The sequence below is a fragment of the Poecile atricapillus genome, chromosome Z (genome assembly GCF_030490865.1).
Source record: "Poecile atricapillus isolate bPoeAtr1 chromosome Z, bPoeAtr1.hap1, whole genome shotgun sequence".
Classification (NCBI taxonomy): Eukaryota; Metazoa; Chordata; class Aves; order Passeriformes; family Paridae; genus Poecile; species Poecile atricapillus.
In genome coordinates, this window is record NC_081289.1 from 27,322,126 (window position 1) to 27,392,258 (window position 70,133).

Genomic DNA, 70,133 nt, shown 5'->3' on the forward strand with positions numbered 1-70,133 from the left:
CTGTATAAAATATAATATTAATTGAGATATAGATATATATTTGTTTGTTTTGTTTTATTTCTGTGTTTAGTTTGGGGGGGTTGTTTGGGTTTTTTTCTGCCTCTTTGGTTATTTTTGGTGTTTTTTTAAATTTCTAATTTTTTTTTTTTTTTTTTTTTTTTTTTTTTTTTTTTTTACTGCATATTCCTTTCCACCCAAAGATTTACGTTTTCAGACGATCTAATTTACAGGGAACCCCCTCAGCAGTGCAGGGTGGAGTGAGTAAGGTCTGGCTGGAGCAGATAATTGCTCTGCCAGCAGCGATGGCTCTGGCCCCCGTCCAGCGAACAGAAATGGGTGGGCACAAGGGTCACTTCTTCACATATGTGATAATCCCGGGGGGGGGTCTCACAATTCAGTTCCTCGCCGCGTTCGTTGCATGCAAACCCTCTGTAGAGGCAGCTTTGCTTTCTCTTGGGGTTTATTTTTTTATATCAGCAAAGACAACCGGGAAGAAAAAAAATGTTGCATTAAAATTAGAACGGAGAGTCGACTGCTGAAGCGCTTTATTTTTTAGATTTTTTTTTTTTTAAGCCTAATTCACCTTAAAGAATCTCAAAACCAGCCACAAGGGAAAGATTTGTGAGTTTTTGTAATGGAAAGCGGTAGCCTCTAGGGCCCAGAGGATATGCAGGGAGGCATTTTCTCTTGCTGGTGCAGCTGGGAGCGAGCGAGAGAGAGCGAGACCTGGAAATGAAAGTAAAGAGATCAGGAGGCACATGGAGGGAGCTGCAGGGGCAGCCGATCCAGAAGCAGAATGCTGCCTTCTATAATTAAATAGCACTTACTATTATTATTACTTCTAGTAATAATACATTAATAATATCTCTAGTAATACAATACCATTTATCAAGGAAAGTTTATACATAGTGTGGGGGGGAAAACCCGAGGAGAGGTGAGTTCTTTATTATTATTTTGGGGGGATTATTTTTTGTCTTAAATCAATTCTGTGTGTGTTTGTGTATGTAGAAAGGGGTGGACTTGAGAAACAAGAAATTCTGGATGTTGCTTCATTAGAAAGTAAAGGTTTCAGATAGTAACTGCATAGATGAAAGGTTGTGTAATTGGAAATTTGATTTTGAAGCTAAACCCTCTTCCGCCAAAAATGTGGGGTTTGCAAAAAAAAAAAAAAAAAAAAATATTGTCAAAGATCCTAATCCCACCCCCTGGAAAAATGTGGTAGTAGTCTAAAATTGCATAGCTAGGGGAAAAAACCCTGAGTTTACATGGAAAACTTAGTATTAATCGCGTCTGTGCCTGTGTTTTGTAGGTTCGGGATGTGTATGCTGGTCTGTATTTAGACTGCAGTTTCCCCCTCTTGTTTGGTACAAACCCCATTAAACGGCAGAAAAGCCCTTTGGAATTGCTTTTTACATGGATCTTCCGTAGGGTCTTCTAAAGTTTATCAAATAAGACCGTGTTTTGGTTTTGTTTGGGTTTCATTTGTTTGTTTTGGGTTTAATTCTTTAATATTTTAGACAGTTTCCGGGTGGCAGGGGACATTATGTGTTGGGTTTTTTTCTTAATTTTTTTTTCCCTCTTAAAGCCGTCTCCCAGACTCTTGGAGATGCGTGATTTTTATTTCAGTGATGGGGGATGGGGAAGGAGGAAGAGCATGTTTTGGTTTGTTTTCCTTTTCCCGGGGAAGCCTCGATGTCTCCTGCCGCGGGAGACCCTTCCCAGCAGGGCCGCGGTGTTGACAGTGCCGGGGTGCCGGCGTTCGGCAGAGCCGCGGGGGTGCGGGAGGCGCCGCCGGCCCCCCTCCGCTCCAGCCGCCGAGGTGGCGCCTCTCCCGGCAGTGGCTTCTACGAAAGGCCGGGGATCGGCGGCCTAGCGCTGGCAGTGGGGGGAGGAGGCGAGCGAGGGTTCCCGCGCTATCCGCGTGGAAACCGGACCTGGGATTTAGTTTTTCAAATGAAGCACGGGAGTGCGAGCTGGGTGGGCAGGAAACCAAGAGCAAGTGGCGTAGGGATAGGCAGCATCACCCCACAGCTCTGTCCTTGCTCCCTGGCTGCGCTGCAGTGGGGGGCAGGAGGAAGGGTGGCCTGTGATATATGAAGGTGTTATGTGTGGAACACAAGGCTGGAGGGAATGGAAAATGAGGTAATGGGGGCTGTTGTGGTCAATTGAGGCTTTTAGCCCCCACCACCATCCCCCTCTCAGGGAAACTTCGAATCACTGCGTTTATTTTCACTGGGGAGTGAGCTGGTTGTTGCTACCTTGCTCTGCATTCAGTGGGTGCAGTGAATATTGCTGGGTGCAGCTGGTGCCACCCCAGTGACCCCAGTGATGCTGCAGAGCAGGAGTGGTACTAATGGGGTGCTGGGATGTGAGACGGTGGCCGTGAAAGTACCTTGGGGCAGCCGCTGCATGGAGGGACAGAGGAGTCAGCCCTGGTGGGCACAGCAGAGTGGTGGGGAATTCAAGAGCGGTTGGCTGTGAGAAGCAGTGAAACCCAGGGAGTGGGGCATGGCAGAGAGCAGCTGCAGGAGTGAGCAAGAGCCCAAGTTTGTAGTGGGCTCTGCAGTTTGTCCTTCATTGATGTGTGCCCAGTTAGCTGTTCCATTGTACCACTAAGGCAGCCAAACTGCAGGCAGTGAAAAACTCCCATGTTTCAGACCAGTGTTTCCTGGAGCCTTTTTCCGGGGGAGCTCCAGTCTCAGCTCTACAACATGACACTTGCATCTGAGCATACTTATTTCTAGCTGAAATGTTACAGTCAATGCCTGGAAGTCAGTCAAATGTCAACTCATTGCCATCTCAGAAATACGGTATGAAAAACTTTGCCCAAATTCAGCTCTAGCAGGGTTATGAATAACAGCCATGTCCTTGGTAAGATAAATCAAAGTCTTTCTGTTCATCTCGTGTTTCTACCATCTACCCATCTAGAGGATATCCACCCAGTTTGAAGTTCAGTCACCCAGTTCACTGGCTCTTACTTCCTTCTGAAGGCAGTTCATTGGCTCATGCTTCCTTCTGATGCCTGTCTGTAGCATTTTATTCCTGTCTGGGAAATGGTTTGTAATTTATTGACAAAGTTTGAATAAAGTTCTCTCTTGATGCTGAACCAGAGAGGATAAATGTCCCTGGACTGAAAGGATAAGAGCTTTGTAGTGGAGGTATAAATACTCAGTATTTGAATTTTGCTGGTGATTTGAGTGGACATGTCTGGACAGAGAGGTTTGGTGGGGGGGAGAAAAGGAACACTTAGATGCAGTGCTTCATAAAATGTTTTCTACTGTGTTTCTAAAAATATTTGAAAGACCAAGAAAACAAAAGCTAAACAACCTTTCCACTTAAAATTAATTATGCAGTAGCTGTGGTATAGTGTGTGGCAGAACTGAAGAGTTGCTCATGTGGGTGGCTCACAGTGTGTTGGGTTTGCTGGTGTAACAAGTGCATGGCTCGGTCTGAATGTTAAATGAAACACTGTGAAGAGGCTGGAACCATGAGGGGAGACAGAAGTGACTGAATTTACCAGTGAGGTGGTGGGGGAGAAGGTGTGAGGAGCAAAGAGAGGAGTGTGATTGGCAGCCTCCTGCAGTGGTTGGGGCAGGCAGGACAGATGAGGGGTCTGCCACGCATGAAGGAGATTGCTGGTGTGGAGTCACATCGAAGGAAAAAGGAAGGTAGTTGCTCCTGAGAGATGTGCAAGAAGTTGTTGAGCAGCAGCATATGGTGTGTGCTTTGAAGGTGTTGCCCATGAGAGGATGAGTCTTATGTGCAAAGTCATGACATAAGCCTGGAGGTGTGACAGACCTTTAGCAGAAAACGCTGGTCACCCACTTGCAAGGAGGGAGGAATGTGGGACAGTACCAGGGAGCAACAGTCTAGAGGGGAGATCACGCTGGTGGTTTATATCCAGAGAAGGCAATGGAGAGTTTTGGGTTGAAGAACATTCACTCTGGAAGATGAGGGTAGAACTTCAGAGCATAAAGAGCATGCAAGGCACAGAAGGTTGCCTTTTACGAGGGTTTTGTAGCAAGGATCAAACTGTAGCTGTGTGTTGTGGGACTTACTGCAATAGGCTGGTCAGCCATCCACATGAAGCAAGGGTGGGGATATTCATGCTTGATACTGTGGCAATAGTGATGAGGAGAGAAAAAAACAGAAGAGGAGCTTTGGGATGCAAGAAGAATTGGGTAACTCTAGAAAGGAGACATCTTGTAGCCATTCCCAGTAGTCCTTGGCTGCACTCCAGGTTTGGGTCAGTTATGTTTGAATGCCCTTTTCTCTGGGCAAGCAACAGTAATCAGCTCTCTCTGTAACACACACTCGCATCCTGCTGTGCAGATGTTTTAGCAGCGTATCAGGGTAGCTGTGAGAATAGGTACTGATCTCTCCTTCACTCCTTGCAGAGTGTTTTGAAGGTTGAGCTCAGAAACAGAAGTAGGCCATGTGTATTGGAAGGTTTTCAAGGTGGTGATCTGTTTTGTGGATATACACAATTGTAAAGGTACACCACAGCATTTTTGGAATGCAGCCATTGACTTGGTGATGACCAGCCAGTGTTCAACTGCCGTCCCCACAGTTGCTAATAATCTCTCTTTTCATCGGATCCGTGGGCTGCTGCTTCACTTCCCTGACTTTGGTTCCTTCCAGCAAGGCTCAGGGAGCAGCAAGAGCAGGGCTGCACCTCCAGGCAGGACAAGCAAGTAGCTGAAGGTGATGGCAGTCACCAGCAATGCCCTCACTCATAGGGTACAGTCCCACACCTGAATAGTGTAGTCTGAACTAGTTACCAGTAGCAGTGGTCCATCAACAGTCACAAAGAAGATGAGGTGGTGAATCTGGTCCAGGTCCAGCCAGAAAGTCCAGCAGTAGGAGATGGTGCCAGAGACAGGACCTGAGACAAGCTGCCTGCAGTAGAGGTCTAAGGTTTGTCCCAGAGATAGAACTGAGGACAAATTCACCTAAAGCATTGCTCGGATAAGGCAGGATCTGGACCTCTGCTGAAATGGAGCTCCTAGACCTTGGACAGAGGGGCATAGGTGGGGTTCAAGGTGAGGCTGTCTGGAGTACTTCAAGCCTTTTAGTGTATTCAGGGACCAGACAGCTAGAAATTTTTCCTTCCTCTCAGTGCTCTCCCCATGAGCTGTTGGGAGGGTCTACTTGACTCTTTTGCCTCCTCTTCTCTCCCACAGTTTGTCTCTTGTCATTTTCTGTGGAGACTTTCCTCACTCTTGTCTCTGATGGCCCTCACAGTTTTCTACAGTGCTCTGGGGTGGTTCTGTCCTCTTTCATTTCTTCCACTGCTGCCTTTGTGGAAATGGGTCCTATTGCTCTTCTTCCACATCTCTGTTCTCTCTTACTTCCTCTGTCTTTACAGAATTTCACACAAGGAGAAAAATTAAATGAATTACCACTTGTCTGCCTCTCAAGCCTGTCTGTGAATCATTGAAAATCGATATATGATCATGGACAAAGACCCTCTAACTAATTAAAGTTAGAAAGTGGTATGTTTATTCACCGGTGGAGGGCATGGGAGTCGTCTCCAAAAGGCATGACTGCCCCAAACAAGGTTCTTTTCCTTTTATTTATTTCCCAAGATCTTATATAAAATACGTATGCATAACTCCAGCACCTCCCATCCCCATTCAGTATTAAAATGAGGCTATTAGTTCTTCACGTGCGCACAGTTGTTCTCTTGAATTGGGTCGGTGGTCTCGAATTTTGTCAGTGGTCTCAAAGGATGAAGTCAGGAAAGTGTTCATCAGGTCTTTGTGACCCTCTGGCACGATCCAAAGCCCTGTGCTTCGTCATTGATTGGTATAGAGTCCAGGTGCTGGTCATTTTTCTCACTGTGTTCAATCTGTTCTTATAACGGTTCACTTATTCCACTTTTTTATATAAACAAGTTCATAACAGCAAGCAATATAACAATTAGCTCTGGCTTAAGCATCTAATAGTCATTAATTACCATTTGCTTATCTGACTTACATCTTCATCATTACAAATTGCTTCTAACTCTTAGCTAAAATCTTAACTCTTCAAAAATCATGATTCATCTGCCTGTATCGCTAGTGATCATATGAACCTCACAATCTCCTTGTTAAATTTCCTTTTTTTTTCCTGATTGCTCATTATCCAGGATATTTATGAATCAATGCAGGCCTTCTGATGGTGCTGTACTGAAGTATATCAGCTCTTCTCCATCACTTCTGTTAAAAGCCTTTGTAGAGATGCTGATCATCCCTCACCTTGTCTGTTGACTTTCCCTGTCTTGCTGCACTGTCCATCCTGTTCCAAGTTCAGCTGCTTAAAATCTCCTACCTGCTGCTTGAACCAGATTGCTCCCAAATTTACTGTCGGATGACTCAGAAATGGCACAGTGTCTCTTTCAAGCTCTTGCTTCCTTTTGCTGCCATTTTCCCTCACTCCAGTCTTTTCCCCTTCCCCCAACTCTTCTTCTTGGTAAGGGGCAGATATCAATTCTACCTTTTGCGTGGCACAGAGCACAATCAATAAGGGCTTGCTGAGTTGTCAGGATTGATTTTTATGTAGCGTGAAGGCCCCTTCACCCTGTTCAGACTGGGTGTGTTATTGATACTACAAGATATCTTAGAATGATAGGGATGGTCTTAATGTAAAAGGGAGCTGGATGATAATGCTCTCCAAGTTGTTGTAGTGTAGAGGTGGAGAAATTACTTTAGGATCTTTTCAGAGGCAATCCTGGGTTGGGAAGGTACAGGGTCTTCATCTCATTTCAGTGTTCCTCCAGTTGCTGACTTTGTCCCCAAGTTTCTATTCCTCAAATACTGAGCACTATTTGTGATCACAGCTCGTTGATGTGAACTTTGCTGTCACCAGCAACTCAGTTTTACCACAAAGTGCCATTCTTATTTTTTCTTGTGTGACAGATCCTTGTACCTTGGGGAATGGTCACTGGGGAGCCATTCCAAAATTTGCTTCCAAACTGCAGAGGATGAAGTGCAGATAACTCTTGAGCCTTCCTAAGGTGCTGCCCTTCCCAGTTTAAAACACTGCACAATAGGGCTCTGTTCCCTCTCTAAAGAAATGTTTCCCAGGCTGTGCTGCTCTTGCCTGCTGATTTCAGCATGAAATCCCCATTGCATGGATTCACTGCTGTCCTTTTATGTGGACCACGGCAAGCAATTCCTTCTTCCTTTGCATCTCCCTTCGTGCTGTACCTCCATAAACCTTATGTAGATAAGGTATGTTTCATAAGCTGTGCAGTAAACCAGTTTTCATCTGTCCCAGATAAATAGTGGTCAGAATTGCTTATCATGGGAGGGTCTCGGCACAAATTCCTGAAATGACTGCCAGTGCGGGCAAAGTTGGTGTTAGGTTTCTTCCCTTTCCTAGAAGGCAGTCATGATAACAGTTGGTTTCCACTGCTTTATTTACTGGCAGCCTAAGCAGAGAGCTCAAATTGAAGTAATTCCTCTTTGCCCATGTATCCTGTCAGTGGCATGTGAGAAAAAGCAGATACTTGGTAGTGAGCTGCTGGTCGTGCTGTATCTGCAGTGTGGATAAATCATGGGCTTTGCCGTTCAGGGCATCTGGTCTGGAACATTTTGTTAGTAGTAAATTCAGGCACAAACAAAATACTGTGCTGTTTAATTGGCAGCAAGACCTAAAATGACTCACTTTGTGTTGTTTCTTTTTCTTCTTTCTCCACAGCAACTATAATGGAGAGGCAGAAGAGAAAACAAGAGATAGAGAAAGGACTTCAGTTCATTCAGTAAGTGGACAACCTCAGTGCTCCCTATGGATTTGGAGGCAGTTGTCTTTCTGTCGAGGATTGCAGGAAATGAGTTTTTCCTATTCACTGCTTTGGGTTTGCTGCATGGGAAAGAGATACTGTCTTGAGGATTTTAACTGTGATTTTTCAGGATGTTTCTTGTCCTGTTAGCTCCCTACATTTGAAATTCTGTCATTTTAATATCCTTTGGTTTTGCCCTTCCCTGCAGTTCCAGGATGATCTTTACAGTCAGCATAACACTAACAGTACTTGGACCTTCTACATCATCTTCAGTATGAAGATCTCAAAAGTGCTCTTTCAACAAGGTTATCCCACCTTTGTTAGGAAGAGAGATAGTGTTTCAGTTCTGTAGGTGGGGAAACAAGGTACATAACTTGTTAGGCACCCCATATGGTGCCTATAGGGCAAGTAGATGACCTGGATTCTTTTACATCTGCCAACCTGGTGGATGTCTCAGATCATTCTTCTATAAATATAATGTGGCCTTGTAGAGCTTGAAGTGGTTGCTTATTTAGTAGTTACAAATCCTAGTACTTCCTTATAAGATACCATAGCATTTCTCCCTCCAATGTTTGAGTTAGCAGAGGCCTCAAACTCCGGTCCAGGTTCCATGGTGAGTAAGGAAGTAGTAAGATTGTAAACAGATTGGTTTGGGTTTTTTTAAGGTCTGCTTTGAATCCTGCAATTACTATGCCTGAAATCTGTGTCTCTACAGTAGGAAACCCCCTAGATCTTCCATGTTACATATTTGTATCCTGTAATTTGGCCATGAAATTTTCATCCCAGTCTGAGACTAAATAGGGCTGATAACCCAGTTTTGGAGAGATAATTTTGAGATTTATATTGGTAACACTTATAAAAATGCACAAGATTCTGGGGAAGAAAATAATTAAGAAATATGAGGTGCAGTTCATGCATCTGGGGCATATCTTGCACTCTGAACCAGGAACGGTGACATATATTGGTTTGTTTTGATGCAAAAGGGGGAGTCCAAGTTTGTAGGCAGCACGAATGTTTCTTACAAAGCCATGACATTTCCTGTAGTTAGTTTTAAGGAGTGATTAGATGAAATCTAAAAAACGTTTTTTCAGTAACCAGTAAGATCATGTATGCACTGTAGGTGAGAAAAGCTATGAAAGGTGCTAAGGATTCCTGCAGAGCTTATTGATTTGTCCTTGAAGAGAATAAATAAATATATGTGGACCAAGCCTGGATGAATTAGATGGTCCAATCTGAAGAACAGAACCTTGTTCTTAAATCTCAGTGCTGCTGTGGGGTAGGTGTTATCCTCACAAGCACTGCCAGAATTTGTGGCTCAGGCTTGGCTGAGAAGATTAGAGTTAAATGGTCTCCTGAACCTGCATTGTTTCCTCCCTTCCTTTTGTAGGGTAGGCCTAAAGGCATGTGGCTAAGTTAAGGCAGAGAAAAGTGATTGCATTAATCTCTTTATGTCTCTGGTCTCACAAAGGATTTGGGGAGGTCTTGGAGTGCCCCTCTGGTGCCTCTCATTAGAGCCAGATGCACATAAAATACACTTGTATTCTTCATGGCAGTCTCTCATGGGACTTTATTAAAGCTGGGTCTTTTAGGTGACTGTTGGAAGGCACATTACAGGGGATCAAGTATGTGCAGAGAATAAATGAGAATAAGACTCCTCTAGTCCCAAGTCCCTCTTAGCTGTGGCCATCACTTGACACCACTGTGACTGTCACTGAGCATAATGCTCCCTAACTGTTCTCTTTGCCTCAGCTGCTTTTGCAGTGATAAAATGTTCAGTAACTTATTGAGATCACCAACACAGAACCAGAAAAATTATCTCTTCATCAGACAAAAGCCCTTGTTTTCATGGATGCCTGTTTCATGAGTATTTTCTCTTCTTTTTCTTCAGGTCCACATTACCCCTAAGCCAAGAAGATTATGAGGTAATGGAGATTTTGTTGAAGCTGGGAGCCCTCTGGTTAGCAAGATTTGTTCTGTTGCACAGCCATTAGTTTACATGCCAAAAGTGAAGAATGTGGGATGGTCTGTCACAATTTGACTGTGACTTAAAGTTTTAAGGTTCTGACGATGACAACTTTCAGGGAAAGGAGAAGACACTTGAGTGTTCAAGAAGAATGGGGGTTTGACTGCATTATTCTCCTCTACCAAAAAAACTGATGTTTTACAGGAGAGTAGGGATGCAGAAGTATCTTTGTGGGCAAGCAGTAAAAGATATGGAAAGGAATGGTAAATTGGGAAGTCTCTCCTGTCTCTGAATATCCACTTGAGTGTATTTTTTCTCTCCCTGCTGCCCAGGCCTTTTTGCAGAAGCTGGTGAGAAACTTGTTTGCAGAGGGCAATGATTTGTTCCGAGAGAAGGATTTCAAGCTTTCCCTGGTACAGTACGTAGAAGGGCTGAACGTGGCGGATTACGCAGCCTCCGACGAGGTGACCATCCCAAAGGAACTCCTCTGCAAGCTCCACGTCAACCGAGCTGCCTGCTACTTTGCCATGGTGAGTGCTTTCCCAAGTCATCCCCAGGAGCCAGGGTTGCAATGCTGTGCAGTTGGAAAAGATGTCAAGAAGCGTTTCAGCTGGTTTTGCCCACTCCCTGCTCAAACACTGGAGGAGACAACACCACACAGAAGAGTCTGCAATCTCCTCACCATTACACCGTGTCTTGCAAGACCAGAGGAAGGATGTGAGGAGAGGGGGCCAGGCCTGAGGTACTGACAATGCAGTTCTGGTATTCAGTGGTGAGGAGTTAGTACCACCCAGTGTCTTCCAGTATTGAGCAAATATTTTTCTGGAATAATGTTTATTGCTCTGGAGGCTCTTGCCTCCTCCTTTGAGTCACTGGAAGACAGTAGGAAGGCTTTGGGTCTTGAAGGAACTTGCAGCATACATATGGAAAAGGATCCTGAAATACCCAGGCTCTAAAAGGCTGCATGCTTCCATTTTATTAAGGCACGTAACAGCTTTCCTTTATGGCACAACCCCAGAGCAGGCCCATCCTGTTTGTAGGGACACTGAGTCCCCTGAAAATTAGCAAGCAGTCACATAATTAAAGACTTTCAAGTGTAACATGCTCAGGGTAGAAGGGGAGACAAGATAAGGTTGCTCAAGCAGCCTTACTTCTGTTATTCCTTGACTTTGAAATGATTTGAGTTTTGCAAGATTTAACAAAATGTTCTGTTCGTGTAGGTGTGTTTGCACGCTGGTCTGTGCATGAGGTAACATATGTACTTCCACTTGCCACTTGTATTCCTGTTTTCTGCTGAGAGATAGAACATTTGCATTCACAGAGGACAGGTCAGTCTGCTGTGCCTCAGCTGACTCCATACGGCCTCTTCCATGCAGGGGTTGTTTGAGAAGGCACTGGAAGACAGCGAGAAGGCTTTAAGTCTCGACAAGGAGAACATCCGAGCGCTATTCCGGAAAGCCCGTTCCTTAAATGAACTTGGAAGACACAAAGAAGCATATGAGTGCAACAGCCGATGCTTGCTGTCCCTCCCACATGTAAGTTTTTGACATACAAGTCATCTTGGTTTTTGTGGCTCACAACCTTCCTCTCCTCAACATGCTTAGTGTGAAGCCAGGGGATAGTGGATGAGAAATATTGTCTGTGCCCAAGAAGATCCTTATGCCCAGAAATTCTGTCTCTCTGACATGATGTCAAGATGTTTGTCCTCGCATGTTTCTTCAGACCAAGTCACCTCTTGCAGATAGTGCCAGTCAGAGACACCAGGTAGTCACAGCAGGTTCATGGTCTGTTTGTGAAGAGCAAACCCCTGCTCTTAACAAGAGGAGAACTAAAGCCATGAGAATGTTTTAATTGACTGCTTTTGTATCTCTAATGTAAGTGACTAGAAGCATGGGATAAATGGGAGCTGGAACTGAAAGGAAAACTCCTATGGTTTTCCTGTGTTGGGTACAAGTGTCTCACGTTTCACTTACTGATTGCTAAGGCAAAGTGATTTTTTGAGGAACACTCAAAGGTGTCCTTGACATCACATGGCATAGTTATTTTTGTGTTCAGGGATGTGTAAATTTTTGCATGCAGAGAGGACTATCTGCATATACTGGGAACTAAATATTTTCCTGATAGAGCTTTTGAGCATCCTCTTAGGCCAGATATTGATCAGGAAAGCAAACTGTGATTACATGGATTCAAGTGAGCACTGTGCTGATCTTGGTTCTGATCCATCACAATAATGTTATCACAAGAAAAATGCATCCACCTCAGCAGGAGAAGTTAAGTTTCCTTTGTTATTAGTGTTACAGAAGCAATGTTTGAAAGCCTTGTTAGCAGTTAGTTATTCCTTTTGCGTAGCTTGTAAATTCTAGCTTTTTTGACTTGGCAGAACAGGGTGACCAAAACATATTAAAGATATCATGCTTGGGGAGTGCCAAGGGATTGTTTTATAAAGAAACCCTTTGATTAACAAAAGTGTCTAATGTAGGTGTTCTTGTGAAGCTATATGTGGCTATATTTTACACTGCAGTTTAGCCACTTAATTTAATTTATATTTTAACTACATAGTTATGTTTACATAGCTCCCATTATTATCATTACTTTATCAAACTTCTCTGTGCCAGGAAACTTCAGCCTAAAAAACTCCACATTCAGTGGTCTGTATTTCCCATTCTAAACAATTCAGTCTTGTAAATTAACATAACCCATTGTCTTACCACGTACTTAACAGAAATCATAAGCCTTCTCTGCATCAAAGGCAAGTCGTGCTATCCATCATTTCATTCTTGTTTCCATTACCCTCTGGAGCACATGGGTACTTCCATCTTTGCATTGCTGTAATTGCTGAGAACTTTGTTGTGGTCAAAACAGACCCCATCTTAAAACTTATGGTGATAAAGGATCTACTACTCATTTGGCTCACTGTCTATCAGAGTTACCTTATTTCTGGGTGCAGATGCTCAGTGCTACACGTTTGCAGAAGTTCTCAGTACGGTGAAGTTAATACTTCTCTGTGGTATGCTTATGTTTGGTATGGCATGGGTGTTTTAGAAGAAGAAATGGACAAGCTAGATTTTGGATTCACTGAGTTCAGTGAAGATGGTGCCAAGACTGATGTTGAGGGTGTGGGGGAGTGAGTACAATCAAGAAATGGCACTCCAGATTGAAGGGAAAAGTTACTGATATGGTGGGCTTGAAGAACCAGAGGCTTCTCAGCTGTTGAAAGGGAAAGGACTCAACCTGCAGAGAGAAGGAGATTGGAAAGACCAGCATGGAAAATAGAGAGAAAGAAGGCAAGCTTCAAGGTTGGAGATGAGGAGGGAAATGTTGGAAGATTAAGGAGGGCTAGCACAACAGGTTGGGCAGATACTTTTTTTTTCTTCGAAAATGCTGTTAAAGTGCTCAGATATTTTTGCAAACAGGGAGAGGAAAGCAGAAAGAAGCAGTTGCTGGTGATGTATAACTGTAGAAGACTGTGGCAGGTTGTTAGTCTGGGCAGAAAGCCCATGGTGGTGTGTGAGTGGGCATGGACACTGGGCAGGGAGGATGGTAAAATGCCACACAATTGCGGAAAGCTGAAGGATCTGCTTGACTAAGCTGAGGCAGTTTAACGAGCTGGAGACAGTCAAAATGCCTTCTAGCTAGTAGGTTGAAAACTGAGACTTGGTTTCAGCTTTAAAAACAAACAAGCAAAACAGGCTAGTGGGTACTGTCTGCATATCAAGAATGACTATTAACTCTGCAGCTGGCAGAGAGGGAAGACATGCAGGCTCCCTCCCAGGCATGGAGACCTTGTGGAAGCTGTATCAGCAGCCAGCCTTGGCAGCTCCTTCAGCCTACTTGCCAGCAGGACTCCTAAACCCTGTTTTCACAGAGTAGGTGCTTTGTTTGAAGCACATACTTGATTTGATTTTCTGCAGCATTGACTGAGTGTAGGGCAAAACTCCTGGTGCAACTGCAGCATCTTGGCGAGACTGAATGACAAGAATGCTGAAGTCTGTCTGGACTCTCCTGGGACTGTTCTGGAAATTATCTACCTGTTGCTGTCTGAAGTTGAGGCTTCTTGGTGCAGCCCAATTTCCTGTATTCCTCTTTATTTCATTCTGTATGCCACAAAGGCAAAACTAAAAGTGTCCTGTTAATGGTTTTGTCTCCAGGATGAAAGTGTCACACAGCTGGGACAGGAGCTTGCCCAGAAGCTGGGACTGAGGGTTCGAAAAGCATACAAAAGACCTCAGGTATGACTTCTTTTGTCTTAAGGGCTATCCTTTGCTCGTACAAATTTACTTTTGCAGAGATGGTAGGTGCTGCTCTGCAGTTACAGACATGTGTACACAACCCTGCAAACTCTAGCAGGCTGCTGGTAACCTTCCTTGTCCTGACCCTTTGACTCACTTTGCTTTGATCCATATCTAACCCCATTGCTGCTCTGTGCCTGCTGCCAGGATGTTTCCTGAGTCCCCAGATGGTGCTGCAGGAGAAACTTCTGATGCAGTAGATGCCTACTCTCTTTTTTGCAGGAGAGGAACATTTGGCCTGATCCGAAAGCAGGTTTTGCATCACAGTCCTCTCCCTGTTATGCAATGAGAGGGATGGGATCCTCTCCTGCATTGGAAGCATGGCTGCTTTTGTGGTGCAGTGGATTGTGAAGGGTTCCTGCCCCATTTCTAGGTGTACGCTTCTTTATGGTGGGGGAAAAGCTTGGCTTTGGGAGAACAACTGGTACACACCTGCTCAGAAGCTAATTGACACCAGTGACTGGATCCATAACTTGGCTCTACAAGGAAGTGCTGTCGGTGTTTAAATGTGTACCCTGAGATGGAGCTAGAGGGCGTTAGGCCACTGCTAGCCATAAAGCTGCTGTCCCATAAAGCTGCCTTGGTCACATATTTTGTTCTCAGGAGCAGAGAACACAAGATAATAGTGGAGGCTGATGTTTGTGTTTGCATCCTGGGCCCCAAGCAAGGGGGTGTGTTAAACAAAGAGCGTGTTCCATCTGCAGAGGGGCACCCTTGTAGCATGAGGTGGAGTGGTTCGTGGGCATCGGGTTTGCAGAGAGCTTTTAGGGTAAATCTGGCTGTAATATGTTAATCCTCTCCCCAACAAACCTCATGTGTGATTTGCCTACCCTAAGAAAACTCCTTGATCTTGTAGCAGCTTTCCACAAATGATTCCATCTCAAAGAAATGGAAGTTTATGAGGAAATACTTTTTGTAGATGTTCACTGTGTTGGCCTTACCACCTTTTCTGCTGCTGTCATGTTACTCAGCTGAGATGGGCTTAGAGCACCTGTATGTTAATATAGAAATATGAAAATGAAACATTCCATAATGCTTTTTATTATTTGAAATTCTGTGATTGGTATTTTGTTAACATTTTGTGATCTCTTGTATTGAGTTCCAGCTTTCACTCAAGTGCAATAATGCCTTCTCAAAGTAGTAATTTCTTAACGAGAAGCAAACCCATCTATTTCTCAAGGAAGTTTTTTGCCTCCTGGTTGTGGGTCAGTGGGTTGTGGGTTCTGAGGTTTACAGAGCAATTAAATGTCCCTTTTCAGTGTTGACAAACGTGTACTCCAGTGTCACAGTGGGATAACATTTTGGGGTGGCTTTTATTTTTGGCAGTGATTAGAAGGAAACCATATTATGACCCAGCTTTACCTAGTTTATGAGCATTCACGGTCTGAATTCTGCTCTAAGACCTTGCTCTTCCTTGCAGCAGGAATTGGAAACATTCTCACTACTCAGTAATGGCACCTCAATCAATTCATCAAACCAGGTAGAGTTTGCAGCCTGTGATTGTTACTGTTTCTGGATTGTGCTACTAGAATACTTTAAAGTTTGATTTACATGTAGATTTATAACTGTCTTTTAGGTTTCAACTGTTTTAATTAGTGTTTTCTGCTTTTAAGGGATATGGCCAAGAAATTTATGTATTTGAAACTATTTCTATTGGCATCATATTTTATGTCGGTAATTAGATCACCAAAGATGGTTATTTTTCTTAGTTATTATGAATGTTTGCTTTCTCTTGCATTTTAAATAAATTTTTGTTTTCAAGTTTTGCATATCTAACAACAATGCTATGTAACAGTCAGAAAGTGCAACTGCTGAAGAAACAAATAAAATTAAATCCTGTGATGTACTGAGCAAGGTACATACACAGCTTATGTATTGTTTCTATTGTCCTGGGAGATCCAGCTGGGCAGGGCAGTGTACAAATACTAAGGTAAAATAGAAGAAATCGCTGGTTGCCTTGTTCCACCACTGGGCAAAGAATCATCCCAACAAGCAGGCACTTGCTGTTTTTACAGGCTGTTTGGTACTTCACATTGCTCCTTAAAGCAAATAAACAATAAAACTGTAAACATTGTAATTTTGTACAAGATGGAATATGAAAGAACTAGTTTACCTCTCACTGTTCAGTGATTTGGCTTCACATCTTTCCAGCAAGGCCAGTCAGCTTTCTTTAATAGTTGTGCCTAGTTTTTAATTTGAAAATCTTTTCCTTTTTTAAGAACTGAAAATAGTGCAAGCTTCACTGTAGTAGATGCAGTATCACAAGCCAAATGCTTTACTTGTGCCTTTTTAAGCTTAAGCTAAAGGCACATGTACTTACCTCTATTTATGTTTCTGTAAAATATGGACTCAATTTATTTCTTGCCTTGAGCTCCAAGTCAGCAGTTGTCTTGGCGGAAACATTTTCCTGTTTTGAATTTGCTGTAGAAGTTTGTGGTTGTTAGATTGCAAAATATGTGAACTAAGAAAAGGAACGTTGTGTAAGATCAGGCTAATCAGATCTCCCATGCAGTGGGCTGACCAATTGGTGTGTCCTGGGACCTGGGACACAGTGTTCCCATCCACACATGAAATACTCTATTCTATGTATGGAGCTGCTCACAAGGTTGGATATTGTACAGGCATGGTTTTTCTTTGCAGCAAAAGGGTTTGTCAGCTGCTGAAGGTAAACATTTATAGGTTCCTTGGATCAATGAATCTCCTAAAGTTCATTTGCTTTATTGTTCCAGCACAGAAAGAGGCCATAAGGAAAAAGAAAGAGTCATATGCATTTAGGAATAGTAAAGAGTCCCAGATGTGAAGTGTGGATGTCTATTTAAAAATTTATTTCTCACAATATTTTTCCTCTCCCTTTTCCTACATCCTCTTTACAGACTACTTCCAATGGATTGGGCTCAATAGATGACATTGAAACAGGTAAAGATATCTCTCTCCTCAGAATTTTGTGGCTTCAATATGGTATGTGACCAGGCTGGCAGGCTTGAGAGGTTCATCACCTGCATTTGTGTCTCTTCTGCACACTCACAGCTTTGGTAACTAGGAGAAGAAAAAAGTGCTGCAAAGCAGGAGTATTTTTCTTGCAAAAACAGCTTTTTGTCCAGGCCCAGTGAGAGACACGTCTGGGAGTTAAAAGGGTCTGCTGAGGTATACAGCTCTCTCCAGTTGTGTTTTCTTAAAGCTGCTCTTGGCAGAGCTTCTGAAACTCTGCTCCAAGGCAAAACAGTCCAGATAAAGTGAAGGTTGTTTGTGCTCTGACTGCATATGGTCCTCCAACACACTGAGGTAGAGAAATTGAAAACAAAGGAATTGGGAGGGACCCAGGGGGAGCCAAGTTCAGGGTTAGGCACCCAGGAGGAGACGAAGGAAGATTAACAGGGTTGCTTTTCTCACACTGGGAAACAAGTGACCTTAACTCTGCCCCTGTAGAAGGGCTTGCTACCTTACCTGCTGGAGAACTGAACTTCTGCCTCTGAGCACATCAGTCTTTGTTCCTTCGTAAGGTAGCTCTGTGTGTGTGAAGGTAAGTGTGAGGACTTACCACCACAAGTAGCAATTGCTCTTTTTATAGAAAGAAACTAATTTTGTGATTAAGGTGCTTTGGAAAGCATGTTAGTTCTTTGTTGAATGCTGATTTATTATCTGCTTGCTACATGATATAATGAGACCCAGTTCTGTGAATTAAGGAGAGTTTTTCACATGATCTTGCTGTGCTAAAATTAACTGGACTCCTACTACGGACTAATGAATGGCCACATCCAGTAAGCTCTTTATCTAATCTGGATTTGGTGTAAGAGCAGCATGCCACCTTTGCTGCGGATCAGGCAGACAGAGCCTTTACTGCTAGAAAATCTTTGCAAAAGCACGGGAATTATGCGTTATCCAATTGCCCAGAGAGTGGTGTACCACCAGGATGGCTGTGGGTGCTGGGTACCTTGAGAGTTTCAGATTCAAAGATTTCTTTTAGCAAGGGTTTTTGTGGTTGTTGTTTTGTTTTGTTTTAAGATGCAGACTCTTCAAGCCCTTTCCTCCATGTTTTGCTTGAAGTCATCTGATTAACTCAGCCAGTCCTGCAGAGAGACCATGGCTCAGATCTGGCTCAGTATGGCCATTGGCCAGCTAATGCACCAGGGAACCACTGCTGTTCTGGAGAGCAGAGCTAGAAATAGTGCTTATAAAAGCTGTGTACTTCCCCCTTGGGGACAGGCAGGTGTATGGCCAGAGAAGTCACCAGCTGGGGGGGCTTGGTATGGGAGACTTGGTTCATGGGGATGTATGGACAAGCCCCTTGTTGACCTTTTGATAATATGTGGGGCTGAGTGTGATGGCAGGGTCAGAAATCAGCAGGTGTGGGTGTGCCTGTGAGCTACTCATCAAAGAAAGCTGTTTTATTCTTTTAAGATGGAGCAAATGTTAGGGGAATGCAGAGGATGCATGAGCATTCTGTAAGGAGAATATGTGAGATGTGGGTATCACAGCTGGTCAGTGAAGTCAGCAGATCTGGTGTCCTGAGGAAAGCAGGAATAGGAAAGGATAGGAAAAGAGATTGGACAGAGTGGGAGGAGTGGCTGAAGGAATGACAGGTGGTCAGGGAGAGAGGAGTGGACATCTTCCCTCTTCCACTTACAAGTAGTGGAGCCTGTTGGTGCCTGCTCTTTTCGTTACCCTTTACATACACTGAGCTCTCATGTTATTGTCTGCCTTTTGGTCATGCATTCAGTGTTTCCAGGTTTGGGGCCTCTTAGGGTGTGTGAGGGCCTCTGTTCTTTGCTTCCCAGTCTGAGTGGAAAATGCAGGGCCTCATTCATTCCTCAGAGAAGGCCTGAACTGCTGGATCCTTTAGGGCCCTGTCATTGTGCACCCTTTTGCTCCCCGCTGCACGTGTCTCCATCCCTTCCGGCATGTTCTGAACTTCTTGTTGGCCTCTGTAGGGATCTTGTCAGTACTCCAGATTTAAACATCTGAAAAATGGGAAGGCACAAGCCATCCCTTTGTACTGCAGGGAATCTGGCCAAGCTTCCAGCCATGGGAAAAGCCGGAGAGCTGGCTCCCTGGCGACTGGGGGTTCTGCACCAAAGGGAGATGAGAGAAATCATTGCAAAGGGGGCATGGGGTTGGAGCCAAGCCAGATTGGTGGGGCAGCTGCAAAACTACTACTGATGGACAGCCTTCCTTTGGGTCGCTGCCTGTAGGAAATGCATTCAGCTGCAGCACCAAAATCCTGTGCTGGATCCCATAAGGTACACCATGTGTTTGCCTTCAGTGGCATGCTTGAGGACATGGAGACATGGACACTTCCCCTGCTTTCCTTTCCCAGCACTTTCCTGCTTTTGTCATGGCTCAGCCTCCAGTGCCTTGCATGGTGACCTTTGCTGTGGTCCATCCACGTGGACCATTCACAACAAATACTGGAGGAAAGGTTGCAGGGGTTGGAGCTGTGCTCCTGGTGGGGTTAGAGATAAGGGGGCATGCCTGTATTTGTCATCTCTGCTGTTGTTTTGTTCAGGACTTGGAGGTTTACTGGAATTGCTAATTTGCTGAGCTCTCTAAGAAGGTACCAGCACATTCCTGGGCCAGCAAAAGAGCAGTTTGCAGCCAGTAACAGAGCGTACTCACTCAGTCCCTGATGCAGGGGGATGGCCAAGTTCTCGTGGGGGCTGAGTGAACAGACCTGGTACAGACAGGATGCAGCATTTCTTGCTGGATCAAGTTTTATATCTCTGAAGCTTGTCTAGTTTCTTTCCCAATTTTATCAGTCTTTCTAGTAAAAGCTATTGTCTCTCCTTCCAAACTTTGCCTTGCTTTTATAGCCTTAGTCTGTTGCAGGTAAAGTGCAGCCAATGGGATGTGGATGGAGAAGGTAGCATCTTTGTCTTATTTCTTTTCTTTTATTCCAGGACATCTGCACAGGGGCAGAATTAAGGTAGTCTGGGTGCTTGGTTTCAGAATGGCAAATGTAACGCTGCATTTTCCAAATTTCTAACATTTGAACTTTTTTTTTAACACTTAATTTTTTTGAGAATGAAATGCTCTTCTGTGAAGAACATGTGCTTGCAACCTTAACTTCACTTAACAGAGGTTTATATTGCATGATGGGAATATCTTACTACTTCAGTAATGTACTGGAGAGGGGAAGAAACCTTAGGGAAAACCACCGCCTCTTCCCTGGCTCGACTCTGCCTCCCACGAGTTCCCAAGAGCACATTTGCTGATCAGGTATTGAGGGGAGAAATGGATAGCAACCTCCCACTTTTGGACATCAGGAAGGATTCAGGAGCAGGGAATTTACTTGACTAAAGACAATTAAAGCCTGAGTGAGTCTGATGGGGATTTTTGGGACAGATTGTTAGCACGACCTGATCTGACGACTCAATCTCTGGCTCTCCTCCCAACAGGGCCTTGTGATTTTTATCTTCTTCTGTTTAGGATGCGTGGTTTTTTAGAGAGGGTGTGCAAGTAAGCAAGCTTTCAGCTGGGATATCAAAGCTCCAAGAAGTAAAGAAAGCAGTGACCTCTGCCAAATGCATTAGTGAGGAACATTAAAGAAAATACCAGGTGGTGGGTTATAGAGAAATTGTATTATGTGCCCCTTTAGTCCTGGCCACAGTGAATTCAGTAACTGCTCAGCCACAGGTATTTTGTTGTTCCTGGTTGCTGTACATGCTTGCAAATCTTGACAGTCAGTCTGAGCACTGGCCTTTAGAATGTATTTCAGCTACTGGTGAGTCCTAGAGCCTTTCCTCTCAGAAAAATTGGCATACTTGGTTTTTGTGATTTGATGGAGTTGTACAATATTGGTTTTACCATGTTGTGCTCTATATGCCTCCTGCAAGAGGCTCTCCTGGTGACTGGCTCTGTTTCTCTCTCATCACAGACTGCTCTATGGACTTGCAGTGCCTCCCAGCTCCTGTGGCCACCTCCATCCCTGTGAATGAGGGGATGGCCCCTTTGCCCTCTGATTCAGATGCAAAGGGCTTGCCCACCTCACTTCCTGCTGCCAGCTTGCTCCCGTCTCCAGACTGTGTACCCTTGCCAGTGCCTGAGAACACGGAGGACTTCACAGATGGGGACATCATTGGGGAAGAGCTAGACTCCCTCCTGGATTCCCTTGCTGAAGGGTCACCATACCCTCTAGTAAGATGGGCACTGTGTGGGTCTGCTGTTTCTTTATTCCAAATAGGTCCTTGGAGGATGAGGATGTGCATGCTGCCTCTCGTTCTCTTCCTGTCATTCTTTTCTCCTATCTCTTCCTCTGGCAAAACTCATTCGTTCTTTCCTTTATTTCTGCTGCTGTGAGTATGTAGAGTCCTTCTCCAAGCCTGCTTTGCTGTGTGCAGCTTCAGGGAGATGCCTCTCAAAATACACCCAAGGTAGCCCTCCCCTGACATTTCCTTCCACCTGGCCTCTCAGGTCCGTGAAGTTGAAGCAAGTCTGAGAGTAGAAATTAGTGTGGTGAAGCAGGAATGATGGATGTATTTTATACAGAGGGCATGCTCTAATCTCCTTGTATTTTGTGCAGGTTGCACTCAGACTAAGCTTGTTGAACAGGTCTGGGAGCTGCATAGACAATCTGTTCTCATACTAATGTTGGATTTTAGTTGCCAGTGTTGCTTATGTTAGCCACCTTGGGTCTGGAGGCAGTGTAGTGATTTTCACGTTGGAAAAGCCCTGATGAGAGGCACCATGGGTCGTGATCATTACCCTGACCTTTGCACTGTGTGTACTCGTCTGCCTTGTTTCTCGACCTGAGCTGGTTTAAGTGCCCAGCGCAGGACACTGCCTTGCAGACTGATGAACTCAATCCAACACCTCCTCAGGGATCCTGGTCCAGACTGTTTGCAGTACAGAAAAATTGGAAAGTCTGTGGGAAGTCTGCAGGTGGATTGAGCTGCCAGGTATCCTTTTGCTCCAGCTTGTACAATACGCCCTTCACTGGGAGCCTGTTGCTCTCTGTTGTCATGGTTTGACCTCAGTCAGCAGCTAAGTACCAGACAGCTGCTCACTCACTTTCTTCCTGCCCCTTTCCCAGTGAGAATAATTGAATAAAACCCAAACTTGTGGCTTAAGACAACAGTTTAATAATTGAAACAAAATAAAATACAATATTAACAGCAACAATAATAATAGAAAAAGAGAGAGAGGGAAGGAATAAAACCCAAGAGAAACAAGTGATGCACAGTACAATTGCTCACCACTTGATAACCAATGCCCAGCCTTCCTTGAGCAGCAGTTGGTGACCCTGACCAAATTCTCCCAGTTTATATCCTGGACATGATGTTCTGCGGTATGGAATATCCCCTTGGCTTGTTCAGGTCAGCTGTCCTGGCCATGCTGTCCCCCATCTTCTCGTGCACCTGCTTGCTGGCAGAGCACGGGAAATGGAAAGTCCTTGACTTAGAGTAAGCACGACTTAGCAATAGCCAAAACATCAGTGTGTTATCAACAGTATTCTCATGCTAAATCCAAAACACAGCGCTGTACCAGCTACTAAGAAAATTAACTCTGTGCTGGCCAAAACCAGGACATCTCTTTTCAGTCTTTGCTCCTCAATACTAATTCGCTATTTATCCTCCTTCCTGCTCCCCTGAAGTCTCTTGTCCAGGGCACCATTCCTACCAACCTGCCAACAGAGATGCCCCAGTTGATTCCTGTGTTTCCGGGAGGAACTCCACTGCTGCCTCCAGTTGTGACAGCCAGCATTCCTGTCTCCACCCCTCTGCCACCTGCCTCCTTTGGCCTGGTAATGGATCCCACCAAGCAACTCTCCTCCTCCTCTGTTCTGGATGCCTTTGAGGCCCCACAAGGAGGAAGTGGTGGCTCCACTTTAGATTCGCTGGATTCCCTGGATCTGCTTCCATACACAGATACACGGCTTGATGCCCTGGACTCCTTTGGGACAAGCAGGGGGTCACTGGATACCTTGGACTCCTTTACCATTGGTAGGTGCGGGTAGGTAGGGGTGATACGGTTTTGTGTTGCCTTAGCTGTGAATGCATGCCAAAATTATTTCCTTCAGTGCTGAGGATGTCTGTCTTGTAGCTTTCTCTGCTGGTGTATATAACAGGAATATAAATATAGAAGAGAGCAGGGAATTGTCTTGGACAGAGTAACTGATTATGTTTTGCTCAAAAGTAATGAGAAAAGCTGTAGGTTATGTATTCCCAGATAACCAGCATGGAGTGAAATCTAAAGAGGAGAAAGGAACACAGAGGTATATAATGATGAGAGATGAGATTTAAACATTGCTGGGTGTCCAGAACACTTCCCTTGGCATAATTTGCTGGACTATAGCGTGACTCCTCCACCTTCCTCCTTAATGACTCTGACATCTTCCACAAAGTGAGCAGAGTGGTGATGACTGTTTTAGATGATACAGGACCTTGTTGTGCTGGGCAGAATGGTAGAGGCCAAGGTGGGTATTTCCCATCTCTGGATTCAGGGCAATGAGTGTCCTCTTGAATGGGGTTCTGAACTCTCATGGTACAAGGAGAAAATGGATGGTGGGCAAAGACTAAGTGCCCTCCTGTTCAGGAGGGAAGTGGGCTTCTTCTTGGTTAACTTATTCCCAGTATTGCAGTATATTCAAAGCAAAAGTATTTTGAGAACAGCAGAGATTGGCCAGTCAGCACTTGAACACTCACATTCACCTCAGCTTTGGGTTGCCATTTTAGAAATGTCAGTTCTCAGCAGCATAGAATTGGGTTCAGTAGGATTTCTGGGACAAGAAGCCTTTCCTGGAGTTTTTCCGAGTCTAGACAGATGCTTTGGGAAGAAAGTATTAAAACATTATGAAATAAATAAAGCAAATTAATTTAATTAGATATTGTTTATCCTTTTGTGAGTAGCACTGCTTCTGAGAGTGAAATGATTGTTTTTGTTTTGTGGGGTTCTTCTTTCACCCAGAAGAAACTAGCTCTCAGGAACTGCGACACCCACCTGGCAGCCAAAAGCCAGCCCCAGCGGTGAGTGAGCTACTGCCCCATGCTGACATCCCAGGGTGCTCTGGAGCCAAGGTAGTAGTGGTGGTAGTAGTGGTCACTTGGGTGATGTAGTTAATTTGGGCCCCTCTTCTTACCCTGCCCTGATCAGTGTTGCCTCTCATGTTGTGGCAAGGCAGGTAAAGGTTCCCACAGAGTCAGTAGGAAGACATTTGTTCCATCTTTGTTTTTATCCGTAACTCCATATTGCCAAGGTAAGCATGGTGTGACCAAGGTTGTAGGGTCAGCAGGGGATCATGGAGGCCAGGGTCCCACTGTATGTGGCAGCCACATAATGCTCAAGGATGGGGCAGAGTCAGCCAACTTTGACTTCACGCTACTGGAGTTCTTTGCTGCTCTCTGCCCCTGTCAGGAGGTTTCTCCAGATGTTCTGCTTTTGTTCTATGTCTCGAGTCTTGGAAAAAATGGGGAGGATTAGTTAGCTTGGAACAAAAGTTATTCTTGAGTTACTCTTACCTGTTGGCCCTGTTAACATCAATGTGAGTATCCCTGAAGATTGACTGATAAGCAGTTTGGGTTTTTTCTTAGGTTGGGATATGGTTGATTTAAAAATCTTTCATTGCAGAGTAGATTGTGATGGAAGGAATGGGAAGGAGTGAGGAGGGCATTTTGTTTTGTAGCTCGTGATAGGAAACTGAGGTCTCTTACCAATGAGAAAGAGGCCTATCTTTGAAGTGAAAACACCACAGTGTTCATTCTCTATGGAAAAGTTGCATGCATCTCTTCTGGAAATGTCATTTCAGATGTGAACATTTTGATGAGAGAGGAAATGAGACAGGTTTTGAGAGACTGGAGCGGGGCAAGGGGTTAGAGAGGTTTCTTGCCCATGTGGTTGCAGAGCTGAACAGAGAGATGTGTGTGTGTTTTCACTCAGGTCAGCCTTGGTGGAGTGAGTCACCCAGCTGCGCCCAAGGCCACTGAGCACCTGCTGTCCCAGCCAGAACCAGCAATGCCCAACACAGCTCTGCTGGTGAAGAACCCCTTGGCGTCTACTCATGTTTTCAAACAGGCCTGTCATATCTGCTACCCCAAAACAGGTGATGCATTTTCTCTGCCACCAGAGCACTGGCACAGACTAGGAATTGGCTTTCCCCTGGCTGATGGGGTTATTCTCTCTGGCAGGGCCCAAGGCTGGTGATTACACCTATCGGGAAGGCTTGGAGCACAAGTGCAAGCGGGACATCCTGCTGGGCAGGCTGAAGAACTCAGAAGACAAGACCTGGAAGAGGATCCGTCCTCGCCCAACCAAAACCAACTTTGTAGGATCCTATTATCTGTGCAAAGGTGATGTGTGGTGGTTGGTCGCTGGGAAGGGGCTGTACCAGGGGAAACTGGGAGGGAAATTCTGTTTGATATTGCCTACTGGCTGTGGGGTCTTCTGTCCCATCAGTAGGATGGCTGTACAGTTCATGGACTGGATGGCTCAGTACAGTGAAGGGCAATGAGCTGCCATGTTGTGGAGAGCAGGCAGCTTCTAAAGTGGCAGAGCAGAAGAGTTCCAAAGGCTCAGTGAGCTGCTGCACACAGTCAAGCATTCAGAGCTGTTCTGCTGACATGGGCTTTACTGAGAACTTGCCTCCTGTACATGTGCTCACATTAGTCCCACTCAGCCCAACTGCCCCATGGCAGGGCTCTGGTTCTGCCTAGGGAAAAACATTTTCTGCTTGCTCCTTTGCTTCAGCCCATCCCACAGTACCCACAGACAGTGTGACTAGACTGGTATCCCGAGGCAGTGTCATTACAAAGTACTTAATGAGGTGGGGAGGTTGTAAGAGCCAACTAAAATGGTTCCTTACTGCTGGGCCTATGGGAGAACTTAATCTGTATTGGCTTTATGGGGTTAGTTAAGTCATGATCTGTCCCTGGCCAGGCACTGAATTAAAGCTGGCCTCTAGTTTTGAGATAGTTTCCCCCATAGCAGCGTAACTGGAGATTGTCACCATTCAGTAGTTTGCATTAACTCCTGAATGTATTGATATAGGTGAACTTGGGAGGAGATATCTTTTCCTTTTTCTTTTAGCTCTCAGTTTTTTTGCTTTCAGTTCCATGTGAGGCATGGGCAGTGGGAGAAAACAAGAGAGAGTTTAGTTTCTGACTGGGCCACCCTGCCTGTGTGGTGGTGTGTGCTGTTTGTTGCTTTGTAGATATGCTTAACAAGCAGGACTGTAAGTACGGGGATAACTGCACCTTCGCGTACCACCAGGAAGAGATCGACGTGTGGACGGAGGAGCGGAAGGGGACCCTCAACCGTGACCTCCTCTTTGACCCGCTAGGTGGGATCAAGCAGAGCAGCCTCACAATTGCCAAGCTCCTCAAGGAACATCAGGGCATCTTCACCTTCCTCTGTGAGGTACAGAACTGGTGGGAGGGCACAGGCATCCATCATCTCTTCATATGTGTCTGGATCACTGATCTGTTGATAGTTGCCACCACAAAAATATGGTGGGATGACTGGAGTCAAAACTGGAGTGCTTACAACCGATGTCTGTAAACTCTTCAGGAAGGACAGGTGAGGAAGGAGAGGCAGCGGGGGAGCCCTGTGTGTTAGGGAGTGTTTTGACTGTCTAGAGTTTAACAATGATGATGATGATGATGATAGAGTTGAGTGGTTATGGGTAGGAATTAGGGGAAGACCGACAAGATGGGAGTCTTGTTACAGACCACCCAACCAGGGTGAAGAGGCAGACAAAATAATTCATAGGCAGATGGGATAAGTTTTGTAATTGTTGACCCTTTTTCTTGTGGGGGACTTCAACTTAGCAGATGTCTGCTTTAAGTACAACACAGCAGGGAGGAAACAGTCCAGGATGTTCCTGGAGTGTGTGGAAGATAACTCCTGAATTCCCTCCTGGTGAGGGAAACAGCTAGGAAAGGCATCCACTGGATCTGTTTGTGAACAGAGAAGCACTGGTGGGTGATACAATGGTTGGAAGCCATCCTGGGCTCAGAAATCATGCAGTTGTAGAGTTTTCAGTTCTTGGAGAAATAAGGAGAGGGGTCAGCAGAACTGCCACCTTGCCACTTCACCTTCTGAAGGGCAGACTTTAGTCTCCTTAGGAGCCTGGCTGACAAAGTACCTTGGGAGGCAGTCCTGAAGGGAAAAGGAGTCCAGGATGTTGCACATTCTTCAAGAAAGAAATCTTAAAGGTGCAGGAGCAGGCCACCTGTAACACTGTGTGTCCCAGCCAGTGCCCTGCTCCCAGAAGGACAGTAAGCATTGTATGCACATGTGCAGGAGAAAGGAGTAGTTTTCTTCCTTAGCTCTGCAGCTGAACCAGGTGCTCAGAGCCTCATGAGATCACCTGTGTCTTCCTCCATCTTGACATGTTGCTTTGAATTGTAATTTAGCCCCAGTTACTTTAGAAATCAGAATTCAATAATGCAATAAATTCCCACTTGATGTCTATGCAGAGCTACTGAGTCGGTCAGTTGAGAATTGCCTCATATCATCTTAATGCTCTGCAGCACAGAGTTCCCTATGTTGGCAGTGCATATAAAGGGACGTGTGTTCTTTGCTGTGAAGTGGCTGTTCTTTTATTTCTCCCTTGTTCTTGTTCTGTTGGGAAAGAATATGTGGCTCTGACCAAAATTTTTCCAACCACAATGGAAAATACTGTTGAGAATAAGCCAAAAAATGTTGTCCAGAAGCTTTTCCAGAGATTGACTTGCTTTGTTTTAAAGCTCTGCCACACCACAAAGTTTTCACCAGACTTGTTTCTAACTTTGAACATTAGAATAGGCTGGCTCTGGTTCTTCTTCTTCCTCTAAGCGAAGTCGCTCTGGTTCACTGCTCTCTAAGATTTTCCCAGTATGCTAATTCTTCTCTTCTCAGATTTGCTTTGACAGCAAACCCCGGATTATCAGCAAAGGGACCAAGGACACACCATCTGTCTGCTCCAACCTTTCTGCAAAACACAGTTTCCATGACAACAAGTGAGTGAACAATTTTTTCTCCTGATGGGAGCCATCTCGCATAAGTCCAGCCAGTTTAACTCCAGGGCTCTGGTCTCTTTCTTCCTTTCCTCCCTACAGGTTCCAATCATAGGACAGCTCAAATCATAATAAATAGCACTATGGGCTTCACCCTGCATGTTTGCTCCTGGTGGTGAGGGATTTCAGGCATCAGCAAAGCCCTTTGGAGGCAGTTTGTTAAGTTTTCCATTGACTTAATTTGCCTTTCAGTTTGGCCTTCACAGAAAGGTCAAAACAAAGATCCTCTAGCTCAGGATCCTGCTTCTGACTGTCTGGTAGTGAATGTTTAAGAGAACAGGTATAACAAACATGTCAAGTACATAGTCATACAATTTCTTCTGGTTCCTGGGAATCTCAGATGTGGGGAGATGCTGAACCTATCATACCAACTCAGAGGAGTTGTTATCTTTGCTGCGTATTTTGATATGTGTCTGATCTCTGAACTTAGTCAGAGCATCACGCATGTGCTGAGGGTGAAAATAACTACCCAGGCTTGATAGGTCGGGAGGGCAGGGGTTTGCTTTTCCCAGAGGGAACCTGTCTCTTCTGGAGTCAATTTGCATGTGTCCTTTGCCTGCCCAGTCAAATGTCTGGATGTCATATGTAAGAAGGAGGTAGAGAGGGTTTGATCCTCTGGTGCTTTGTATTTTTCTGCAGGTGTCTAGTCCACATTGTGCGTTCCACCTCCCTGAAATATTCCAAGATCCGTCAGTTCCAGGAGCACTTCCAGTTTGACGTGTGTCGACATGAGGTGCGTTACGGCTGCCTGCGTGAGGACAGCTGCCACTTTGCTCACAGTTTCATTGAGCTCAAGGTCTGGCTGCTGCAGCAATATTCAGGTGAGTGTGACTTGGCTGGTGTTGTGTATACCTGAATTTCTTCCAGTGTGTAACCAGGGCCAGTTGAGAGGGGAAGGTGATTTGGGAGTACTGAGAAGGTGTCAATCACTTGTGCATAGTACTTACTCTGCCTCCTCAGGGTCACGAAAAGTAGGACCAAGGTCTTCTATGAGGTGGTTTGGCCCTTGTCCATTTACAGGAGCAGGGTTATTAGGATTTGCAGACCAGAACGCCTTTCCCTTGGGACCAGCTGAATAAATTAAAATAATAATTAGGTAGAGCTCAATCCCGAGAGGTGTTTTGTGCTTAGATCTTGTGCAAATAGCAGTTGGACCCCTGAGTGAACATGTCTTGCAGTGAGAATGGCAGCATGCAGAGGTGACAAAGCAGTTGGTTATCTAGAGAAGGCTGTGGATCTCCAGTTTCTCAAAACAAATTCACCAACAGCAGGAAATTACAAGATGTTTGGTGTTTCCCAAAAAGCCTTTGATGACATGCCTCAGAAGAGGGTTTTACAGAGATTATACTCAGGGAAATTGTATGGTGACACTGCCACATCTGGCACTTCAGTCCTGTGTCTCTGATATATTGGCGTTTTTCTCTGGCTGCTGTCCTGTTGGCTGTGTAGATGCTAGTCCACCTGCAGTGCTACCTACATGTTTTTTCACCACAGGGTCTCATTTAGTGCACCACCCAGCCTGGTAATGGGAGTACTTCAGAGAGGAAACACATTATAGATGTTTCTCACCATTCTTTGATGTCATAATTGATGTCCAGTGCAGTCCTTGGCCTTGGGTTCAGCTCATGAGGGACAGTGATGAACAAGTAGCACATTGTGGCACATGCCATCTTTAATCTTTCCGTTTGCCTTCATTTACTTGTGGCCTCAGGAAATTAAAAAAATTACGGCTTGGAGTTTCTAAGATAGCACATTGCCTGTGAGCCATGGGCCACCACTGCCCTGCATGCTTGTGATACTGCTCATTGTACTCTGATATTCAAGTGCCTTGCTTTTTTTCCCCCATACCATGGTTGGTTTATTTTTGTTGTTTTGGTCTGGTTTTGTTATTTGAAAAGTTTCTTTGCTCCCTTCTTCTTTCCCTCTGTGTTCCTTTCTCTTCATCCTGCAGAAGAAACAAACTGATTTTTTTCTTCTTGCCTTCTTTACATGAAGAAATTATTTCAAATGATTTTTCAAGCATGCAGAGCTGATCATCAAGCCTTGTGTCTACTTCCACCTTTTCCAACAATAGGAGAGATATTATCTTGTGGGGTTTTTTTCCTGCAGGCTCTATATATGAGCCTGCTTTCCTTGTGAGTTTGCCTCTCCCAGGTGTAGTGCCTTCATTATGGAAACTGAAATTAAAGGTAGTTGTTGCCATTCTCTGGGAATGCTTTAGCTTTGGAGCAGGAAGTTTCATTTGGGCACTATTTTCTCAGCAAGAACAGGAGGAGGGCAGCTTACATTTGAAACACTTCACAGCCATTTGAGCATTTACAGAGCTTTTGGCTTTGTTCATGGGAATACAGGATTGTATTAGTGGAGTAAAGGTTCCCAAGATCTGAGAATTGGACAGGCGGGACTATTTTCTTGTTCACTGTGGCTTTTCACAGACATCTCTTGCTATCTTCTTCCACTAGTGGTAATAACACTCTTTGTCTTCACTAATGATGTTGCAAAAGATGCCGAAATATTAAAAGTAATCAACACATAGGCCTTTTGGTTCCCAGCTCATTTCTTTGTGACGATTCATGCTTTGAAAAGCTGGTAGATTGGAAACCATCCTTTCCCATTTGGGAGGGTTTTTCTTTCCCAATCACCACATTTCTAGACTCTATTGTTGAAATAGTTCAGAATTCTGGAACTGGAAGAAGGCAGTCACAAGAACTACGTTTGAAATTCAGTCATGAATTTTGAAATTTCACATTTGAAATATAGACAAATGTATATGCTTCTCCCTTTGGTTCTGCACCCCAAGGATCGCAGGTGTGTGGAATGGAGAAGGTGGGAGCCGCTTCAGCCCTTTCCCTGCCATGTTCAGTGCAGCATGTTAACTTTTTGTTGTGATTTTCCTAGCTTTAGAGCTTTTGTCCGCAAAATACAAATCATCATTGTGTCCAACCCTGGAATACTTGGACATGGGAGAGGGAGTTGCAATTTTTCTGACTCTACACCATTTCTTCTGGAATTAATGGTTAAGAGGTAGAATATTCACCAACAGCTCTGATCTGTGAGCAGTACCAGTTATGCAGTAGCTGCCATTTTAAAGACCTGAGCAAATGTTCTTGAAGAACGGTGAAGTTTTCTGAGTGCTTTTCATCCTGTTGAAGCCCTGTGCAAATGGCAGCAGTGTTGCCTGATGGGGACATGAACAGCCAAAATCAGACAGGAAAACTGAGGTCAGGAATGCTATGATTTACCCAAGATACACACAGCCTAAGCTGATATGAAAACTTTGGTGGCCCTTAAGTTCTGGAACGTGCTGTCTCCCAGATCAAAGATTGTGTTTATGTAATACTCCTGGGGAACACCTCACTTCAGTAATAAAAGCCGTAGGCATCAGCAGAGCAATCAAATTTGCAATGTCTGTGTCCTGGGGATACTGCATCAAGACCATCCTCAGAACCCTTCTGGTTGCAATCAGCTGCCTGTGCAAGATACTTGCTTCAGTTTGTTTTGGCATCTGTCTTGGCTTTTTAGAGCACTTAATAACTTGAATGCCCATCTAGCTGGCTGGTGCTAACAGAGGCTGTTCCCTCACCACTTGAGCTGGTCAGGAGCTAATTCCTTAGATAAGGTCTGACCAATCCTTTTTCTTGTTGTCTGATGTTGTGTTTCTGATATCTGAGACCTTGCAGGTTTTTCCTTGCTGGTTATCTACTAGCAGCTGTTCCTTGGTTGGTTTTTGCACTGCTGGTCTTTTCTTGCTGCCTTGGTTGTGCTTGGTGTCTATGTGTGTTGAATTTCAAATTTTCTCTGCCTATTGATGGATGGGGAGCCCTCTCAACTTGAAGATGTAACAGGCTAGTTAATCCCAGCAGGTAATAGGTGAGACTTCTGGGGTCTTGGAGATGCTAGATGTCTCAGTGGATATCTGTGATCTTCCAAGCTAGAAGCAAAAAATCCATATATAGTAGATCAATAGTAACAAAGCATTGCCTTTAGGATCTTGGTAGAATCTGTTGATACGGGGTTGGGGTCAGCCTTGGTCAAGTTCTTGGCCCTTATGAAGAATTATTGGCTTGGAAGCAGTGTCTGGGTCCTTTGCAGACTGCCTAAGCAGTAAGCCGGGTCTGAACAAGCCCAGGATACAGAACTCTTCTCCTTTTGTTTGACTTGCGTAGAGTGGAGCTTCCATAGCAAGGCATTAGACATGTTCTGTGGTGAGTTCTGTGACAACTTAATCCTGACATTACCAGGATGTCTGCTGGGAGCTTGTCAGCTACTCAGGGGTTACTCACCCCAAACTAAAAAGTCCTACAACCCCTCCCTCTCTTATCTTGGCCAAGGGAGTGTTAGCTCAGTTCTGTCTCCTTTTTGCTCCCAGGAATGACCCACGAAGATATCGTGCAGGAGTCTAAGAAGTACTGGCAACAGATGGAGGCACATGCCAGCAAACCAGCCAACAGCGTGGTAAGTAAGGTCCATCTAGGGCTTGGAGCCAGATTTTGCTCCCAACGGTTCCAGCCCTTTCTCTCTTCTCCTCCCACTATTGTGCCTGACAGGTGCCAGGCAGAGCAGGCTGGCCATTGAGGTGGAGGAGAGCTGAGAGCTTTCCTGCTTGCAGTGCTGGTGTTGAGCTTTGTGCCTTATTTTGCAGTGTTATTGTCTGCTCTGTTTCCCTGCTAGGGTGAAGCCTCCAGGTCACTGAGGGCAGCACACACAAGAATGGTGTTTCCTGTGACACCTTGCTGGTGAAACTGGGAGATACTGGGGCAGTCACCACACAGTGGGGACCAAATGTGTCCTGCTGCCCTTTAGTGGCCAAGGGACGGTAGAGCAATTTGAAGGACTTCTGAGGAATGACTTATGACCTACAGAACTGATCTAAACACCGGAGTGGGTGGAACTGGCAGCCCAGGTGCTGTTGAGACTGACAGAGACCTTAGTGGTGCATTACCAGGAGGAGACTGGGAGATTTGCCTTTTCTTTACCACCAGTCTCTCAGTGTGGAGGGCTGCACCCTCCAGCACTGCCAAGAGCATACAGGGTAGTGCGAGAGGGGTTACAAGCAAAGGGTTCTTCCTTTGTTTACTTTCCTGTGTCTTGTTGGCTGTGGGCAGTGCTGTCTTATCCTTTTTTTTTTTTAACCCCAGAGGGGATTTCTGTATTGTAGGAGCAGAGCCCACCCCATGAGAACAATTCACAGCCCAGTCCTGAGGTTGAACTAAAGCAGTTTTTGACATTTGAACAGGAGAATGGTTGGGAAAGTGGTGTAAATCCTTTTTGTTCCCACTTGGCAACTTTCTTTAACCTTGGTGAACCTGAACTTGCCATCCCTTGGCCTGTGCCTTAGTGTCCAAGCAAGAGTGTTTCACCTTTGTGTGGGATCTGTCACCCTGGAGCTTCCTCTGCAGAGACCAGTGCTGAGTACAGTCTGTGAGCACCCTGTGGAGGAGGTGTTTCATAGGAGAGAAATATAAGTCACTCATGCGATGTTTAGCCACTGTTTTTTGTCTTGGTTGTGTGCCAAGAGAAGTGTTCTGAAGGCTGTAGGGCACTGATGGTGGGGAAGCATCAGTGGAAAGGTCTGATGGGCGTAGTTTAGCCTAACAGAAAAGATGTAGGTGACTTCACTGACTCTTGCCGTGGGCTCTGTGTCCACCTCTGCACTGGTTATGCTGCATGAGATGGATTCATCTTCGAGGGGATGCTCAGCTCTAAACCTGTGCAGCTGTTGTGGTCCGAAACAGTTGGAAGAGAGCAATGGCAAGCAGCAGTCCAGAATAACCAAGGTCTCTAGTTCCCAGAACTGTCTGATTTGCTTAAGGAATGTATTCTAGCCTCTCAGGAAGCCGAGCAGGACAAATTTCTACATCCTGTATTATATGCAAAGTGGATGATCTGAATGGTCCCTGCAGCCAATGCTGGCTGTGATTTCTTCTGCCTTGTGTGAGGACAGAGGCAGTGGCCCGCATCTCCACATGGGAGGAAACTAAATGTGATTTTGCAGCAGTTTGTGACAGCAGTTGGATTTATATCAGCAATCCCTGCTCCATATGTGCCTTGCCCCAAGAGCACAGTCCAGAGATTGGTTCTGTCCTGCCTGCTGTGAATTTACCTGCATTTTCAAGAAAGCTCGGTCTTGCCATTCTCTGTGTATAATGAGGGAATTAAAAAAAAAACTGTTTTCCTGTAAGCCTTGTAGCTTCAAATTCACCTTTGTCTGGAGGTGCTGCTGCTGGAAGAATAAGCTATACAGTAGGCATGGTCAGAGCAAGTCCTCTGAAGCACATGGGATCTGGATGCTAAGTGAGGGTTCCATTTCTGGCTGCTGGGGCTTGCAGGGGGAAGAGGATCAGGAAATTAAATGCTAAAGCCTGCTACATCAGGGGATGGGCAGAGAGCTACCGTTTCTGGGCCCTATGGGCAGTGCTAGGGCTAGTGACCAGTGGCAAAGTCTGGCTGTGCCCCACAGATGCCTGTCACAGAGCTGGACTGCACCCACCACCCTTCCAGGGTGCAGAGGCAAAGCAGCAGTCATGTTGGTACAGTGAGAAAGTGCCTACCAGCAGCACCACCAGCTGTCTGTAAGGATTGGCAGCCTGGCACTGGCACTGGCACTGTGCAGGGGGACAAGTCAGTCAGATGCATGTGTTTGCAGTAACACACCATGGCTTTGGCAACAGCACGGAGGGCGGTACTTTGGGATGAGACTCTGGCTTGCTGCCGAAGACCCTGCGGGCAGGACTAGCTATCTGTTGAGAGATGTTTACTTTTGCCATTGTTTTCTCCTGTCCAAGCAGGCTAACGTGACTCAGAGTTTTCTCAGTGTCCTTCCAGCTTTCAAAATTGGCTGCCTGGCAAAGACAACTTCCCAGGAGTGCTGTAAAAACAGACCCCTCCTTCCCACCATCCCGTGTGATCCACTCTCACTCCAGTGCCCTTTGGCCAGCGGAAGCAAAGTTGCTCTGGGGGATTTTGCTGCACTTTTTGTTCAGCTGCCAGCTGGACTTAGCACCTGGGGCTGCCCAGTTGTGGAGAAAAAAGGCAGGCAGCATGCAGGGGCCCAGTAGCTGTGACAGTGAAAGTCAGGAGGCTTAGCAAGAAATGAAAAATGAAGATACACTGCTTGCCAAGCACCAGCTGGCAATCTTACACGTGGTCCCACAAATTTGGCCTCACAGAAGCTTCTGTAGGAGTAAACCAGTGGCCACAGATTGAAGAGCCATCAGCAGGTGGGGCTGCTGTAGGGAGCTGGGTGCCCTCCCATTGCATCCCTGCAAATAGAGGGGTTGTAGCCCTCATTTTTTTCTGTTTTTCAAGAGCTGTTTTGTTTTTATTCCCTTAGCCAGCACCAGAACCCCCATGAAAGCTGACCCCAGAATTATCAATTTAAGCATGGAGAAGGAAAAATGTCTCCATTAAGGAGTACTTACACCTAAGTACTGCTCACTCAGTTAGGTGGCTGAGTAACCTGGGCTCCTCATATAGTCACCTGAGGCATGTGGCTCCTCCAGAGAACATTTCAGTATTGCTGAGAGGAGTTCCTGAAGCTGGGAGACATGAGTGGCCATGTGCAGAGTCTGTTGCTTTCTGCAGAGCCTGAAGTGGAGAGCTGTCGTGCCAGAGACTTGTATTTATTTGGTTGCCATGGTGCATAGCTAGCACTATATTGTCTGGCTTCATAGCAAGGGGTGGTGCCATAGCCCACGGCACTTTTGCCTAGCTTCGTCTGCTAGAACCTCATGTGATATAATTTCCACACTGTTGGGTATCAGCAGCCTGCCAGGTATGTGTCTTGCCTTTACAAATACAGTCATGTAGCATTAACAGCAGCCGCTTTGATTTTTTGCTTGGCTCCTAATCCCCTGGGAGCATACTTGCCCACTGGTTTGACCAGCAGTTTGCATGACTCAGATGAAGAAATGCACGAGGCTTCTTTTGGCTAAGAATCTGTGGAAAAAGCAGCCCAGATTACCACAACTACCTGAGAGATATTTTCTTTCTCTCTGATCTCTTGTCCCTTCTGGAGACAGTGTTTAGTTTCCTGGGTCAGAAGGTTTGAGCAAAGCTTCCTTGTCTGTGCTGAGATATATGTCAGCAGGAGGATAGCATGGGATTGATAAAAGGCAATACACCGGCAGTGCCATTTTGTTAGCATAGGGCTATAGGTTTGATAGGTCAGTAGTGAGCTGTAGTGAAATTTCCTTTGGAGACCAAGTGGAGATTAAAGCTACTGTTCAAAGGCCACATAGCTGAGAGGGAGGCACTTTATTGCTTTCCATGGTAGTCCAGATCTCAACTCTGTTCATCTCACAGCCAACTACTTTGATGAGTTCTTGGTGGTCACCAACACAAGTGACAGCTGACAGCTGTCATCACAGCAAGTGATAAACAAGTCATGTGCTGGGAGCCACCAGAAAGGTTATTCTCACAGACAAGTAGGCCAGAATCGCTGCTGTTTTTCAGAAGAGATGCTGGTTCTCTCAGAGGGTCCTTTTGCAGGGGCATCAGAGAATTGATGGCTTCATGTAGGCAGCACAGGCAAGGTTAGCTCCCCAGTCAGATTTTCACAGTGACAGAGAACCCTTTATATGTCAACTCTGGTTCTCCAAAAGACTAGGTCTGGAGAATGCAGAGTGGTAGTTGATAGCTGATGTGGCATCTCCTGGGAAATGTTTTGATTCTGTGTTGTCTGTACTTGCTGTTTTCCCTTCACCAAGGGATGCAGCCAGGCTCCATGCCGCAGCTAATCAGTTGCTGGCAGAAACTTGCTCTTCAGGGACACGGCTTGCATGTCTGGTTATTGTGAGATGCTCGGGGTTAAAGTCAAGGCATGGTAGGTGGGACAGGCTGCTGATGTGGCTGACAGTCAGAGAATTGTTTTGCTGGTGCGTGACCTTTGTGCTTCATGGCCAGCTCGATGACCAGGGTGTTCTCTTGTACTCTCACATATTTCTGTGCCCAGGGCCACCGGCATCCAGTCAGGTTTGTTTTTCAGTTTGGAAATGAACTGGAGACACCAGCCCTATCTTCTTCCAGTGGTGATATAGAATGCAAACAGTTTTCCAGATATTTTCTCAGAAAACATGAGGCAGCAGTAATATGAGATTGGGTCCCTTTTTCCTATCTTCTCCACAATCTGTCAGTCATAATCCCAAACCAGTTTTCTCAGGTGGGATGGGGGCAATAATAAGTGCAATGGCTGAGAAGATATGAAATATGTGCATTATACCTCTGTCCAGAGACTGTGATTTAACTTCTTGGGAAACCCAGTACAGAGGAACTGTGAGAGATGGAAACCTGCCCAGAAAAGGCTTGAAAGAATATCAGCAAGAGGACCCAGCTCTGACTTCATTGTGTCAAATGTTAGGTGCGACACGAGGATCTTGGTCCAAAAGCAGGAGTTTTGGGTCCTGCATAGTGATATGGTCCCATTTCCTCCCAAGGGGGCTCTCTCTGTATGACCAAGCACTCTCCACAGGCAGAGTGGGACATAGATTGCCCTCCCCGCAGGGAAGTGGGGCTTAAGCTCAGGGGCAGGTCTCACAGAGCTTGTCTGTATGCAGATACACACTGCAGGGGTTTCATAGCCAGGCCTGATCAGTGCTGGAAGCTGCCAGGCTGTCTGTACTTTTGGCCAGATGTCAAAGCCCAGGAAATCATGCTGAAGCAAGCAGTGGTTTTGCTCTTGTCCGGTATCTCATCGGGCTACCAGTTAACACTGGCAAAGGAGAGCTGATTTAATCTGGCTTGTAGCTGGCACACAGGCATGAGGGGAGCTGCCAGCATCTCTGTGGCAGGTTTGGGGGATGCATTTTGCCTCTGTTCACTTGAGGCTGTGGTTCTTTTCCCCAGGCTTCTCCCCGGACTCCCACGTCAAGCACCTTTGACCTCCAGATGAAATTTGTGTGTGGCCAGTGCTGGAGGAACGGGCAGCTGGTGGAGCCAGATAAAGACCTCAAGTACTGTAGTGCCAAAGCCCCCCACTGGTGAGCAATTCAACCTTCTCTTTCCTCTACCCCTCTTCAAGGGCAGGAATTTTTCATCCTACCTTCTCCAGGGCTTCATTTGGCATCTTTGGAAGAGGCTGTAAGGTTTCCTAGCAGCCTCTCCCTGCTCGAGATGTTCATCACTATAGCAGGCATCGCAGATAGCTGTTTTCCACTTTCCTTCTCTCTTTACTGTGTGTATTTGCTGCCAGCATCATGCAGACTGTTACTTCTGGCACAGGCAGTCCAGCTCCCACAATTCCCTTTTCTCCCAGTTCCTATCATTTCTTCTTACCAATAGCACAAAGAGAGTTCTCCTCTGCAGTGTTTATACTCCTAGCTGTTTGCATATGTATGTCAGGTCACAATTAACAATGATTCAAGATATTCTGCTTCCTTTTAAATTAGTTTCCCTTGGCTATTTCATTGCTTTGGTTGCTCCTCTGTGATGCATGTCATGTCTGTTTGCACCTCTTGACTCCTTGGGGCCCATGAGAATGGTGTGATAGAAGCATTGAATCATAGAACAGTTTGGACTGGGAGAGACCTTTAAAGGTCATCTAATCCCGCCATCCTGCAATGAGCAGGCACATCTTCAACTAGATCAGGTTGCTCAGCCTGACCTTGAATGTTTCCAGTGATGGGGCATCTACCACCTCTCTGGATTGTGCCAGTGTTTCAACACCCTCATCATAAAAAATTCCTTCCTTACATCTTGTCTGAATCTACCCTCTTTTAGTTTCAAGACACTACCCCTTGTCACAACACTACAGGCCCTACTAAAAAACTTTGTCTCCATCTGTTTTACAAGTCCCCTAGAAGAGAAATATTGGCTGGGAAGTCTTGGGTCATGGAAACTGTGGCCTGTCTCACCCAAGCAGCCTGCAGGGATAGGATGAAAGGGTTTATAGAACCTCTCTTCCCATAACACAAGCCACAAAGGCACAGCCCAGCTTCCTCTTATAAATGTAAGACTTCTGTTGAAGAAGAGACAGAGGCAGAAGTTTCTGGAGGAAGTAAGCAGGTGAGGATTGCTTTCTGGGATGGGAAAAATAATACCTCTTTGTGCAGCTGCTGAATTGAGCTGGGGTTTTTGCTCTGGGTATCTCCTGGTGATCCGTTGCTGGAGCTGCAGGAGGATAAGTCTTGGCACTGTTCATAAGGCAGTGCTTGTAATGACTTGCATTTCTATTGCACCTTTCAAGCAGAAAATATTCCCAAGTGTTTTTCATGGATCTGATTGCACAAGAATTGGCTGTGTCAAAGGGTGGAATGCAGCTGTTTAATAATCCGTGGTGATGCCATGTGAGATTTGGGGAAGATTTTTGGGGCTTTATGAAAAGAGGAACCCCAGGAAATAGGTAATATGTACACGAGAAGTCCTCCTAAAACAGCCTTCTTGTGGCTTCTCCATCACAGATGTGCATGTCTAGGAACAGCCAGATAGTGCAGGGACAAACTGGACAGGAGAGTCTGCTCATCTCTCAGTATTTAAGGGTCTCTGTTCTGCTCTTCCTTACACCTCTCTTGATTTATTCTCTCTTCTTCAGTTGGACGAAGGAACGCCGTGTCCTGCTGGTGATGTCCAAAGCTAAGAAGAAGTGGGTGTCAGTCCGACCACTGCCTTCCATCCGTAATTTCCCACAGCAATATGATGTAAGTCCCATGCCTGGCACAGCCAGGTGCCACATCCCTCTCCCTTCCACCACAGTGCAGTGCTTTGAGGGCTGCTCCCTTGAAGACCTCTCAGGGAGACAAGCACATGCTGGCTGAGATGGGAGGTAAGGCCAGACTGATGGCAGCAAAACACTTCCAGCAAAAAGATGGAGCAGAAGAAGGAGCAGCACCCATTTAAACCACTCTACGCACAAATGCGAGTTTCCGATGCTGCTAAGGTGTAACAAGAACTGTTAAAGCATCTCTGCTGGCACAGGGTTTAGGAATGAAATTTAAGACTCCCCTTAGGTCAGGGTTTCTCAATGTGGGTGAGAGGCGAGATGCTTAGGAGAAGCCTATCCCTTCCTTCACTTTGACTGTGCCGCTTCGGATTATGAAACTTGCTCACAATGGGTTTTGAAAGCAAAACTAAGATCTCAGCTAAAAACCACGTGCTGTGAGGAAAATTACAGATATCCAGCCTCCAACACCAGGCCCAAATGTAGTGATAGAGAGTTTCTTTCTCCCTCTCCTTTTCTTTTTCCCTGAAAGGAGAAAACTCCTTCCCCTGCCCTATGGTAGGTCCTGCTTTTTGTGCCAGGACAGGGGGAGAGGAGATGATTAGTAAATATGATGTTTATAAAGCATCTCATTTTCTCTGGCAATGATGCTGTTGGTAGCTGTGTGTGCACTACTGTGGTCTAAGGAATCTGTAAGACCTCTCTTCACCCACTCAGAGATGGCTGGAGAATGAGTCAGCTTTGGGAACCAGCAGCTTGATCACCAGGAGACATTATTGGGTCAATCCAGGATGCTCCCTGCTGTTGCCCTGTACCTGCTCCCAGTCACCTATGGAAATGGCAACAACTGGTGAACTGACTGTGTGTTTATGTCATCAGGAGACTAAGGAGAAGAATCATGAGTTAATGATATATAAGGTGTCCTGTTTGCATCCTCTCCTGTGCAATTTAATGTCCCAGCTGGTTATCAAACCCACTTTCCCCTCTAGCAAGGACTGATTGTAGAGATGCTAAATTTTTCTCTCTGTCTTTTAACAGTTGTGTATCCATGCACAGAATGGCAGGAAATGCCAGTATGTAGGCAACTGCTCCTTTGCCCACAGCCCTGAGGAGAGAGACATGTGGACCTTCATGAAGGAAAATAAAAGTGAGTGGGCAAAATGTGAGCCAAAGAGTTTGGGGAGAGGGAAGAGAACATTTGGGCATCTGGAGGGTCTGTTAAGACATATTCTTGACAGCAGAGATGGAGCTGGACAAGGCTGCTGCCTTGAGTTTAGGTGGGATTATGGGTCAGGTCTGTCTACAGCTGCTCCTTTCTTAAATGTGCATTTGTCTCTTGAGCCCCTTGCTGTGGGACTAGTGCACAATAGTTTTATGTCTTACATTGCTTCACTGCTGCCCTCTCTTTCTGCATCACTTTTGAATCCACCCTCTCCTGCCCCTACAGTTGCCTGTAATGTCCCAGGCTTGGTTCTGTGTGGAGCTCTGCCAAAGCACCAGTCCTGGCCTGTAGCTGCTCCTGTATCTTTCTTGTCTGTCTTCTATCTGCCTTGGCTATCTTACTCATATCTGCTTATATCTCTTGATCCTGGGCTGTGGCACTCCCTGCTCATGGCATTGTATTCAAAGGGGTGGAGTTAAGATTCTGAATGAGAACATCGTTGGGTGGTGCCCTTGTGGAGGAACTTATGTATACTTAATTCTGCAGGCTTACCTTTTGGGCAGTAGTTGGGGGGCTGCCCATATCCTGGACAGAAATCCTGGTTTATTCAGATCAACAGGAAGCTGGGGAAAAAAGGGCCAGTTGTCCAGGTGCTCACCTACCTCTGTTGGAGCTGCTGGAAAGCCTGAAGGATTTCAGGCCTGCCCTGATTTTTTTGATTCATATGGTTCTGTGGAGGGTCTTTCTCTCTGCTGAGCCAAACTGTTATTTGTTGTAGTTGAAAGCATATCATTGCTGGGGCCTTTAAAGCACATCATACCAATCTGGGTGTGTTAGCTCAAGCACAAAGGTGAATCTTCAAATGACAGTGTGATCTCAGTTTGGAGGAATTTGAATTCATTATCCCCAGTTGCCTCAAGTTCCTCAATTACCCATTTAGCAAGGAGTAAATCACTAATGCATCACACTTAGAGCATCATATTGATGTCTGCAAACATTTATGTTTCCATAGCTTCTCTCAGGAGCTGATCTTGCAGCGGCAGATGTCTAGTTAAAGCTTCCACCTCAATTTTGCCTTCCCAGAAGTATGCTGAGTGACTTTTAAATCAAACGCCATGTGATACATTTCAGTTCTCTGGGCAGGTTTTGAACTTGGAGCAATCTATCATTAGGTCTTCCCTCTGCAGTGCCTCCTGTGGCCAGCTTGCTTAGGGGCTCTCCTCTCTCTCTAGTGCTGAGGGTGAAGCTTGGGCTTAGAGGGAAGAGATGGATCTGAAACTAGCCCTGCCTTAGCTTCCTGGCTGGATGAGATGTCTCCTGAGGTCAAGCAGAATCAGGCCTGTTGGAGAATTATCTTGTGGGGTGAATTCCAAGGAGATCTTGCGGCACTTTGCCACCTTTCTGGAAAGTTTGTGTGGCTGTTGTCACAGTTGCCCCTTGACTGATAGAAGACACCCCCCCTGCCAGGTGGTGTGGTGTGAATTTGGCTCCTCTCCCCAGGGATCTTATCCAAGGAGGCGACATAGGGCACAGGCCTTCAGTCTGGTGCTGCTGCACATGCAAGGGGAGGGAAGGGCTTCCCCCACATTTGTCATTTTCTCATAGCTTGTGCACTGGGTGGGAGGCTGTCTGAGTGGCTTCATGTGTCACCTTTGTGCAGTACTAGATATGCAGCAGACCTATGACATGTGGCTAAAGAAACACAATCCTGGGAAGCCTGGAGAGGGAACACCACTCACCTCGCGAGAAGGGGAGAAACAGATCCAGATGCCCACTGACTATGCGGACATCATGGTAATAAGCTGATCTCTTGTCCTTCATTCCTCCTCCTCCTCCTCCTCCTCCTCCTCCTCCTCCTCCTCAGTGCTGCCAGCCTGCCTCTCTCCTGTGCTCCAGGTGTGGCTCGCAGGGACTGCATTCCTCTAGTGGAATAGAACCTGTATTAATGTAGGTTAAATGGACAGCTTGGAGCAGCACAATAGGGGCAGCATAGCTGAAGTGGGAAGAGATTGACTTGGGGTCAGCAGGGCTCTACAATGGCTTTTCTGTTAATCCTCACTCATTAGAGTCTACCTTAGGTTCCCTTTTGCGTGGGCTCAGCCTCTCTCCAGGCCTCCTGCCTGCTCCTGGGCAAGTTGGCAAAACCATTGCAGGCCTGTCAGAAGAGGGAGAAGCTTGGAGAAGAGCTGGCACAGAAGCCTTGGAAAACTAGAGGCAAATGTGTCTCCTTATGCCAGGGATGGTACTGGTGTAAGGTTCTGTGCTGCTGAAGAGTCCTGCATTGCCTGTGAACCCAGGGACCTTGTGGTGAGACCCCACTGGGACCATCAGCAGGAGCAGGGGGACCATTTCAATAAACTGAGCTGCCCAGTTCCCTAAGCCTGTTTGAGCCATAGATAAACTGTGACAGAGCATTTCCTCTGTTCCCCTTTAGTGTCAGCACAATTCCCTAAAGATGATACGGCAGAGAAGTGTGGGTCAGTCATAGACTGAGTGGAGCTTCCAGGATGCTCTGGAAGGAGAGGGGAAGAGGCAATGCCAGCACAGGGAAGGCCAATTGATATGAATGTCATTGCACTGACTGGCCCTTTTCCCTGTCTGCACCGGTTAGATGGGCTACCACTGCTGGCTCTGTGGGAAAAACAGCAACAGCAAGAAGCAATGGCAGCAGCACATCCAGTCAGAGAAACACAAGGAGAAGGTCTTCACCTCAGACAGTGACTCCAGCTGCTGGAGCTACCGCTTCCCCATGGGCGAATTCCGGCTCTGCGAGAGGTACCATTGTCTCATCTCCCTCCTGTGCCACTGCTGCAGAGATGGGGTAACAGGCCCAGGGCCTCTGTCATCCCCCCTCATCCTCTCTCAGAGCTCTTGGAGACTTCTGCGTGGAGGAGGAGTGGGATGAGATGACAGGTTTGGGTGACAGTGAGGCTGTCTTGGATCACAGAGGTGCTCAACCACAACACTGTGGGGTAAAAATACTGAGCATGTGTCTTTAGAAAAGGAGAACTTCCTGTCTGCACCTGTGCCCTTCATAGCCAGGACGCTTTCAGCTCCCAGGCTGCTGAACAGTCTCTTCGATCCAGTGCTTGGGGGAATCCCAGGTGCCTTATTAAATGGTTTGAATGTCTAACGCCCTCTGAATCAGCACATTAAGGTGCCTTCAGAAAGCTTGTGATGGTTAAAAATGCCGCTTTGGTTAGCAAAAAGATTCTTGTCTTTCATGCTGGTTACCTAGCATTTCCTCTGTTGTGCATTGGTTTTCTCTCATCCCTGCTGGTCCAGTTCCAGCTCACATTTTTTTGTGCTCTTGACTAAATCCCCTTGTAGCCACTGCTCTTTTCGCTGCTCTGTTTTTTTTCTCAGCCTTGATGTCTTTCCCACTTGCACATGGGTTTGTAGGAGAATCAGCTCACCCTTAAAAAGGAGAGTTCACAGCATGTTTCAGTGAGTCCTGATCAAGTATCCCAGACAGGGAGCTCAAACCCCTGTACTGGGGTGCCCACCTGACTGTGCTCCTTGTGCTGGCAGGTTCCAGAAGAACAAGACCTGTCCTGAGGGAGAGGAGTGTCGCTATGCCCATGGGCAGGATGAGCTGACAGAGTGGCTAGACCGGAGGGAAGTGCTGAAACAGAAATTGGCCAAAGCTCGCAAGGACATGCTGCTCTGCCCCAGGGATGACGACTTCGGGAAATACAACTTCCTATTGCGGGATGACGTATAGTATGAGCTGGGAGGAGTCTGTCAGCAGCAGAAACACGGGGTGGATTTTCCGAGTGGCAGTAGCAGGGAGAGCGAGATCTCTGTCTCGCAAAGAGAACTTTTTCTTTCCTTTTGTTTTAAGATTATGAGATGATGATTTATTAGTGAATGAATTTGTGAATTTGATTCTCGTTGGCCAGCGACGCCATGCTCACTGAGTTTGTGATCCATCTTTTCTCTCTTCTTTCCCCCAAATTCTCCTTCCACTTCATCTTCTTGTTTTTACTGTCCTTCATTCAAAGGAATTAATTCCGTCTATACTGGGCTGCAAATCAGAGAATTTCTCCTTGTGTCATTCTTCTGTCTTTCAATTCAGAGTATGACTGCAGAGGTGTGGAGGACAAAGCTGAGAGAGAGGGACAAAAAAGTTGTGGATGCCCCATCCCTAGAACTGTTCAAGGACAGGTTGGATAGAGCTCTGAACAATGTGGCCTAGAGGAACATTTAGAAGGTGTCCTTCTAAATGACAGGGGGATTGAAACTAGATGATCTTAAGGTCCCTTCCAGCCCAGACCATTCTATGATTTTATGAAATCTGGTGAATAGGTGACCATGAATTTCATATGTTCCTTTCCTCAGTGCTGCAGACTAAGCCCCACTTACTCTGCTGCAGCCTTCCTGTTCTTCCGGGAGTTTGGTACCAGAAGAAATGGGAATTGTGGTGCAAAGAAGGAAAACCACTAGATTTAGCTTAAAACATCTAGGCTTATGCTCCAGCTGTCTGTATTGCCCTGAGACATCAGCTGTTGGTGAGGACGATAACAGCTGCGTGGTATAAGGAGTGCAAAGTAAACACAGCAAAGTAATGAAACTGCTTGCAGCAGTGGGAACTGGGTTGTAGGTGACTTCAAACTCCAGCTCACTGTATTCAGAAAGCAAGTTGGTGACTTCTCATTAGATGTCTTTTTCAGTGTGTGGCAGGTATTCAGGGCAGATAGTTTGGGTTTGTTTTTTTGGCTGGTGTGATTGGTGCAAGTAAAACAGAACCCATCTAGGATGTGTAGTGGAGTCTGTGACACAGTGCATGTCACTGAAGTCCACACAACAGTATCAGTCAGGAGGGAGGTGGTCACCAAAAGGAGCCTGTGTTTCTGTGTTGCTTTGTGTCCTGAAGAGAGGGAGGGAGGTAATGGTGTTCTTTCTTGCTCTTTAAATGGCATGTGTTTCTTGTTACTTAGAGCTGCATTTTTCCCTGCACTGCCAGAAGAACTGGGTGGGGACCCATTTAAAAGGACACCATTGCGCAGCATGGGCAATGTTTAGCTAATGAGAATCCAGCTGGAAGCACTTACCAGTACCAGAGGTCCAGCCCCCTCCTCCTCAGAGCCAGGGCAGGGAGCACAGTGCAACCAGGATGTGACCCAGAGCAGGGACAGTGGTGGAGAGCAGTGGCCTGCGTCTATGCTGCCTGATGTGTGCTTTGATGAGGCAACCAGTAATGCTGAACTCTGGGACAGGAGTTTTGCTTTTACAAGTGGCAGCAGTGAGAAGCAGTACTGCTCTGAATGCCAGCTTTGTCATTTCTGGCAGTCTCATCCTGTAAGCAGTAAATGTGTCCCCTGACCTGAGCTTCCCTCTCCATCTCTCCTGCAGTCCAGCTGTGCTCTGCAGTTTTGCATGCATGGATGGCACCATCCACTCAAACACAAACACATCTCCCTCCCAGCCTTTGTCAGGGATGTCTTTTTCATACAGAGTCTCCCAGGACAGCAGTCTCAGAGCCCTTGGGGCTGGTAGGGCTGTATCCATGGTAAATACAATCTGGCCATGAACTCTTGGTGCTTTGACATTGCTGCATCCTCCCATTCCTCTCTGCTCCCATATCCTTGGGGTTCAGAGCTTCAGGAGAGATGGGATGTGAAAATCAGGAGATGTGGAGATGGTGTGGGACAGCTGTCACCTTTCTAAACCAGACTTCAGGAGGGTGCTTCAGTTCCACTGGGATATTTATATTCCATTGGGATAGTTAGGGTCCAATTATGGAGCAGAGGGCACTGGATTCTGGTCTGGAATCTTTCCAGAGACATGGTGTGCTCTAAGTAAACTGAAAGCACTTAGAATCATTAAGTTGAAAAAGACCTCAAAGATCATCGAGTCCAACTGTTAACCTGGCACTGCCAAGTCCCAGACTAAACCATGTCCCAAAGTGCCACATCTACATGTATTTTTAAATACCTCTGGGGATGTTGATTCAGCCTCTTTCCTGGGCAACTTAACCACTTTTCTGCTGAGCTCTTTTTCCCCTCCTTTAAAATATGGATGGTAATCTCTGGTTTGCTATGAGCAATATCAGACATGGCAGTTTCTGAGTGGTCAGGTGCTGTATTTTCTCCTTTGTTCTTTGTGGTAGCTATGGTACCTTCTGATCATCCTTGTGCTCAAGCAGTCAGCTTTAGAGGTGGGAGGAGACAGGCATCAGCTCCTGGGTAATCTTGTTCTGCTCTTCTTGGGCAGAGATGCCAAGGAAGGAAATCTGGATTGGGGAACACTGGAATGTGTTTTTTATTTTTAAAACAAACCTGCATCTCTAGTGTGACTCTAGCGTTCGCTGAGCCGTGATTTCTCATGCAATGAACGACTTGTGTAGGTTACAGAGTGGGTTACTGTCCCATGTCCCCCTCTCTGCAATGAGAGTTGAGCTTCTCAGTGGGGCTTCAGAGGTTCAGGCTGGGGCTGAGGTGGGGAGAGGGGGAGAGTGAGATGAGGTGAGGTAGGCCCAAGGTCACGGGGGTTGCATCAAGTGTCTCTTTGTTTTACCTGATATGATAACCTGGTCTGTGGTGTTGCAGTACTTCGTCACCAGACTTGTTTTAGTGTGTATATATGTGACCCCTCCCATGAAGCATATATACACGGGTATTAAATATATCGCTCTATATAATATTATATGTGTGTGGTATCGAAGGAATCTTTTAAATGATGGTAAAGGAAAAGGACTCGGGCCAGGAAACGCAGCATCTCCATTTTAAATATGAAGCCTTTTATTTGGGATAGGGAAAGGGAAATAATAAAAGAGGGGAGGGTTTTGTATAGATAGGTATAAACTCTGAGATGGGACAGGTTTCTCTGTTCACATTTTTGAAACCCTTTAGGATGCCCTTGCAGTTCCACCTCAGTGAGAGAGTATTATACTGCTAACTAGTGAGTAAAGTTTTAATATAAGGCTTTGCTTATATTATTTAAAGGGACACTGTGAAAGGCAGGAAGTTTCACACTGACTTCCCAAGCTTGCTTTATCAAGCCAAGAGGGTTTTCTTCAGCATATTATGTGCTCTCAGCAGGATTGCTCAGTGCTTGCAGTTCTACAGCAGATAAATCACAAGTTGTAGGGGCTGCTTCAGTGGTGGGTTCACAAGACCCTGTGATAACTCTCTCTTCTTTATTTGTGTAAGATAAGAAGAAGGGAATTCTGCAGCACAGAACCAAATTTGAGGGTTATTAACAAAGAAAGTGATGTTTTAATTTTATAACATTAGAAGAAAATCTCATATCCTGTAAAATAACTACAGACATTCACACAGAACAGGAATTTATTAAATGCTGAAGGGCTTAGTGAAAATCTTTTCCCAAATTCTTTGGTAGGGGCAGGAATTTAGGTGACAACGACATTGGAGTTAACCTGGCCTTTACAGGGAGAAGTAAAAAATAATGATAATAAAAAAACAAACAAAAAAACCCAAAAATTACCCTACTTAGCTTGTAGGAAAACTGTATGTCAAAAATGGATGGGTTTTAGCAAGTGAAAGGAAAAGATTGCAAGGGGATGCTGCAGTTCTGAGCTGGGTAGTAATGATTTTGAGTCCTTTAATATGTCTTTGTATTAATATAATTTAAGAATACCACGCTTTACTATTAAAAAAGAACTTAGTATCTTTCATAAGGTCTAGTATCAGGATAATTATGTAGATGTTTTAACAACATTTTTGTTTTTGTTCTTAAATAAAGAAAAACCAAACTTGCTTATTTTAGCCTTTGTAATAGAAAATAAAAGTGTGCACTTTAAACCCTCTCCTGATCCAAGTGTGTTTGTGTTTTTCAAATAACCTGAACAGGATTTTATCTTGCTTTTGGGTTTCCCTGCTGCAAGGAGGGAAGCAAAGGGAGCACGTCAAGCATTGGATCACTGTGGCTTTCTCCCATCTTTAAGTATAATCAGCAGCTCTTCTTGCTGAGTGGAAAATTGTCTATGTGTGTATCAACAGCTGATGGAGTTCTTCATCAGACACACAGTTCTTGTGACCTTTAGGTGTATTTAAGATGTTTTTCTTTCCCTTGAGTGCCAAGAATCTATACGCTCTGAATTAACACATAGTTTCAGGTGTTTGGGTAACCTGTGTTTTGAAAGCTCCAGTAATCGGGTCTTGTAAACACCTTCATCTAGAGATTCTTCTGTATAGGCTGCTCTGTTCAACTGGGTTGGCCAGTTCTTTTGCCTGGCAGTGTGCACCCTGCTAGGGAACATGTCCTTAGCCCTACCCACCGAGTCGCACACAGCTTGGGCTGTGGGAAGCATCTGTGCACTTGCTTTCCTCCTGGAGAGGATGCTGTGTAAGGAAACTGCATTGGGGGAAGAGGTCAGTGTGAAAACATTTATTAATAAACCCAGCTTCTTTATTTTTGGAATCCATCATGATGCAGATTAACCCACATTCTTGGTAAAATCAAAACTGGAGATGTGGTGAAGATAGGGGGGTCCCAGGGATAAGCCCTTAACAGGTATAAAAATATATACACTACCTGCTGTATAAACTGGTAGTGACCAGAAGGTTATATCTAGTGAGGCCTGAAGAGACAGGATTTGTCAAACATCTCCTTTATGTGCCTTCCTACAGACATAAGAACTCATGTCCTTCTGGTCAAAGAAGAGGCCTGAACACATTCTTACAGTTCATGGGGAATGAGGAGCCGTGTGCACTTCCAAGGTGCATCGGTTGAGTACATAAAATGTGAGAGACATTAGTTTTACATTCCAAAGATTGTTGAGGCCATGCTGGCAAGAGTTGAGGGTAGCTTTTCCAGTACAACTGAAACCAAAATTGTCAAATTGTGAGACAGACAAAGCATCAGGGGAAAAACACCTATTTTCCTTGCAGGTTTGAGCCTCAGCTGTAAACTGGTGTTTCTTCACTGAAATAAACTTGCATTTTGGAGAGGAAGAAAAGGAGTGTTGATTTCAGTAATCAGATCTTCCTAGGAACTTCAGCAGATACAAAGACAAGGCAGAGAGAGACCCAGGTCAGCCAGGAAAAATCCAGGCTCTATGGAAGATTGGGAGGAGCAGGGTAGAAACCCCTGAGAGGTGGGAGGAAGGCTTCATATTGAATACGGTTAATGCCATCACACAGCAGCCTGGCAGAGGGAGTTTGCTGCAGATGAGAATCAAAAGCAATCCTGTAAGTGAGTCTGCCCACCACACTATAGAGAAACATTTCTGGGCAGTGACAGCATATGATACAAATGCTTGTTATCCTCTTCATTGTGTTTGCTGCTGCAATTGCAACCAGGAATAAGGGTCATGTTGTGTTGTGTCCTGTGCACATGCATGAGCTGGGGAGGTGTGTTGGTCACTGGCTGGGCACAGAGGATGTAACCATGTAGGGCAGCTGGAGGGAAAACTGGGGCAGAAAGCAACAAGCTAAACAGTAAAAGAGGCCTGGATGGGAGTGACTGGTTGGAGGAGGAAAGGCTGTGGGCACGCCAGCTGAAGCACACAGCTGTTCGATATGTGGTGGAGGAAGGCACTGAGCAGACTTGGTTGGGTGCTATGGGATGGCTCTGGGTAGAGGTCCTGTGGACACACAGCTCCTGAGGCTTCCTGGAAAGCTGCAGCTCTGGTCTGGAGCTGAGCCATGTCTCATTCAGCCTCATTCTTTTCTCTCCAGGATGGGAATGGACAGGACAGGATCCGTCCATTCCACATAACCCCTCTCCCTTTCCAGATTGATTGTCACCTCCTGTTTCTCTGAGGTTCACCCTCCAGACGAGCAGTGTGTCCTGCTGCTGGGACAGGAGCGGTGTTACCTGAAAACAGATCCAGGTGCAGCGAAGACAAGAGCAGGGACCAAACCAGATGACAGCTCCAGTTGACTCATTTCTCACTGCAACCGTCCTGTCCCTGGCGGCTCCCAAGATTGCCCCTTTCAGTGACGCTTGTCTCTTCAGTTTATCTTATGTCTGTGCCCCAGAAAACTAGCCTTAGGAAAGCCGAGAAAGCCTTAGGAGCCAGAGACATAGCAGAGACCCAGTAAATAGGGTCATGCATAACCATCTGGATTAATCCTCAAAAAAATGACATTTACCCAGGGGTGGGATGGAAGTCTCTAAACTTAGATGCCAGAGTAGATTTGCTTGCTTTGAACTGGAAAAACACTTGGCTCTGGAGGTGCTCTTTGGCGTATTTCCTTTGTTCTCAGTGGATTTCCTACGTCTGCCTTAGCTGGGGGCTACCAATAGCGCTGCAGCCCTCCAGGCAGATGGTTGAGAAGGATGAAGAGCTGCATAGTTTTGCTAATCAAATACCAAGGCATGCGCCCCCATCTGTACCCCAGCAAAGCTCTGAGACAGAGAGGGAAAGTCCTGCTTCCATGGGACTGAGATGGCCTCAGTTCTCCTCAGCAAAATTGCTTGAGAATAACTGCAACACAGCTGGGCATTGCCCTTGGGAGCTGTGGTGGGGATTCAATACAGCGGCAGTGTTTCAAAAGAAGCTCTAGGCAGTCTGGAGCTTCTCCTTTCAAGACCATTCATGTCTTGGCTTTGGGGTATCAGTAGCAGCCAAACTATCCAAGCTTTTTTAAGGGTCATTTGTTTTCTTTCAGCCCACATGCCTTCCCCAGGCTCAGCTGACTCCTGTATCTTTCCATCAAGCTCAGACCTCTTGTGCTGCAGGATTCCTGCTCTTGCCGGGGACCATGTTGTTCTTAGCAGGTGTGAGTAGGAAGAGATGGCTGACAGACAGCTCAGGTCCTTACAGACAGCCTTGGTTGTGAGAGGGAAGCAGCCACAGGAATGTGTCTCTTGCTGTCCCACCCAATGATCTCCTGTGGCCCAACATCACTGGCCTTGGATTTCCCCATCCTGCTTTCAGCCCCCTGGTTTATTGCTGTTCTTGGCACCTCCTGGACTCTGCCTCCTGCCAAGGCTTGTTCCAAGAGCTCCCAAAGCTGTCTCTGTCCAGGCTGCCAGAGTGTTTTCAGAGCAGGGAAATGCAAAAAAGCAGCTCTAGGTGTCCTTCCTGCCCAGGACAGTACAACTTCTGGTGACCCCAAGACCCTTTTTCACGTTTTCTCCCTGCCCAGCACCTAGTTCTCTGGCAAATGGCACCTCACAAGGGAAGGCCATGTGCAGAGAAGCAGAGCTGTGGTGAGCCCAGCTGCCATGTGAGCACCCCACGAAGGGGGAGATGTCTTGGCGGGGGTGGTGGGGAAGCAAAGTTCATTAACTTTTTGGCACTCATTTTGGAGAATTAGTTTTTAGAAATTCTTTTGCCTCAGGCAGGAGGTGCAGCCACATCCACTGAAGTTCACTGCTTGGCTGGGAGGTCCCAGCACTGCTCCTCCACACAGGGAGGCAAACAGGCACATATGTACACATACATAAGCACATGTATGCATGCCATACACTGCCGGGGAAGGAAGCCCTTTCAGAGGTAGGAAGGGAGCTCTGAGGAGTGAGGCCTCATCAAGTCTGCATCTGTGTCACATGTTGCTACCATCAAAAGTACCTGAAGAGTTGCATGCCCATGTTGCAGGCACCAAATGGATCCAAAGGACCGAGCCCTAGTCCCACTTTCCATCAGCTGTCCACCCTCCCATGCTGGCTTCATCACTCCTTCTCTGACCTCCTTTACTTCAAAGTAATCTGCTGTGGATGCTGACACCCCTGTGGTCTGGCCACAGCCTTCCCTGCTGCTGCCATTCTGGGTATCCCTGCAGCTCCATGGAGGTCTGTTAGCACTAGCAGCATATCAACTCAGAAAAAGACAAGTTTCTGGGATGTGGTGCAAGTGTCCTTTCAGAATAGCCATGGTGAAACTCAGTCTGCAGGCCTCTGCCGAGGTGAGAAAATTTCCCTGCCAAGCCCAGTGCACCATACAAGTAAATAGTTAAGTCTGAAAGCTGTAAGGGGAATGTACAATTGTCCTAAGAACTAGCAGATAAACAAAACATTTGGATGGATGTCTGTAAAGAGGCAGTGATTGACCTCTGGCAAACGCTTTGCTTGGATAAAAGAAAGAGGAAACTACTTACCAAGCTGGGTTTGGTGTGAGAATCAAACCCTGCGAGTGGGCCTGGAGCCTCCACACAGACTTTGAGGAGCAGGCTTGATTTGTGGGATGTGCAACAGAAGAAGTCTCATGTGAGGAGGTACAGAAATTTCCAAGTAATGGCTGTGCTGCCAGTGTGAATGGTCTTGGGTGACTGAAAGAAATGGAGAAAAAAAGGAAAATACTCTTGCTTCATGAACAGCAGATTTTTCTCATCTTATAGAGGCTTCTACACATTTTTATCCTTTCTCCCAGATTCACTTCAGGGGAGTGTCATCTTGTATGTCACCACAAAGGCCCTTCAGTACAGCTGGCTTCTGCCTGTCCCTTGTCACTGCCAATGGGCCCCAGATCATATAGAATACATAACAGCAGGTTTCATCTTTGGGGAAACATTAATTTGACTCTCCTCCTGGCTTATCTTTCAAACAGAATAAGATATTTAAATGCATTTATCCCTTTGCCAAGGTGGGTGGCATGTGCTGAGGGTGGATGGACGGATGGACGGATGGACGGATGGATGGATACATAATACTGTTGTGTAAGCTTTGTGTCCTTAGAAAATCAGACCAAAAAAAAATTATTTTCTAAGAGGAGACATTCCATTAGATTACCAAGCCAAACTTTCACCTTATTGGAGGAAGCTGAGATAACAGCAATTAGTAATAATAATCACTAATGCCTTTCTTAGGTCAAATGTCATTGCTGCTGCTGGATTCCCCATCAGCTGTGCTTTGAGACACACCTGAGAAACAACTGAATTCCCTTTTGTAGTGGTGGCCTCATAAATCGATGATCAGCTAGATACCACCACCAAGGACAAGACCCACAGCAATAATCTGCAGGAGTTTCTGACTGAGGAGGCACACAAGCGTGTCACTGGCTCTTGTTTTGGGTCTGAGGATGGCTGCAAGACACTGGCAGGAGCAGAAATAGGGGAAAAGCTCTGTGAAAGTGGCCCTGGGGAGGAGTTGAGGGAATACTCCTGGGGCTGAGGGAAAGACGGCAACTTGGAGGCGTGCACAGAGAACTCCCTTACCCAGCTCCTTGTAATGAGCAGGTTTGTATCAAAATGTATTCTGAATGTGTGAAAAGATTCTTCAGGGTCTCAAACTGCCAGCAAGGCTGTACGTATGAGTAACACCTCAGTAGTATTGCTCTACAGTTCACTTTGGGCCCAATGGCACACCTCTCTAGAGAGGTCCCATTAGAGACTGGAATAGAATTAGAGGTTTTAAAAGAGACATTTACATGCTTTGGTACCAGCAGAAGCACCTGAGCACTGCAGGAAGACAAAGGGGTCAGGGGAAGGAAGGTACAAGAATTGGTTGCTTAAAAAAATCACAATTCTTTCAAAAAAAAATTTAAAAGGAGGGAGGGTAAGGCAAGTGTTGAAGGACCCACAATCCTCCCCTCAGGACTGCTCCCCTCAGGACTGCTGAACACACTCCTTGGGCAAATGTGCCAAGAGGTTCAGCCAACACAGCTGGGTGGTGTGAGTAGCTGCTGCAAGAGACCTGCAGAAAATACAGAGAAGTTAGCCCTGGCCTCTGCCAGTTGAATTTGTGTTCCTGGAGTTTGGCCTTTTCCATCGCATTAGGTGCCTCCTTTTGTGTGCCATCCACTTAGGGCCAGTATAAGTTGACTATGGCTGGTTGAATCTATGAGAAAATGTGCTGTTAAGGGCTGGCTGGGCTTCTGAATGATGCAGCATCTCCACTAAAATGGGATCACAAAAACAATAAAACCACACCTGATCCGACAACAGCCAACATCATTTGTGCAGCCAGCACAAATGACGCAATCTGTGGCCATGCCTGCACCTTTCCAGAGAAAACATTTCAATTTCTTTCACTAAAGCAACTCAAATGCTCAGCCCTTCATGGCAGGGACATGGGGGCAGACAGATTGCTTCCCTACTGCTATGACTATACTCCATAGTATAGTTTCTGATTCCCTGGGGCTTGAAGACAGGGTGGTGTTGATGTGTCCAGCTAATAATGTTACCCAAGCTCTTCTCATGGGCAGGAGCTCATTGTTCAGGGATTCTGAATCAAGAGGGACACACAGTATCAGTAGGAGACTTTGTGGACATGGCAAACACCAGATGAGATGTGTATCTTGTCACTCTCAGATCTCTAGACAAAAACTTAAGAGATTTTCATTACAGGCTAATAATTCAAATTGCTATGTGACAATTTAGATAATCTTTAAGGTACTTTCCAACCCAAACCATTCCATGATTCTATGATTTTTTTCTGAATGAATGTATTCCTTTTCCAGAGCCATAAATGTCAGCCAGTTGCTGTAGCAGCTGCTGTGAAGTTCTTGGGTCCCTCCAGACATGTGGCCAGATGTTTGTTCAGCTTTCATAACAAGTTTGAGCCTGGGACAAAACCAGGGGGTCCAGCTGCACCTGGCACTGGACAGCTACCATGCTCCCAGTCACTTTCCCTTGCCAGCCTGTGATAAGAAGCAAAACTAGGCATATATGACAGTAGTTGTCCCAAACATCAATGATGCCTTGGATGACTGAGTGACTCCAGTCTTCCAGAAAGGACTGGAAGATTTCAGGAAAGGATATGGATCTCCTGGCTGGCAGGCTGTGCTCCAGGAAGGAGAGATGTGATCATGTCTCTTGCTCACAATAGCCAGAATGCACTGACCATCTGCAGACTCAGCTGGCTCCCGCTTTGGGTGGATGGAGAACACTGGAACAGCCCAGGGTTAGTATGGGACTGTTTTCCCTGAATGGCTTCATCACGGATGGTTATCACTGGCTCAAAATCTGAAGAGGTTGTATCATAATTACAAATTCTACTATACCAACTGTTGTGTGATTTCTGAGCCTGATTAGATTGGGATCTAGATCATGAGGCTTCTCCTGCTAAACTGAAATTCTCAACCACCCAGCCTGGCTAGGTAATTTTTTCATTTTGGTTTCTACTGGGTTAAATCAAATGCATTTCCTTATGGAACCAAACACCATGCATGATTTGCTGGGCTGTGTCCAATTGCTGTGGCTCCAGATATTCCTACAGACCAGTGTAGGAATACCTGGTTTCTACCTACTCACACCAGCACTGTAAGGCTGAGACTGGCAAAACGGACAGGGACAAACTGAGAAATAAAGGCACTTCTGTTGAAACACCACACTCAGCAAAAGAAAAGACCACAGCACATGTAAGATGCTACTTCCCACACCAGGTTCTGAAAAGGGGATCAGACCTTTATCCTCCTATCTCCAGTCCTTTTCTCCATGCTAAAAATTTCACTGACAGGAGAGGAGGGGCTTTGCGTGCTCAAGATCTTACTTAACCAGTTGTTACCAGGGTATTTGCAGGGTTCATGAACTCTCTTCCCGTACATCACTGCTCTGAGAAGAGGCTGTTTGCTTTCTGATAAAATTCTGTGCCACTTAAGAAGAAAAATAATATATTTTGGGGATGATGCACACTTTATAAGAAAGAAACCTTGTGCTATTATCATTAACTTAGGAGGGACACACAGTAATTGTTGCATCACATACAAATAATGTCAAATAACAAAATGAAAAATAACTAAAAAGTTAGCAGGCAGATGCAGACAGCATGTGTATCTCCCTGTTGCAGCCTGCACAGCTTGGTGCTCCTCAGAGCCTCCCAAGAGCTCGTCAGAGGATCCTTCTCCTGCTGTGTTTGCAGCCAACACGTACCCCTGACAGCGCACGCTTGCTTTTTTTCCCCTTCAGATACATGTATTTGTTATAACACCTTGGGAAGGAAAAGGGTGCTGCCTTTGCGAAGTTAGATAACTGGCCCAGTTCTTTGCTGCCGGATTGGCTGGGAGAGGCCCTGTAAAACCACGCTGGCCAGGCGCCCGGTCCAGCCCAGCCCTGCAAGGCTGCAAGCTATTTCCACAATTGGCCACTTCAGAGTGGGAGAGGGGGAGGTGAAGACAGCCGGGCAAGCTGCATCTCCGCCAGGCTGCTTTCCTTCCTCGTTGTTTTTTCTCAGCCAGAGTAGTTTGGCAAACACGCTCCGGGTGCCTCCGAGGCCGTCTCGCAACGCCCAGGAGAGTGGGGTGTAACGTTGGTGGCCAGACACCTGGCCCTCCATTAGCCCTGCTGGCACAGTCCCAGGACAGGACATGTCAAGCTGCAGCACCCCTGGGGGCCCCACTGCCCTGGACTTTCCGGAAGTCCTGAAGTCCCTACTGGAGTATTCCCTGCCCTGGACCAACAAGATGACAGGTAGGATTGAGGAAATATGTACTGGGGGTTCTGTTTTGATTTCTCCTTCCCCTCCTTCAGTTGCAAGGTGAGAAAGGGGCAGATCTTGTTTGCTGCAAGCCCTTCAAGGGTGTGTTTCCCCAAAGTGTCCAAGTCAGACAGGGAGTTTTGGCACTGTGCATGTTGTGCAGCTAGGAGGAAAAACAGCAGTGCTAGATTGATTATAAAATCAGTCAAGAGTGCTGAGCTCCTGATCCTTTTAATCTCTGTGTTCAGCTACTTCTTGGAAACCCTCAAAGATTCGTGCACGCAAAAGGCTTGGGCACAAATCTTCATGCTCACATAAAAGCAGCTTCCAGGATTGCCATTCATTGTTGTCCTATGGTTAATAACCGCTAAGCCTCCAGACATCGCCTCTTCCCAGACTTAGACTGTCCAGAGAGCCCAGCCTGCATGGGGCAGGCTGACTCTGTGCAAACTTTGTTTGATGCTGCAATTGTTTATCAGTGAAAAGTTGGGGTAGAGAACACAGCAAGTGCTGCATTTTCTTTGCAAGAGCACTTCTGTACTCCTAGGCTTTCTCACTCTTTGTGCAGGATCCTAGAAAACAGATGGAAAGGACTCAGGAGGTTATTTAGTTTGGGCTTTTGCTGGGCTGAACACTTTGCTCATGCTGCACTGATGGCTTTGCTAATGCTGGGTCTGCTACAAGCACCCATCACGAAACTTGAGTACTGTCTGGTTTTGGATAGGATGCTACACACCCTTTACAAGCTGCTTTTTGGTTGTTGTGTTTTAAAGTTTGCTGCTGAGCGCTGGGGAGGTGTGTGGAAACACCTCAGCTCAACAAGCCTATGTCTGGGCATGAGTGAGTTGAGCTCACAGAAACAAACATGCACAGACCTCGTTCTTCTCTAGGGAGCTGCTACCAGGACATCTAGGCAGCTTTGAAGTGTTGAGGGGCAGCAGGAAAGCCAGACACACAGTGTGAAGAGGTACTCTGCTCTCGCTCCAGGGTCAATGGGAGAAAAGGCTGCTGCTGTGACAGTAAAGCGTTCATGTCAGGAAAGGCAGCTGCCTACACCTGCTGCTACCCTATGGCTCATGCATAGCCCCCTGTGGGAAAGGGAAATAGGCAAGGGGAGCTGTCCCATCCCTAAGGGGTTCATTTTGTCACACTGCTCTGCTGCCTCCTGTGAGCTGTCTCTCTTCTTTGATGAGACTGCCCACTAACAGGTGTGTTTAAATACCACACCGTATGAAGTCCCACTGTTTGCGTGGACCAGGACATGTTTTCCCAGCTGACAGTACCCAGGTAGAAAGTGGAACTCTCTGGGAGGAAGCAGTAGCAGCCAAGGGCAGCTCATGTGGTGCAGAGCCTTGCTGTGGCTAAGCTGAGTTTGGCTCCTTTTCTTGGATCTCTGCTCTCCAACAGCCAAGTGGATTCAACTAATCCAAGGGAGGAGTGTTGGCAAAACCTCTCTGTTTAGAGTAGGGGGTAGAGATCAATGAATTCAAAAAGAGAATAATTTAGTCTTAACTCAGTGTGACTTGTTTGGCAGCTGAGAGTGCTGTTTTGTGGCAGTTTTCTTCCTCAGCTCCAGGACCACCCTGCCTCTCTGCATCACTTCCTGTAGTCCTCAGAAATCTTTATTATGCTTTTTTATTAATTTATTAATTTTTTATTATTCTTTATTATGCTGCCTCCCTCTCCAGACCAGCATTCCCATCATGGCCCTCTTCCCACAGAGCTCAGTTCTCTCCTCCTGGATCTCCATACTTGAACAGCACTCATCTGAATTTGCTAACTCTCAGGCCTCTCTCTGAAATTCTCTATTCTGCTATTCAAACCCCCCAGTGGGGCTTGCTGCACACATCTTCCCCTCACACCCTGTGCCCAGCAGTGAGCTTCTTGTTGCTCGTCTCCCTCCCTACTGTACCCCAGAATGGGGCTGCTCTTTATCATCTGGCCCTGACAAGACGCCCAACAGTGGCAGCCAAGGCTGCTGCATTCTTCTCCTCACATCTCATTGTCCTCCACTTTTCCTTCTCAGCTGCAGAGTGAGAGCAAATATAAAAATCCCAGGCAGATCCCAATTTAACCAAGAAGGTACAGCTTGTGGTACAGTGCCTGCTTTATGCTGGCAATTGCCTGAGCACCTAATCCCCCAGGCAGTGAGGAAAAACTCTCAGGGCAGCCTCCTTCCTAGCTGGCAGGGCAGTGCTAATGCTGGAGCAGGGTGATGTGAGACAACCCACAGGAATGTTCCTCAGGAACTCCCTCCCTCCTGCCTTTGGGAAGAGCAGCTAACACTGTATAGTCTAGACCCTCTCCAAGTAAAGTCACAACTTACGGGGCTGAAAAATAAACCTTACCACAGTGGGGCATAGGTGGAAATGTGCTGAAGGAAGGAAGAACATGGTCAGTCTAAAGGGAAAAGTCCTGGAGTAAAAGCTGCTGAATGGTTTTAATAACCTCCCTTTCTACAAACATTACCCAGCAAAGCAGCTGCCACTGAGCTCTGCAGGGGTGATGGTGCACAGACCCTGTTCCTTGAAGGAGTGTTGTACAGTACAGGGCCACAGCATCATTCTTGGGGGCCACCAGTGTTGAAAACAATGGAACAAAGTGACCATGAGAGGCATAACTGAATGGGAAGCCTGCAGCCTGCCCCATTTTGGCTACATCCACTTGCCTAAAAGCTCCTCCTTTGTGATCTCACTTGGTTGTGTTCTCTATTTACCACCTATCAGTAGCTGTTTCCTAGACAAAAGCACCACTGCGGGCTTGCCGCCCCTTGCCAAGCTGTGTGTGCTGCCTCTGTTGTGTGTGGTCTGACATCTGTGTCTCATTACCCTCTGTGAAGTGGCATCTCCCTTTCACACATGTGCCTTTTTTTCCTGCCAGCTGAACTTGGCAAGGCGGACGGAGTCTGTGGAGGGCACGTAGCAGCCCTGGAGCACACTGGGCAGCGGAGCATGACCTGCTCTGCCTGCTACTTGCAACTGGATTTATCAGCCTTGATAAATGATGCATTAACCTGCGCCGTTCCAGCCTATATTAACAGGGTGTCCTTTTCCAATCTTCCCGTTGGGCAGCATGTGAAGTCATGCTGGGAGTCCCACCCGTTCCTGGTGAAGGAAGGAGCAGATTGGGCCTCTCAGCCCACACAAGAGAAGTAGCTGCTGGGTAGGCCAGCTCCACATCTGCCCAGGTTGGGTGGAGATGTCCCCTGGTCCTCACTGCAGTAAGACAATGGAGGAAAACACCCACGCTGTGTCACTTTCCTGTGGGGTGGAGTGGGGAAGAGTTTAGACCTGATTTTTTTTTGTCACAAAAACCATCAGGGCTTATTAGTAAGGGTCAGGTAAAATCGTGCCTTGCCAGTTAAATTAAATATCTGAGGTTTATGGCAGGGAGGTTCAACCAAGCAGATTCCCAGGTGCCTACCTGAGAGGAAGATGTCTTTTTTCTGCTGCCACTTATGGGAATGCCTGTGCTCTCACTCCCGCGGCTGTGTTGGATGCAGACGGGCCGATCCCAGTGGAGCACACCCTTGCCCTCGCAGCACTGTCTAGGAGGTTCGCTGCACCCCATCCTGCCGAGGCCAAAGCAGCCACTGCTGACAGGAGAAGCCTGTGGCTGTAGCGTCTAACACTTCTGCCAATTTATCCGTTCCGTAGGAGAGGCTCCTCGGTATCCACCTGTGTTTTCGGGAACGAACTTGGCAATATTTGCTCCCTTCGTGTATTCAGAAGCTTAAATCCCAGCATGGCATCCCTGCTGCTAGAGCAAGGGGGCCGCTTGGAGAATCACAAGAATTTCTTGTGATCATGACGGCTTGGAAAGGCGGCCTTCCCTCCCTTCCCCCAGCAGCCCGCCCATGCCAGCACTGCAGTGAAGTCCCTCTCCCTGCCCATGTTATGTAGGGCACGCCGCTGCGGGCATCGTGTGGGACGGAGAGAGATTAAATCCAGGGCACGCGCGAAAGGTGATTTCGGGATCCTAAACGAGGATACTCAAGTGCAGGCTGCGGCGCTGCCGCCGGGACAGGGCGGGGAGGGGGTTGGCAGGCGTTGCGCTGCCGGGACGGCCCTCACGGACCCCCGCTCGGCCGCGGCTCCCTCAGGCACTGCCGGGCAGCGGGAACGGGCAGGCGGGCGCGCGCCCCGCTCCTCCGCTGCCCGCCCACGCGCGCGCTGCCTCCCCCCGCCTCCTCCGCCCTCCTGACGGTGACGCAGCGCCCGCGGGAGGCGCGGGAGGGGCGGGGCTCCGAATGCTAATGAAACCGGCTGAGGGCCCGCCCCTGCACGTGCCCTGGCGGGCGGGGGGCGCGTGCCCGCGCCGGCCGCGGGGAGGGCAGGGCTGGGAAGGCGGGGCCTGCCTGCGCGGGGCCACCCCCCTCGGAGGGCGCGGGCCAATCCCGGGGCGCGGAGAGGCCGGGCTGGGGCGGGGCCCCGGAGCTCATGAATACTGAAGCACGCGCCGGGCGTCAGCCGGCCGCGCCTGCGCCGTTCGCTCCGCGCTTCGCCGCCGCTGCTGCCGTCGCCGGGTCCCGGGGAGCCGCCGCCGCCGCCGCCGCAGCCCCGCGCCGCCGGTGACCGCTGACAGCCCGCCCGCCCGCGGGGAGTATGCCCGGCCGCGCCGCGCACCAGGAGGCGGCGGCGGCGGCGGGAGGACCAGAGCCCACTGCAGCCGGGGGGAGCGCGGGGGCCGCCGCGCAGCAGGAGCGGCGGGGCCTGGCGGGCGCGTTCCCGCTGGTGCTGAAGAAGCTGATGGAGAACCCGCCGCGGGAGGCGCGCCTGGGTGAGCGTGGGGGAGCGCGCGGTGCCCCCCAGTTGTCTACCCCCACCGCCCCCTTCCCGCCCCGTGGCTCGGAGGGCGGGACCCGCCGGGTCACGGCGGGACTGGCCGCGGGGGGAGAGGCCGCACGCCCCGGCCCCCTCCCTCCGCCCTGTCCCTCCCTCCCTCCCTCCGCCTCCCTGGCCGGCCGAGCCAAGAGCCGGCAGCACGGGATCGCTCCCCGCCTCCCAGGGATCGTTCTCCGGAGCGTGTAGGTGCCTGCGCTGGGCAAAACCGAACGCTGCGGGAACGAGGGGTGGGCAGGAGCCGAGACGTGACACGCTGGTTTTAGTCCTTCGGTTTTCTGGAGCCTCCCCCGCCTGTAGACGCGTAGCTGGGAGCAGCAGTGAGAAGGTTTCGAGTCTTGCTTGACCTTAATTGCTGGGAAGTTGCCCGATGACACGAGTAAACAGAAGATCCCCTCAGATTAGGTTCGGTGATAATCCATAAGGGTATGAGTGACTGCCTGCACATGCAGCCCTGCATGGGCTGGACCTGCCTCTGCCACTGGTGATGCGGACAGCAGCTGTGTAAATAACAGTGCTAGTGCTTATTAGTCTTCGGTGCTGATGGCACGCTTCTTTTATTCTTTTTTCTTGTTGTTTTTTTTTTTTTTTCCCCTTCTTATCCGACAGTATTTATGCCTTTCTGAGTATCAGTTTCATTTCGAGGAAGTCTCAGGAATATCTGCACTGCTGTAATGCCCAGTGTACTGGTGTATAATAAAAGAAGCCCATACACTTACGAATTTTGAGATTAAAAATAATTTTTTGGAACAGTAGACAACATCCAGGGTAAACTACAGCATAAGCAAGATTGTTTCCAGTGAGGATCCTACCTACCTTGCGTTGTCAAATATTGCACAATACCCTTTAAATCCATTTTGTGATTCTGAAGACTATCTTTTTCTCCTTTCTGCTAAAAAAAAGGAAAAAAAAAAAAAAGAAATAAAAAAAGTCAGCTTGTGATAATGGTTTTAGTTATGTTGCTATGGTGCAGGATGCTGCAGCACACAGAATCTTGAATCTACAAAATCATGGGATTTTTTACGATATTTCTGCACCCAGTCCTTTTTAAAGACATTAGTGCCAGCAGGAGCAATTTTAGTTTGTGTATGGTTGCTGATAGGGATTTGGTGACTTTGCCTTGGGGGTGATTTTTGTGTTCAGAATCATGTGATGTGGCCTATGGAGATGTAAAATTCTGAAATGAATATGATTGTGAGGTAGTGCATTTTCCGAAAATTAGAAATATTTGCTACTAAATTGATTACTAGATGACCCCTTTCTAGCTCATGAAGGTGTTCAGCTAGAGCCTCTAAAGCTTGCTAATGAGTCCATTTCATCTTGATTATACCTCTCCATTCATGGTGTGATAAAGTTCAAGTTGTTCTTGTTCTTAAAATTTCTCCATAGATTTCCTTAGTTCACCTTGTTCTGTTCCACTTGACACTTTGTGGAACTTGTTGCTTTCTGTTTATTTTGGTCTCTGATACTTTTCTTGTTTGCATATTCAAGACTAAAGAAAGAATGCCTTCATTGTCAGCAGGTAGTTACTCTTAATTTACAAAAGGCTTGTCAGTAGACTTGTGACTTGACTGACTTCAGAGGATCCTTGATTATTTTCTCTTTTTTTAACAGTGATACACTCAAAATGTTAAAAAAATATTCATTTGCTTAATCCAGTGGTGCAATTTCAGCGAACTTCCTGAGAAAAGACCCTGCGCTTTTGTCTGGAATGCCTATTGAAAAAAACATAATTTTCTGCCTTACTCTAAGAAATTATATCAGCTAGCTGCAGTGTCTGTCCATTTATAGTCTCTGCAAGCTACCTGTGGGTTTTCCAACTGCTGTGGGTAATCTGACTGCCCAGTCAAAGCAAGCAGCTTTCTAATCCTCCTGAGCAACAGAGGAGAGGGGTCAGCCAGTTCCAGCAGAATACCATCCCCTTGAATGCCCTGCCATGTACCAGGTACAGCTCACCAGCCTTGATGGGAGTTGTTGTTGTGTATGTTGTAAGGATTAAATAAATAACAATAATGATATTTTTATTAAAAAAAAAAGGAAAAGTCCAGTGGGCTAAGGGAAGGCAATTAATATTCTGGAGCAGGAGCATAGGTCTCTTCCATTAGTAAGGAGCTGCTGCATACTCTCCAAAGGATGCTTAATCACCAGTTGCATGCTGCTGTGGCAGGAAAAATGCCTCAGAAAACATCACAGTAATGGGCATTAGAGACAGGGAATCCTACAACTGCCTTCTTCCATCCTCACAAGTGGGGCTAAAGACCTATGGAGCAATCAGCCTATATATACATACATACATACACATATACATATATACATACATACATATATATATATTTATGTAGTAGTTTGAGTACAATTTGACAATATTTTTTTTGGTGAACAAGAGGAAGTTTGTCAAATAAGTATATGTTCTGTTTGTGGCTGGGATAGCTCTTGACAGCATGGTGGCCAAAATCTTTTGGTTGGTTTTTTGGTTTTGAGGAAAAACCATGACAGGGAATAAAGCCTTTTTTGGGCTGCTGCTTTTGCTTAAAACAGCAGTATTTCCAACAGTTCAGTAACTGGAATGGTCCACTTAAGTCACTGAGCATAAACCAGTGTCCTCACTGTTAACAGCAGATGTAGAGCCCAGTTAATAGGTCACAGTAGCAGAATGAGGGGGCTAAATGGGACGTGAGCCATCATCTGCAGAAGTACAGTCCAGATTTATCAGGGTGACCTTGAATCGCTGCAAATGGAGCCTCTTAGGATACTGCAGCTCTACTGTCAGGTAATACCTGTTTACACTATAAATATCTTAAGAGAATTAATCTTTCAGGTCCCTGTGCTGAGGTAGGCAGAAACTTCCCTCTCAAGATGCAAGAAGTTAATTAGTGTTTCATTAGATATTGTGCACCCAAGCAGGATGTTGTGTGGCAGAAATAAAGATTAAATGAATTGAAAGAAAGCCCATGGGAAAATATCAATGCAAAAATGATCACACAAAAGTTTTACCATGCTATGTATCACCTTTGGAATAGCTGGACTCCCAGTATGTGTATTAACTTCTGCTATTTTGTTTCAGATACTGTTAGAGGTGAGGGAGGAAAGACAGCATAGTTGGGGGCCCAGTGCTTGCAAAGTTGTCAGCTTGTAGCAAAAGGACACAAAATTTCAGATGCTTTTCTCACGTGGAGAAAGGATCTAATCTGGTGTGAACCAGGGACAATCACAAGAGGAAACTGGAGGAACCACAGTTTTTCCAGGTTACTGCAGAACAGCAGGATGATCATGCACATCCAAAAGGCATTAAAAGATCTGAGAAGAGCTACATATGCCAGTAGTGTAGTCTTTTTAGCATCTACCTTCTGAAAAATATTTTAGGCCTTATATTCAGTCTAACACCTAATGTTGTTTTTTTTTCCTACTCTCTTGAAGGTGTTGTATTAGTTGTTGCAAAACAAAAGCACTGCTGGTTTGTATTAAAACTGGCATTACTTGTAATGGTATACTGTTGTTTTCAAGAACTTTTTTAGTTTTTTTTTTTTCTTTTTAGCTGATATTTTGACTTGACATTTCACAAGTTTTTTATTATGTTTATTAAAAATAGTTATTTAAAAATAATTCATTATTGTTTCTTGGATTTGTTTTGGTGCTGTCTTTACTAGGATATCATTCACAACATCCAGTGCAAATCTGGGTTTGGTTGTGCTGGGCACTATGAAATGTTGGGGAATACACAATCTCTATTCACAGGTGAAATGTTGGTTCCAATTTGGTGGAGTGTGATCCACTAGTAAGGGAAATCCTTATTTAGAGAGTAGATGCTGTTTCTTTACTGGCTTCAACTAGGAGCTGTTTAGAGACATTCTGGTTATTTGTGTCATTACTGTTGACCTGCCTGTTTGCTTTGCCCAAGCAAAAGGTAGGGAAGTTGCAAAACTCCCTGTGAAAAGGAGTTTATAGCAGGAATAGGGGCTGGAAGATGGCAGTTCAGGGCAGCAGTGTGAAGTGGCAAGGAGAAGGTCAAAAGCTGCAAGGTGATGTTACCAAAGCTTAGGTCCAGGAGCTACTGGTCTGAATCTAATGTGCGCTTTAGGTACTTGCTCTTGGTTCCAAGCTGGTGGTTGGTGAATACTTTCTCAGCTGCTTGATTTAAAATCAGTATCTTCTTTTGTATAAGAAATTCAGAATACGGTAGATAATTTACTTTGTATGGCAGCACTGTTCTTTAAGCCATAAAAAGCTCTTTCAATCTCAGTTCCACACCAGCTAAGGCAACAGCGGAAGGAATGCCACTTTTATCAGAATAGGTTTTATATAAATAGGCTTTTCTGGTTTAGAGCCGAGTTTCACCCCCACTTCCACCCCCGATAAAGAAAAATGCTCCTTTAGCATATTGTAGCCAGTCTAGAAAACCCTAATGCCAAAGACTGGTGCATTTTATTGGGCCAATCTCTGATAATACTGGAGATCCAGACTGGTCCAGTGTATGTCCTTGGAGTCCTTGTTCTGTTGAACTGAGTATTTGTTGGCTTCCATGATAATACCCAGTTTGCAGGTGATTAGGGTACAACTGGTGACTGTCCCTTGCTTTTGACAGCAGTGCTGGCTCAGTGCTGGCAGTACTAGCACTGCTTCTGGAATGCCTCCTTCACTGCTGATAGAACTGCATGGCTGCATGGAGAACTGGATCAGGAAAATGACTTGGATTTTTAAATTTTCTTTCTCTGCCAGCTTATTTTTATCTCTTAAATTATGTAATTATTCCATAACTTGAGTTTTCTGCTTGGATTCTGTCCCAGACAATTGTTAAGATTCAGTAGCTATGGGGAACATAGAAACAGCCATTTTTCTGTAATATGTGCAGTGTAGCACAGTAAATGGAGAAAAATTCATCAGTCTCTTGTGACTTGGGGGTGGGATGTGGGAGTGTGCCTTATTAGACATCTCCCCAAAGAGTGAAAATTGTATGTAGGTACTCTGAGCTATCTTTAGTGAACAGCACTTGGAGCTATTGCTTTCTGTGGACATGCTGAGTCATTTCAGAGAGAAATGCTTCTAAAATGCTGAACAATAGGCATCCAGGTCTCTGGTGTCCTATGGACCTTTTGACTGATTTTCAAATGTAATCTGAAAACCCATATTCCTCTCCCATTTCTATTTAAATTATTGTTCTGCACCTTCTTTCTTTGTGCATAAAAAAAGCTACTCTGCTTCCTCAGAATTTTCTTAATGGTTTCCCATGTAATCCTGCTTAGGGACACTCAATTTTATTATTTTCTGAGATGGGTATGTAAAAACCAGGTTGTTTTGCAGTGACTGGTTAATAAGCTCCATGCAGTACTTCATTACACCTTGGTAAGCTATCACAGCAAAGATGCTGGTCTGCAAGGCTGCGCAGCTCTCTGTGGTCCAGCCATCACAGGGGGTTAGAGCGTTCCACATGTAAATGTTGCTTTTCAACATGTGGTTTTCCAGATCATGTCATGAGGCAGAACCATGAGCTCACTAAATTTCCTTTCATGGGGATTTTGTTGGACTCTTAAACCTTGAGTTTCTCCTGTATTTCAGCTTGCACAGTGACCTACTTGTATCTTTCAGATAAAGAGAAGGAGAAAATAAAGCTTGAAGAAGATGAGGCAGCAGCTGCCAGCACTATGGCAGTTTCGGCTTCCCTCATGCCACCCATTTGGGACAAAACTATTCCTTATGATGGCGAGTCTTTCCACCTGGAGTACATGGATCTGGATGAGTTCCTGCTGGAGAATGGAATTCCATCCAGCCCTACTCACCTGGATTTGAACCAGAATCCACTCTTACCTGTGGCTGAGCTGGAAGGGAAGGAATCTGCTGGTGCTTCCACTGGTTCTCCTGCATCATCCTCTTCCACTGCAGTTTACCAGCAATCTGAAGCAGCCTCCAGCACAGGTAGATGGAATAATGTGGTGTTCTGAGGGATTTCTGTTGTTCTCATATTAAAAGGTCCCTCTTCAGGTCAAATAGGAGACATGCTAACCTTGTCAGTGTTAGCTTTGGCAAGTTAAACAGTACAAACATGCTCAATGTAGAGCCTTAGTTCATATGTCCATTCATGAAGATGCTGCCTCTCCTTTTCTTCCCCTTTTCTCATCCAATGAAGACTAAGTGTCTATCAATCTGCAGTCTGTTTTGCTTTTGAAATGATAAGAGCTGAAACAGCAGCATAAAGTATTTGCTTTTTTGGTATTGCTAATGTAGTGAGAAGCTGGACATGTTGAGAAAATACTTTCTCAGGTTATTTTACAACAGATTTGATAGCTTGTCACAAGTAATTTTCACTACCTTGGTCTGCTTGGGTGAACTTACGTGAACTTAATGTACCTCAAATAACAATGTTAAATAGAAAAACAATGAAGCAATCCTTTTTGTGGTAGCCTGGGAAATGTGAAAACAGACACTTGGAAAAGGTGTTTTAATGATGCAGTTTGATGTTCTGTGGTACTTTGAAGTGGGAATGGAGGAACAAAAAAAACAAAACTCTGCTTAAATGGTACTAGGAAACTTCATTTGTAGTATGGAGATCTTCTCTGTTAAAGAATTCAGCTGCTCAGTTTGCCCTAGATTTGGAGTTTAAACATGATAGCCATCACAGTACTATTTTATGAGCAAGCTTTACAGAAAGCATTTTGCTCTGGAGGTCTTTTGTGAATCTATGGTAAAGATAATGTGGAACTCCTTCCATAAATTCTAAGGTGGAGCTTTTTTCTAGATGGTATATGCAAAATTTATTTATTGATCACTTCTGCATATTGCAGTGACATGCAGTTTTGCAATTCATGTATATGAAGTTTTGTAAACAATAGATTCATAAGATAAAGTTCATGTGAACACTACCAGTGTCAGATACTCTGTTGGGGCGTTTGTTTCTATGTGGCAAAGAAGAATACTGTTGCATTTGTAACAAATACTCCCTTATTTAGTCAGTTGTTTGCAAGTCTACTTGTCTGACCTTTGAAGGGGACAGGGACTGGGGTCTTTGGGCAGTCTTGTTTCTGTAAGTATTTGTATGGTACAAAACTCAGCCTCATACAAGTTTCTCCCTTCTTACTGCTGTTGAAGGTGTGTGCAAAGCATGTAATTTTTGCCAAGAAAGTATTAACTCCCATCCTTCATCTGTCTACTCATGTCTGTTAATCTGGCATATGTTCCTAGAGTTATATTACAGACTGGACTGTGAACTCTTTCTCTCTACCAGCAGCAGTAGAGCACCCTCCACACCTCAGGGAAGCACCAACTAATACTATGAAATATTTCTCACAATAGGGCAATAAAGTTGGCTTTTTTGTTGATTCTCTTCATCCTGCTGAATATATTGTAATTTCTCCTGTTGTTGCCAGAGTCCCCACCACAAAATGAGAGAAATACACCCAGCCCCATTGATCCTGACTGCGTAGAAGTTGAGGTGAATTTTAACCCAGACCCTGCTGATTTAGTGCTGTCCAGTGTGCCTGGTGGTGAGCTCTTCAATCCTCGCAAACACAAGTTTACTGAAGAGGACCTGAAACCACAACCTATGATTAAAAAGGCCAAGAAAGTTTTTGTCCCAGATGAGCAAAAGGTAACAGATTTATTGCTGCAAACTCTTCTAGGCCTTGATAAAAGTTTCTGACTCTTTGTCCAAACACTTTGACATACAGTGCTAATGCAGTTTACCTACATGATTGGGCAGAAGCACTGCCAAGAATAGAATTGGCAAGCCAACTGCTGTGCTTGCTGTTCTGCAGGTTTTGGTATCATGAGCTAATTACTGGCAAGGAGCAACTTAGCATGCTATACACAGAAATTAGAAGAACTATCAAGTCAAATCCCCATCACCTGCACTTTTGAAGGCCATTGTCTGTATTTGCCCAGTATTTTGTCTAATCTGGATTTAAGCAACCCAGACAACAGAACAGGTGGTTTTATGTAAAAATTCACCCCTGAATTGAAACTAAGTAAAGGAAACATTTCCGTTGGACAGCTTCTTAATACTCAAGTCTCCAAATCTTCTTAGTTCTAGCAATGCACTTGGTTTATCCTAAAAGAGGACTTGTGTAAAGATGAAATCTTACAGTACTGCATGGTCTGCATTTTGATGTCAGAGCCCTGCAAACCTACGGAGGAGATTCCTCAATATAGCAGTCAGTGTGAATATCATTATACAATAAAGAGGTGTCTCTGAAGCAGTTGTCAGTTTGGCATCTTTTTT

At 46.0% G+C, this 70,133-nt stretch overlaps 2 protein-coding genes across 13 annotated transcripts in view; both read left to right on the top strand.

The window, feature by feature from the left end:
* The first annotated feature begins 378 nt into the window (after positions 1 to 378).
* Positions 379 to 48,594, top strand: ZC3H7B (zinc finger CCCH-type containing 7B). 10 transcript variants are annotated; one of them, XM_058864818.1, is made up of 23 exons: positions 379 to 934; positions 7,684 to 7,744; positions 9,654 to 9,687; positions 10,061 to 10,258; positions 11,105 to 11,263; positions 13,877 to 13,957; positions 15,438 to 15,497; positions 16,891 to 16,933; positions 20,889 to 21,148; positions 22,605 to 22,953; positions 23,918 to 24,027; positions 24,887 to 25,049; positions 25,135 to 25,296; positions 26,157 to 26,362; positions 27,845 to 27,945; positions 28,642 to 28,823; positions 32,372 to 32,457; positions 37,846 to 37,979; positions 39,530 to 39,635; positions 40,694 to 40,802; positions 42,478 to 42,611; positions 43,429 to 43,592; positions 44,349 to 48,594. In XM_058864818.1, the coding sequence occupies exons 2-23, from the start codon at positions 7,692 to 7,694 to the stop codon at positions 44,539 to 44,541; spliced, it is 3,087 nt and encodes a 1,028-aa protein (XP_058720801.1). In that variant the 5' UTR covers positions 379 to 934; positions 7,684 to 7,691; the 3' UTR covers positions 44,542 to 48,594. The 10 variants fall into 10 exon arrangements, with proteins under 10 accessions (XP_058720801.1, XP_058720800.1, XP_058720803.1 ...); XM_058864817.1 differs by lacking the exon at positions 379 to 934 and adding an exon at positions 2,079 to 2,871; XM_058864820.1 differs by lacking the exon at positions 379 to 934 and adding an exon at positions 5,971 to 7,214.
* An 8,252-nt stretch (positions 48,595 to 56,846) lies between these two features.
* TEF (TEF transcription factor, PAR bZIP family member) overlaps positions 56,847 to 70,133 on the top strand; it is a 17,180-nt gene continuing 3,893 nt past the window's right edge. Inside the window, exons 1-4 of one of the 3 annotated variants that reach the window (XM_058864502.1) lie at positions 61,758 to 61,862; positions 63,539 to 63,869; positions 67,508 to 67,834; positions 69,283 to 69,503. In XM_058864502.1, the coding sequence (XP_058720485.1) occupies positions 63,851 to 63,869; positions 67,508 to 67,834; positions 69,283 to 69,503 (567 nt within the window). In that variant the 5' untranslated portion in view covers positions 61,758 to 61,862; positions 63,539 to 63,850. Of the gene's footprint in view, positions 57,077 to 61,548; positions 61,863 to 63,538; positions 63,870 to 67,507; positions 67,835 to 69,282; positions 69,504 to 70,133 lie in introns of those variants that run through there. The other 2 variants (XM_058864501.1, XM_058864500.1) reach the window with 2 other exon arrangements.

Excerpts from the sequence above, each read along its gene's own strand:
- ZC3H7B (XM_058864817.1), top strand. The coding sequence starts at position 2,850 with ATGAATAACAGCCATGTCCTTG. Across the intron at positions 7,745-9,653 it reads AAAGGACTTCAGTTCATTCA|GTCCACATTACCCCTAAGCC; the intron begins GTAAGTGGACAA and ends CTTTTTCTTCAG. Across the intron at positions 28,824-32,371 it reads GCTGCTGCAGCAATATTCAG|GAATGACCCACGAAGATATC; the intron begins GTGAGTGTGACT and ends TTTTGCTCCCAG.